General features: G+C 42.0%; 2 protein-coding genes across 2 annotated transcripts in view; both read right to left on the bottom strand.

The window, feature by feature from the left end:
• LOC127033568 (nucleolar and coiled-body phosphoprotein 1-like) overlaps window positions 1-759 on the bottom strand; it is a 2,061-nt gene extending 1,302 nt beyond the window's left edge. Inside the window, exon 1 of the mRNA XM_050921494.1 lies at window positions 1-759. This exon is cut by the window's left edge and continues 1,302 nt beyond it. Coding sequence (XP_050777451.1) covers window positions 1-759 — 759 coding nt within the window.
• Window positions 760-41,305: 40,546 nt separating this feature from the next.
• On the bottom strand, window positions 41,306-44,728 carry LOC127033569 (fibrous sheath CABYR-binding protein-like). Its single transcript, XM_050921495.1, has one exon. It carries the CDS (start codon window positions 44,726-44,728, stop codon window positions 41,306-41,308), a length of 3,423 nt encoding a protein of 1,140 aa, XP_050777452.1.
• Window positions 44,729-72,089: the final 27,361 nt, after the last annotated feature.

Here is a 72,089-nt window from a genome sequence, read left to right on the forward strand (position 1 = left end):
TTCTTGAGCAGTCTGTAGAGTAGGCTGAGTTTCACCAGTGTATTGGGGAATCTCTTTTATGTTCTCTGCAGTAGGCTGGACCTCAATGATCTCTGCTGTTATCTGTACAGTAGTCTCCATCTTACCAGCTTCTTGCCTTGCCTCAAGTGAAGGCCGATCTTCTATGTAGTCTTCTGGGATGCATGAAGCCACCTGCCAGTCCTGTTTAATAGGTTGGGCTTCAGGATCTTGCTTGATCTCTGCATCCAGCAGAGTTTTACTTGCTTCTATACCCTCTACTGGTATCTCTGCAGCATGCTGGGACTTCTCATTACCTTTTGGTGTCCGTACATCAGGTTGCCTGTTCTGTGTTACCTTTGTATTAGGCTCAGCTTCTCCAATCTCTTGCTCCATCTCTGCAGCAGGCTGGGCATCAGTGTCCTGTGAGGCCTTTCCTGTGCTCTGTGCAGTAGCCTGGGCTTCATAGCCTTGTACAGTCTGCAGAGCAGACAGGGTTTCTTCAGTGTCTTCTGGTGTCTCTTGTGAGCTGGGTGCAGCAGCAACTCCATCATACCTCATAGGCTGTGCTTCAACAGTGGCTTGCTCAATGTCTTTCCTAGTCTCTGTGAAAGGCTGGCTCTCTGTGCATTCAGAAGCCTCCTGTGAGGTATGTGCAACAGCATGTGTCTCATTAATCTTAGCAGCTCCTTCAGCCTTCTGGTCCCTACATTTCTTACAAATCCTACAGAACCCTTTCTTTGTACTGAGTTGGCACCCCATGCTGAAGGCCTACAACAGCAGCCCAGCTAGAAATATTCGGATGTGGCTTCACTCTTGTTGATGCCCTCAGTACAGTGCAGATAGCAGGGCTTTTCTTGGAATAAAGGAGGGTGTGAAAGGCTCTTGCTTTCTGTGCCAGAAGTATCCTAGTAGCCAGTTAACATCCCACCTGCAAGATATTAACAAATTCATTAACACCCATGGAGTTAGGCTTGCAAAATAAGATTAAAGTTTAGGCAAAGCAGAAATAGTCATTTAGTTCTTTTGTTTTATCCTTTTGCACCTCATGCTAGTATCTTTGGGTGATTGACTCAGCTTCAAAATAAAGCATTAACTGTCCCTTGTCATGGGACCCTGGGGCAAAAGGGCTTACAGCTGTCAGCCACTGTTGGGTTAATATGTTTAGTAGGTAAGAAGGCTGTAGCACAGAGATCTAGTCTAAGGGGGTAGGATCACCGTTTCACCCAGCCAAAGGTGTAGGTAGCAAAATCTGTCCCCCAAGGGATATACTTGAGAGGACCTAAGAGGGGTTTCAAGCACAGTGTGGCCTGCAGTTGTGATCATTACATAGAATAGTAAAGTGTTTACTGCTTCAGTCTCCCCACCCCCTACAAAAAAAACCATTAAGAGGTTTAATCTTTAAACTAGCAACTCTTCCTGAAGAGTTTTAAATCAATCTGGGGTTGTCTCATAGCAAGATGAGCAATAAAGCTTGTGTAATTAGCTCTTATGATGCACTCAGGCTACTCTCCCACAGCTGAATTGGCTCTGCAGAGCCAACCCAATAGCAGTTTTGCATTAAGAAAGTTGGGGTACTGTTTCACATGACCACTTCCCAAATGGCAGACAGACTGAGATACAGAGTTGTTCTGCCATTGCACAGGATAGGGTACTTAACCTCAAACAAGAACAAGTCTACATCATTGACATTAGGCAAAACATTTTCAGGCACAAGACATCTGTGATGGCAGCTATGGTTAGCAAAGCAAGTTTAAGGCAGGCAACTCGTTATTAAAATGTACAAAGCTATATTTATTCAGAATCTTATCTGCCTACTTTAGTGACAAGGAAGTTATTGTTTTTCACATTTCTTCTCTGCAAAGTCAGTCCAGCTGAGACACAGAGGAATTGCCTACTGCTTCAGACAAAGAGGAACTTTTTAATAACTTACACTTCTTGCAGGAATAAGTTGTGCCTCAGACAACCCCTGTACAAATCAATTTGCCATTTGGCAAGACGATAAGACACTATGAATATAACTAAGCAGGAATTAGCTTTGCAACCCCTCCCATTATAGAAAATACATGTGCCTCCCAATATTATATTTACAGAAGCATTTTTCAGATAACCAGTCACACAACCAAGATCCTTTCTCACAGTGTCTAAAATACCACATATATCCACACATTATTATTAGACTATTAGATTTCAGAAACATACAAAAGAAGAACCACATCCAAAAATAGATACCTTGCCCCTTTTTAAATCTGTAATGAAAGATCTAAAGAAGTACTTGATTAATCACATAAATAGCCACTTACCAAGCCTCTGTAAAATAATGATAGGTTTTAACACTACACTTTCAGTTAATCCCTCAATAGCTCTCTGTCTCCCAAGCTGGATTTAAATAGGGCTGTGTAGCACCAAAATCACTTTCCCCCAAGTCCCTGAACATTAGTTCCTCTGAATGACTGTTCCCACACACTATGTTCCCTATTTGTGTATAGTCTAAAAATGGAGATGAATGTCCCGTATTATAACCTTCTGTGGCTGCTTCTCTATGTTTAGGTTACAAAGATGGATCACTTGATGATTACTTGTGTTGCCTGTCTCTCTCGCGGTCAGACAACGATCTTTGCTGTCTGGGTTAGAGTCCCTAACATCTGTTCTATTCATTCCCTTTGAACACCTGGCATTGGCAATTGTAGGAAGATAGGATACTGGGCTAGATGGGCCATTTGTCTGATCCATTATGGCTGTTCGTATGTTATTAAATATTTTTGGTCACTCTGTATTTAGCTTTTAAAGGTAAAAATGAAGCAAGAACAAAATGTAACATGTACTGACATTCATACGAGGACACTGGCATGTAATATTGTCCTATGCAGGAAAAGCCAGTGACAATATCCTGCACCAAGCAGTTAGGTTTTCTGAGCTCTACAGTTGTCCTGTCTTGCAGAGTTAGGCCCTGTTCCTGCAAAGCTTTAAGCAGTTTACTTCAAGCATGTGTTGTGAGCTGTCCCGTTGGACATCAGTGAATATATGTGCTTAAAGTTAAGATGTGTGTAAGTATTTGCAGGCTGGTGGCCTTTGATGTTTTATTGAGATTGCACATGCAGCGGGTATCCCTAACCAGAACTGACCACTCACTATCAGAAATCACAGGAACCACGAGAGCAGCATCACCCTGGCTCAGTCTACCACCAGAAAGTCAAACATAAGCAGATCATATGTGTATTACACAAAGGGAAATTCCCACTAAAAATGAATAAACCCCAAAGGCAGGTCTTGATTATGCTCTGGCCCCAGTGGTGCATTTAGGCATGATCAGATGGATCGCCTGAGCTGGATCTCAACATTTTTAACTGGACTCTCAAATTTTATGATTCCAAAAAGTGTTTTAGCTTTTTTGTATTATTGCTCCCAACCTCACTCTTTTGCCCTGAAAATATAAAAGAAAATTGTGGCCCTGTATTTTTGGTATATCTAAGCCATTTTGGGGCTTTATCTCTTTTCTCTTTATATCTTTAGCAGAGATCTAGCACCTATCTACACAATAATACAAATAACAACAATAGAAGGATTTCCCATCTCTAGTAACTTTGCTGATTATGTGATAAATGCAAAGTGCATGACAGCTAACTTTTTCCAACACAACTACACTGCTAAAATTAGTATGATCATGCAGGTGGGTGTTAGATGAAGGCCAAAAATCACTTGGATTATCCAAAAATACAGGGCCAAAATCTCCATTTATATTTTCAGGACAAAGGAGTAAGGTTGGGCACTTTTACAGCAGCCTGGGTGGTAGGAGAATGGATATTGTCACCAAGGAATAAACCTTTCACTTGGACATAGTCTTAGATGAGTCTCCTATGGGACTCAACAAAAACTAGGAACAATTCCCCAGCAGGGACACATTTAGCCTCATATACCTCTAGCCCAAGACCATTTGGCCAGCAAGTTTTTTATGAGTGATAGAATATTTAACCTCTCAGGGGTCATTTTACAGGGTGGAAGTGTCTCCTGCTTCTGGAGGGTTTGAAGCAGATCATCAGCTGGTGCAAATTGTAAGAGTCCCATTGACTCCAATGGAGCAATGAAAATTTACACAAGCAGAAGCATATGCTGGTAATAATACCTTTCTGTGTACCAAAGGGCAATGTTATACATGTGGCAACTTTGTACTAACCTTTATGTTTTGTGACCCTGAAGGTTGAAGTGATGGGAGACACACACTGTCCTTTTTAAGAATCTCAACTAACTATTCTTAATTTGATATTCTAACAGATAAAGAAAGCCCTTGAGCTAGCTGAACTGGTTTATTAGTTATGAAAAAGCAGCAAGATAGGACTATTACTCTGCAGTTTCATCAAGTCTCAGGCTTCAAATACAACACATTCCTAGGGGATACTACTTAGCTTAAAACACTTTCTTTAAGGGTATGTCTACACTACCTGCTGGATCGGCGGGCAGCAGTTGATCCAGTGGGGGTCGATTTATAGCATCTAGTCTAGACACTATAAATCAACCCCCGAGTGCTTTCCCGTCGACTCCTGTACTCCACTGCTGCAAGAGGCGCAGGCAGAGTCAACAGCAGTCGACTCACTGCAGTGAAGACACCGCGGTGAGTAGGTCTAAGTATGTCAACTTCAGCGACATTATTCACATAGCTGAAGTTGCGTAACTTAGATCGATTTCCTTCCCCTACTGTAGATCATGCCTTAGTAACTCCTGTTACTCCAGCTAAGGCTGTACACTATTTCTGAAAGCAGGTGAGTCAAGACATGTGGCCAAGTAGTCAATCCATTTTTAAAGTGCTCTTGGGTATTGTTTCAGCTGCTGGGTGGTTTCTTTGGCAAGACAAGAGTTTCTTACCAGTGTTGTATTATTACCAGTGTATGCTCTATATCTGAAATTTTGTATGCCCTCTTATGTGATGTTTCTAAGCTCTCCTTCATGGTACTACTTCTGATTTTGTGAATGTAGCTTAACAGACTGTTTTAAGGGATATTTTGTAATTTTAGACTTCAATTTGGCTATATGCAGAGCAAACGCTTAGCTACAGGTTAGAATTACTATTTTGGTAGCATTATTAGAGCTCAGGAAAATGGTGCCATCTGAGATGAGACAGGTTTCTTGATATAGAATGACACCCCAGCAGCCCATAGGAATAGTTCTACTACAGCAAGGTGGTGTAAGTAGGAGACTTCAGAGAGCAAATGCTGTAGGGAGCCATTTGTCATGACGCTACTGAGTGGAGTACTGGAGGTGTCTCCTCCCCTCTTTTTAAGATCTGATTGTACACTACAGACTCTCTCATATTTATCATTTGGACACACTTTTTTTCTTGGAAATGTAAACATGCTTAGCAGTGAGACAGGGGCTTTTAAGAGCTTCCTATCTACGCTTTAATTTCATATGTCCTCAGGATTCAGAAGTGGTGACGTTCTGCTGAACTACGTGACTATTCAGCTTGTAAGGAAGGAGTTTCTGTAAGTTGGTCATTGGCTTTTTGCTGCCCGTTGACAACCAGAACCATTGAAGTTAATTTCACTCTCTTCCTTAAATCACACATTAAGTAAGAACTTACAGAGACATTATATATTGAAATGATCATAAAATAGTTATTGACAGTTTCAAACATAAAAAAGTCTTCAAGGTTTGTGACTCCACTACCCCTCATCCCAGAAATGCACAAAGTCATATGAGGCCTGGCTTATCCACTTCTAATTCCCCCAAAATACAAAATCAGGTATAGGACTCTTCATTTTTAGTCAGCTTAGCTGGTACTTGGCTTTAATCTGCACACCTTCTATGAGATCTAATGCCTGCCACAGAAAGTACTAAATCAGCTTCCCTATCTCTAGTGTCTATGATGTCTCTAAAAAGCTCACCTAAATCACATGCCCATACTAAATGGAGAGAGGTTGCTCTGTAGGGCCTTTATGTAACTCTTCTTCAAATGCTTTTATGTATTTGCTGTTGGGCTTCAATTTGAGCGTAGAATGTAAGCAGCAGATGATTGAAATTGACCACAGAATGCACTCTGCAATGAAAAGCTGAAATGGCCATTACCCTTCCCTGCACCCTGTCTCCCATTATTTCACAGAGAAGCCTTTCACTTTTTCACATATATTTCATGAAGATCCTTAACTCACTTAGACTTACTCAGGAAGAAAAGAAAATTTCACTTCCTTCCATATGATATTCTGATTTCCCCCAGGCAATGTGATAGAAGCAGTGGTGTAACAAGATCCCGGTGCAAGAATAGATTAGGAACCCCCTCCTAATTCTGAAATCTGACCCCCGCCCCCAGCTCCAGGCCAGTACCCCTCAACCTCCCAACACTTGTCTAGATCCCTGCAGTCCCAATCCAGCCCCATTCCAGTTCCCCTCCAACCCTAATTCATCCCACCCACCCCCAACCCTAGCTCCTAGAGGCCATTCAAGACAATCTGCCATGCTAGAGAACAATTCAGTGTACCGCGCCCCATGCCACTCAAATTTTGGCCTAGTCACTCTTCAGTCAGGCATTGTGACCAAGGGGTCGCAGCACCACTCACTCAAATATGGCCCAAACACCACGCTGTCATGATGGAGGGGCAGCTAGGTCAAACCTGAGCTGTGATGTAACCCTGTGTGCCAGGGCACAATGGCTGGAGCAAGGAGCTGGGCCCAGCCCCATGGGACACAAGAGCCGCTGCTATAGGATGAATGCAGGGTGGGTTTGTTGCCAACTCCTGGGCCCAGATCGTCCCTGTGGATCCCTCTGGTTGGGCACCCATAACTTCTTTTATCTAGGCATGACTACACCATTGTAGTTAAGCTATTAGTGAAATGTTGTTCACCAGGAAACGGGCATAACCCCACAGGATCATGACCAAAGTGAGTATGTGACACAAAACGTAGGTGCTAAGTTCAGCAGGTAGTGTGAATGAAGTAAGTGTAACTACACCACGGATAAAGAGATACATTCATTACTCACTTTACAGATAGTTTAGTAATCAAAGAGATTATATTGTGCATCTTTTACATTGACAGCAGCAGGGTCATTTAAGAGGGCTGGGAGTGATTATAACTTATGTGACACTGTGCGCTGCAGGGCAAGTGCAAATATGTGAGAAGAGTCATAAAATGCATTCCACTCTAGTTGGGTAAGTCATTATCAGTGAGGGAGTTCTTAATTTGGGCAAGTGGCGTTAACTCCACCACTGGCCACAACAGTACCCTGTGTCTCATTAGGTATGGGCATTCCAGCACCATCTACAAGCACAACCAATTAGAAGTTTTTGGCTAATCTCTTTGTGAGATCAATAAGCCCTATAAAGTAAAAGTCACTGGCAAACACTCTGGCAATGTGGTCTAGAAACTAGAACACTAGACTAGGACTCAGGAGACCTAGTTTCTTATCTTTGTTCTGTAACTGGCCTGCTAGGTAACTACGGGCAAGTCACTTCACTGCTCTGTGCCTCAGTTTCCCCACCTGTAAAATGGGGGTAATGCTAGTGACCTCCTTTGTAAAGTACATGGAAATTTACTGATTAAAAGTGATAGATCAGAGACAGATATTAGGAGTCTGAAGAAGGATTCTTGTATTTATTCATTGGGAACTTTGAGGTAGTTTCTCAAAAGCAGAGCATAGACCGATAACCAAATTAGTCCCTCCCCAGACATGTCTCCTCTTTAGGTACCCCTCACCCAAGCAGAGATGTCTTTGTAAATTTTGGTAGGGCAGAATCAGGCTATCAGCATGCTAAAGTGCCACTAAGAGGGCACCATTGTATAAACAAAAACTCATCTGTTGACTCAAGCTACAGTTCGAAGCTCAGCTGTAGACTATTTGGTATAAACAGCTAAATGGTTTAATCAAGCACACATTGTGATTTGCATAACAGTAATAATCAAATTTCATTATAGAAAAGCCAAAGGATCCCAAGTGGGAATGGGGATCTATCATCCTGGAAGCTATACAGGGAATCTCTCCATGAGAGAGTTCACAACCTAAAAGACCCAAAGAAAAGTTAATTGCAGAAACAATATATGAGAAAGACATACAGAATAGGTTACAGTACAGCCTCTCCACAGCTCAGGAAAAAAAAAAATCTTTAGATAGAGAGAAGGTAAGGACCTGTTTCAAACTAGCTAGGCAGCGACAGCTTGAACTAGAAGGGTCCTTGACATAGTCCTCATGCAAAATTTGAGCCAACAGTGACCCTCAGGACTGACTGGGAATGGAAAATATAGGTAGTAGGCATAAAATGACAATTATCAGAGGAAAGAATCAACTTTAACTATAAACTGAGCAGCACTTGGGTTTGTTTCTAAGGCTGATAGCTAGAGTCAAGGAACAAAGAAGTATACAGATAGAGCTTGGGGGTGTGTGTGTGTGGAAAGCAGAAGTCAAGCTTTTCATGCTACTCTAGTACTGTATTGGCAGTTCCCTTCCCTTTTACCACCACTCAAAAGACTTCCCCACTGAGGTGAGATCACAGTTTTGGTGATACAGGAAGCACACTAGTCCATCTTACTCTGCCACAGCACTGCAGAGCCAATTCAGTCAATGGCAGGGAAGAGTTGGGTTTGCACTAAATTAAGCCAGTTTGTGCACACAACAAGGCTCCCTACTTCTGAATTTAAGTACAAGGAGATGTGAAACACATGATGTTGCACCCTGGTGGCACATAGTTCTAAACATGGAATTTCCTAAAGCCAAACTCATCAAGAGTAGAATGTTTAACCTATTTCTGACCAATTGGCTTTGTGCTCCTAGACTACTTCGGGCCAGTTTTATATACGTACTCTAGTGGTGCAACATCTAACCCCTAGACACCCCATTGGCTTGTGAAATTCAGTGTCATTTAGGCTCCCAAGCATGAAAGAAGCCAGCAAGCTACCAAATAAGCTAGGCATGAGAGTCAGAGGAAAGGGTAGGGCTCAAGGCCAAGAGCAATGAGAGTTCAGCACCTAGGTGCCAGAAAGACAGGTGATAGAAGCACCTCCCTCCTCTCAGGGCTCTCAGTCATCGAGGGAGTCATGTAAAGCAGGTTGACCCTTTTCCCAGAAAAGAGCCTGGACTGTCCCATAGTCAGGGCACTTACCTGGATGAGACAAACTCACCTTTGAATTCCCACTCTGCTTGATATGGAAGAGGGATTTGAGCCCAGATTCCCACCCTCCAGGGAGTGCCCTAAATACAAGGCTATTGAGTCTTTGGGGTGGGACTTGCAATCTCTTGAAGCTGTTCTATTTTGTGGAAGTATTTAAGTATTCCTTGGGCCAGAGGGAGACTCATGTTCAATCCCTGCTGCAAATCAGTCAGAGTCTAGATTCAAAGCAGGTTTCCCACATATCAGGTGAATGCCCTAACCACTGGGATATTGGATATTCTAGTACAGAAACCTCTCGCACCCTGGCTCTTGTGGGGAATGCTGTCAGAGCACCTACAGAATTAAGCCCCAATGGCAGGACAGGCAGGGAGACACCTAGTTTGAGAATCCCACTTGGAGGCCACCAGGAATTTGGCTTGCAGTATGGCTCCTTACAGTTTGTTAACTTTGGGGTGACATCACAACTTGGGTCTTTGCAAATGCTGAGCAGTGAAAATTTTGAGTGCCTACAGGGTTAAGCAGCAACTGAGCAGTTGTTCTGAGAATGTGACTGCTGCCTAAATGTTGGCCCAAAGTATCTCTCTTTAGGCACCTAAGTACCTTACTCATGTTGCCCCTTACTATCTATGTTCAGAAACACCTAGCTCCTGCCCCTATGTCCTACACCAGGCTGTGACTATGAAATCTGTTTGAGGAAGACAAGGGTTAAGAAGATCTACAGACCTTATACATTGCAGCAATCATAAAACAGTATTTATTAGCAGTTACATTAAGACAGAATATTGTGACTTCAGGTTGTAATACATGATTCCATGCCCCATTACTCCACATACACACATGCAGGGAATACAGTGTTGTCTGGTTGCACTATCTACAGTTGCATAGCTTCAATACACCCATTGTACATTATGCTCAGTGATTGACCATTTAAATCCCATAAACTAGAGCCTAAATTGTCATGAACAGACCTGTTAACAGAATGAAAGTAGATTCTGTCAAGCACAGCTACATGCTAACTCACAGGAACACTGCCAAGAAATTTTGAATGATGTTGGTTTACAAAGGGAAGATTAGTTTATTTAATTAAGGTTCACTAAGAAACCGCCTCCCCATTCAGCCACTGGTTTACATTGGTCTTAGAATAATGCTATAATCCCCATCAGACTACTGTTAAATATTAATGGGATCATCTCAAAGGTAAATTCAAGTGCATCATTCCAATCCTCCATCATAACAGAATTACATTCTTACAGCTCAGACACCAGGGAAGCTGTAGTTTAAGATGGGACTTCATTTAAATAGTTAAAAGAATGCACTGTGCACCATCAGTTATCTTAACTCCTTTCCCCATTGCACAAGCTATTCTCCTTGGGAAGACAGTTGCTTGAGGTCAGAACTATGAATGCACAAAGTGCAGCTCAGACATATTTTAAATGTTAGAGCTCCAGCTGTGCATTCACTGTAGAAGAGCCAAAGTGAAGTTTCTCAAATGGATTGAGTTCTGCTGGATTGCAGGTCCCAAGTCTACAGGAATGAAGTCAAATACTTTGGTCACACAGTGTCTGATGAGGGGAAAAAAAAGCTGTTATTTTTAACAAATCTTGCTTGAAGCTGGAGTCTCTCCACACTTGATTCCTTGGGCTTCAGAAGTTGATCTCTTCAGCCTTGCTTTTATCTCTGCTCTCCTCTACTTTAGGAAGAGTGACTTCCTGAGGAAGGGATAGATCAGCCTCAATGCAAGCAGCAGAAGCCTCCAGTTCCTCTTCAGTGTGCTGCTGCACCTCTGGCTTTGCATTTGTACTTCCCTCGGATTCCTTGAGCTCTGCAGAGTCTCCCCTGCTTTCCTGATCTTCAATCTGGGACTCTTTGCCAAACTCTAGGTCTAGCGACTCTGCTGCAGGCTGGGCCTCACTTGTATCTTTTGGTGTCACTTCTGCAACTTCTCCCTCATCTTTACGATCTTCAGCTGTCTCCTCGGTTGACCTGATCCCCTTCTTGCAAAGTTTGCCTCCCATGGTTGGGGCACTGGAGCAGCACTATATAGTTAAGAACAAAATACACCACCTCTTCACAGCAGTACCAAGAGGTACAGAAAAGGCTGCTTGGCTTCTGTCTTTGTCAGGAATATTCTAGTGACCACCAAAAAGCATCTCAGCTGTAAAGACAGAAGGATCAACATAAGCAGCCATGCATTTTAGATACCTAGCCCATATAATTCTAAGCAAATACATTACCCAATATTATACCATGCCAGTTAATAGAAGCCCACTAGCTAATGATGATTGGACAACTACTGCAGCATTTCCTTATTTCAGCAGGACCAGCTAGAGGAAGCAGGTAATAATCTTTACAGTTAGTATTCAAATAATTAAAATGGCACACAGAACTTTACTGCCACTGACAAACAGGTGTCCACACATTAGCCCTTTAAAATTCAACTCCATGTTTGTCCTGTTATTCATAGCCACTTTATCAAATCAGAGGTAGTTTTCCCTGTTGTTATCAACAACTCAACCAACAAACTAAACTAGGTTTTATAATGTCACTAACCACAGAAGAGATAGCTCTCAAGTCAAAGACTGAATTATATTGTGACTACACATGGAGAGAATCTAGCCTTTTCTCCCATTACTCACACAGCCCCTTATCCTACACACTTGCCATACATTCTTAGAGAAACAAGCTAACCCAAAGTTCATCTTTGTAAAGTACAGCCTGCAGTAATCTAAGTTTCTTCTCCTTTTAATCTAAAAGACCATTCAGGGGAAAACAATATATTTTTTTAAAAAAACGTTGTTTCAATTACACTGATTGTTAACAAAAACAAAAACCTCTACCCAGTCCCATTGTGCATTTTGTGTGTGTATATAAAGATACCATTAAACTACACACAACACTAACTAAAGAGCCAGGAAACATTTAAAACAGATAAATAAAAAAAGGAAAAAAATCTCTTACCAACCTACAAAAACACCAACATCAGCAACCTTGCACTAGGTCCTCATGAACAATCTTCTTTATAAGAAAGGCTAACCTTATATAGAGCTAAGTGGCCACAAGGAAATACTTCCCCACGATTCCCTGAACTTTAGTTCCATCAAATCACTGTTCCATTTCTCTTATTGTTCATTGTTATATTATCTAAAGAAGAGGATGTCTGTTACACTGAATGGCTTTTTAAAACTTGTGCGGTTGTATCTTTTATGTGCAGACTTCAGACTTTTTTTGCCCATTCTTATTGTCTTTTGTTTTGAAATGATAATAATTAATAATAAAAACAAACTTAAAAAATAGATAGACCGTACATATATAGATCCTGGTGCCCTTTCTTGTACTCTTGGTTGGCTTGCTTTTTGAGTTTCCAGCACGCTGTATTGTATGGTATTATATGTGTTCATGCAAATATTTGGCCTGATTTACAGCTCCTAAAACTCCTGGTGAAATCAATGAGCTAAAAATGCTTAGGAGCTCTGAAATACTTAGCAACTAGTGTACAGGCAGATTGTTGCATAGTAAGATAGGTGAGTATATAACTTACTCATGTCCCTCTTTGTGGAATGTGATCTACAGAGGGCACGAGTCTGTTACAGCTCTCCCCTAGAGAGTTTGGGTGTTTAGTTTGAGAGGAAGAGGTAGCTATGTGTTCGCTAGTACAGTTACAATATTTTGGATACAAAGAGGCTTTCAGATTTCACCATCTTAAAAACGAACAAACAATTGAGACCAAGTTTCCATACAGTGTCCATGCTACACCTCTACCCCAATATAATGCGACCCTATATAACATGAATTCGGATATAACGCAGTAAAGCAACGCTCAGAGGGGAGCTCTGTAGCATAGTAAAGCTAGAAGCCTACTGGGAAGTGGCCAATGAGAACCCTTTGCTTTGCTTTGCTTTGTGATTCACCAATTAATGCCTCACAAGACAGGGTCTTTGTTGAGGTAAGGAATGCAGGGGGGCAAGGAGGAGGGGAGAAAAATGCCAAGCTTCTGATAAGTATTTCATCAATATCCTGGCAGCTGGCAACATCTGACCTGAAAAATAGAGAGAAAAATGTATTATCACCCACACACCTTAGCCACTTGATCAATGCAAGAAGTCACCTGGTGAATGGGGAAGGGTACATCAGATACTTACCCATGCACATCAGTTTTAAGTGCTGATGCTCAGTAGTACTTGTGCGTCTCTGCTGCTGCATTAGTCAGTATAAAATGGAATTTACTTTTATGCAAGTCACTTAACCAGTTGTTTCACAGAGTTCATTTATAGCAGATCACTCATAGATTCCATGTGGTAAATCTTTTAAGATGCTGAAATAGGAAGAAAAAGGAATTCAGAATATCACAAAGCTCCTTATTTATGCTCCCTCAGACTCAATGGGACTTTGCTAGATTTATGATTCATAAAGCTGATGGCTACTGGCAGCACTATAAAGACAGCCAGAACACCTGAAAACCAAGCTAGGATTTGTCTCTTACAGAACACTAGGTAGGGGAGATTCTGCAGCAAGAGTTTGTCAGTTTTTGTTGTCAGGCAAGAAGATAGAATCTAACTGGGTCTTCCATTAGAGAGTTGCCTCTATAGTGCAGACAAATGAAAGCGTGTTTTTGGGTCAGCAAGCTAAGCAGGTGTTTCAGTACATCCAGTTTCCTGATCACAGGATTGTTAGGCGTCCACCTTATTATAAGCCTACACCCTGAACAGCAGGGAAAACTGACAGGCACAGATCATACCTTTATAGAAAAGCACTATCTATCACTATGTCAAAAGAGAAACTAACAAAAACCCACCAATAAATCTTGCTTACTTCCCTCCCTAAGATACTGTTGGTGCAGCCTGAGAAGTGAAGCCATGGATATCTCTGCCAGGGGATGAGTGTATATCTAGACCAGTGGTTCTCAAACTATAGGGTGGGCTTCCTAAGGGAGGCATGGGCATAGGCATCAGCTCTGTACCTGGTGCAGCCATGTGGAAAAAGTGGTAGCTTATGAACACCCACCAGCAACTCCCCTATCAGTTCCCCTCTTCCACCCAGTGTTTCCTGGCCTCACCAATCAGCACTTCCCACACACCCCACCCGCCACAATCAGCTGTTTTGAGGTGTGCAGGAGGCTTAGGGGGCGAGTGGGGGAGAAGCGAGGGTGTGGCATGCTCAGGGAAGGGGCTGGAATGGGGTGTGAAGAGGTGGGACGGGGCGGGGCCTTTGGCTAAGGGGTGGAGGGGGGGCAGGGGCTGGGACAGAGCCACAGGTCGAGTACCCCCTTGCACATTGGAAAGTCGGTGCCTGTGAGTGTGGAAATGTGCAAAGGAAGATGTGAGCTGTGTGATTTTTTTAATGTTTTAAGAGCTGAGGTAGCTGAGGCTTGTTCAGAAGGGCCGTGCACACCCCGGAGGCGGGGATAACAGAAGCAGCCAGAGCCCTGTTGCCCCATAGCTGACAACCGGAGCCCTGCCACTTGGGCTTTGGCTCTCCTTCCCCCTGGCACCCCAATCCCTCAGCAGAAGCCAGACCAGGCTCGGGCTCTCCTCTTTCACCCCAAATCCCTCACCTGGAGGTGGTGGAGTTCTGTCTGTCAGCCCCCGGGTGGCAGAAGCAGCGCAGAAGTAAGGGTCGCAATGGGGCACTAACTCTGTTGTGAAAAGTGATAATGACAAATAGCACTTTTCACATTGCCTGCCTTACTTCTGTGCTGCTGCTGCTGACATGATGCTGCCTTCAGAGCTGGTGCCAGGCCAGCGGCCGCTGAGCTCCGCTCTGCCTTCAGAGCTGGATCGCAGTATATGTACTTGTGTGTGTATGTGGGGGGGTGTAAATGACTACAGACACAAAGAAGGAGGACCTGCTCAAATGCGTTTGAGAACCACTGCTTAGACACATCTGACTGCTGGAGGTTTTATATACTGAAGGGCAATTTTACATATGATGAGATTATTCCACAGCGTGTTTGCTCCTTCTAGGAAGACATTTGTGGTTGTATGAAGTTAGAAGTGGTCTTTTAATCCATTGTTGAAGTGTTAACCGCCCTGCTGACTGTAAAATAGTGCCTATATCAGTGTAACTAGTTTTATTAGCTATAAATATCAATTAGTACAGTGCTGCAGAACTGTGGGGCCTGCCTGCCAATGTGTGGTTTCAATGAGTCCTGGGAAGAGAAATGCTCACCATGGGATACCGGCTAATCAGAAAAAAGTCCTTGAGTATGATATCTCTGGACATTAATTCTTTTTAAGTAGAGAGAGGCGTTAACAAAAGTGGGGACTGTTCACAAGGTAAATGAGCATAACAGAAGGTATAAGAAGAAAAGAGCCAGTCTCCATGATTCCCCACACCATTCTAGAAGGGAGAATTCTCCATGGGGGACACCCCACACTACTGGCACTGGGAACCATCTAGTGTCCTCTCCCCAGCCATGTGGACTTGGGGAAAAAGAACTGCAGGGAGGTGCCAGCCAGAGACTGAAGCTGGCAGTTGAAGCCAAGCCCATCAGACCCCGTGAAATTTTTCTCAATATTATCTCGCTTGTTCTAAGTGGCTGTTTACTTCACTCCCCTCCGTTCCACTTAGCAAGTCATCTGTTAAACTTACATCATAGAAAGGATTAAAAAAGAGTGGAATGAAGACGACATTTGCTGCTATTGAATTGCTCACTCTGCTTGTATTTTCTGTCCCTTTCCTGTATTTATCATTTTTATTTAGACCGTAAATTGTTCAGGGCAAAAACTATTTCTTATTCGGTTTCTACAGTGCTCAGCACTATGGTTCATATTTTCCATTTGGGCCCTACTAGGTACTACTATAATTGTGAGATTACAAAGGCTGCAGAACTAACACAGCTGTCAGTAGTATCCACTGTTGTATGCAGTGTTGTTGGAACTGTGTTAGTCCCAGGCTATTAGAGACACGAGGGACAAGACCTGAAGAAGAGTGCTGTGGAGTTTGAAAGCTTGTCTCTCCCACCTGCAGAAGACGGCCCAATAAAATATTACCTCACCCACCTTGTCTTTCAATGGTACCCAATGGATTTGTGTTATACTCACCAACATAGTATCTCTGCACCAGGGATGACAGGGAAACTAGAAAGAAGAAAGTGGGTAGGAGGAAAGTATATAAGAAATTTCTAAGTTAAGCTTCTTGGTGGCAGGACGTCTATGAGGAGTCTCAGAAACAGCTGCATAAGAGAGATTGGATACTTAGAGAGCTAAAGTTGGCAATAATCACAAAGGTGGAAATTAAAAATGTGGGAACATGCAAGAACATGAACAGAAAAGAGGATAAGAGGACCCTGAGGGCTGCCATTTGAATCAGGTTTGGGATCTTGCAATTTTATCCATCCATTCTGTGTTAGACCTCATCCTCACATTAGCCCAATGTCTGTCTTCCATGCATCGCCCCACCCATTCTGCATAAGAAGAACCAGGCAGTACTCAGGCTTAATATCTGTACTGTCTCTTGCTGTCACCAGTGCCACCTCCTACAGAACCAGCTGATCCCAGACTAAATGCAAAGAAGTCAATGGTTTCAAGACTTAGAGACACCTTAATGGGCAGTATAGAATATATGATATATGCCTGTCTCATGTTCTGGTCTAAAATATTCCTTGATTTATTGAAAATAAACCTATAATATAATATCTATACAGATTTTGGTCATATGTCCTAAATAACTTTCTGCAAGGGCTATTAACCCACACTAAATATAAAGTTATCACAGATGTGTAGGTTTCTTGTGTAATTCTTCTGCAAATGTGCTTAAGTCTTTATTGCTGGGTTTCAGTTCATTTAAACAGTGTAAACAGCAGACACTTATAATTATGTCATAGATAGAACTGGCAATTAACAATTGAAACTGCGAACAAAATAGCCCAATATCATGCTTCTTCTCTGACTAAAAAGTTGACTTTTGTGACAAATATTTGAGTGAGATGATCAGTAAACCTGAAAGAAATGGTCTTGGGAATTCTAGTGGAGAAGCAATCATCTTTTATGTTATTGCTAATACACCATGGGAAAGCATGCACCAAAGGGTGGGCATTTGACACAGCATCTTAGAAGAGTCTGATGAGATTAATGTAGCCTCAAAACATAATATCTAATGCACTAAATGTTTGGAGACCCAGTAACATACAAGGAAACTGATGGTACACAGTTTAATCATTTAGAAGGGCTGAAATTTTCTCATATTTGTTGGAAAAACTGTTCTTTGGAAAACAATTGGAAATGTATGTCACAGTAGTCATAACAAAAGTGAATGCTGGTTGTAGTGACATGAACCATTACCTTACTGCTGTGTACAGAGGAACCTCTCAGTTCAGTGAAGGCCTTTTGGTAGTTTATTCCCTAGTTACAATTGCTATCAAACTACTGTAGCAAGTGGATGACAGTCCATTAAAGTTTGGTGGGTCCAGTGAGTTTTGTGAAGCAAAATAGCAAACTGGAGGATACTAGTTGCTCAATAAGTCTCTGATGTAGTATGTAGCTCAACTTGGATACCATTTAACTCACACAAAGAGCTCAGACAAGCAACTGATCTTATTGCCAGTCTTTTCACCTTATTTTGAACACTAATAATAGGTAGGGGTTTCTCTGGCGTATTTGATAGAACAAGATAAGGAGACTTGTATAATAACATACACTCAAACATCCACCAATGAATAATTGACAACTGTATTGCTTAAGATAGTCTTTCTATACTATTAGCATAGAATACCTCTTCGTATCTGGCACATGTGACTAAGTGGATGTTCTAATTTTAAGCTTGTGGAATGAAGCATGTGTGTAAAGGTATAGGACAGAACAATTAAGCTTTTAGGTAGCAATGTTAACAATTTTGTTTGTTCTCATATGGAGCTTTAAAGTTAACAGCTAAGATGAAAGTTTAAATAAGAAGGCTGAGGAAACATCTGTGTATGAAAGATACCAACATAGGAAAATATAAAGTGGTTGGAAACTACCAGCTGCTAACCATTAAGGCATGTGAAAATGCAGTTAGGCTACTGACTAGCTAGAAGTTGTGCCTAGCACTGGTCTTTGCTAAACATCCTCTTATTTTTGTTGTTGTCGTCCAGTCCTTATTCTCCCCTCTCCAGTTTTCATGCCTTGATTTTTTAACCTGTAATCTCCATAGGCCAGGGATTATCCTTCACTATATGCACATAAACACAATAGTATGCACATAACAGTCAAGCTGGCTGAAGATTACACACAGGACAGCATACTTGCTAGTATAAATTACCTTAACACAGACATTAGCCTGCCAGGAAGAGGATAGGAGGAAAAACAACCCCCCCCCCCAAAAAAAAGACTTGGTTGAAAAAGGGCTTTGTTAAAGCAAGATTTCTAGACCAAAATATCCATGTCACAAAGAATTTAATATTTTCATGGAAGCTTTGTGTGAATGCTGGAACAATTTTAAAGGAAAAAAGTCTCAACTGCCAGGAAAATTCCAAACCATTTTCCTTATAGCTCAACTGGACAAATGCAATGACAGAATCACAGTGGTGAGGGTGAGACAGTATAGGAGCTTGACTTAATGACAAGGGACAAAATCTTACCCACCTTGAAATAAATGTGGGACGTGACTTGCAGACTGATAGTTGCAGAAGGCCAAAAAATGGTTGGTCTTTCTCTTTACAAAGAGAGAGAACTTTTTAGTTAGACACTTACTGGTTAATTCTTTTCTATAGGATTAGAGTAGCACTGATCTGAGAATGAAGGTGGGATGGAATTAAGTAACACTAGTGAAAGACTGTTGATGTCAGGAAATATGCAGATAAAGGTAGCAAGTCCAAGGACAGTGCAGATATCAGCTGATAATGAGAAGAGACTTCATATAAAACTGAGTTTCTTCCTTACACCAAGACAATCTCAAGTGGCAACAGAAGAGCTAGGAGGGGCAACTGCAGAAACACTACTTAGAAGTAGTAGCTGGAATTGTTACATGTAGTAGCAGGCTTCTTGAAGATGGGTAGCCCGCATACTTTGATAAACCAGCATCAGTCGAGAGAATAGCCACTGTATTTTTGGAGCCAAACAGACCCAGTTATCTCAAGCAGAGCTGTATGGGTTTTGACTTTATAGTGAGCTTTTTTTATTAAAAAAGATTAGTAGATACAAGGTGTATAGAGAAATAGTCTGAAGGGGCTACTGCAAGCAAAGTGAGTATTCATTCTTATTTTCAGTCATGCAATTGAACTCTGTAATTATCTCCAGAACTCAGGATGCTTGTTCTGAGGGCCCATTGAAAGCTGCATCCAGTTCAAGTATCTTCCCAGTTCTAAGGTAAAGCTATTAAAAAAAGCTTACGGATTTAACTGCTTTAGTCCCTGTTTTCAAAAACCGCCATGTCATCTGGGTGTTTTACATTTTTACTCTGTACCTCTTCCTAGCTGAGGAAAATGGAATATTGATGCATGGTTCAGGTGGTTTTTTTAACCTGGTAGTCTAGCGCCAAAAAATATGGCTTGTATCTATCAAAACTGAATGAGAGACACTGGCATATTGCAATTATAAAATGAAGTTTATTACTAGCAAACATTAGAATACATCAGTCACTATATCAGGCTACTGCAATAGACTTTCACAAGCCTCCTGTGTCCTATTACTATACTTAGGAAATAGTGGTTCTGAATTTATGCTACCACTTTATAAACAACATTAAATTTTGTCTGTTACATCTTGTTCTATTGGAAAAAAGTGTCAGTTGATGCCTCAAATGGAGCTGGAACTGTAGTTAACAGACAGACACCGATTAAGCTATGTAACAACTCACAATATCATTACTGCATGCAGGACATTACCCCCTGTCAGACAACTTAGGACAATGAAAGAAATACATGGAGAACAAGTTTGGTCTTAAAGCCACTTATCCCTTGCATGTATAAATATGCACAAAGATATCACACTAAGTTAAACAGAACCTTCATTAAACAGATAAAGATGGCTATGCACTGGAAAGTGCAATATGACAGTTCAGGTATTGAGAGATGTACCGTATTTTCAGACAGTCTAGACAAAAACAGAAGACTTCAGGCAATTCATCAGAGTTGCATGCCATCTTAATTCCCCATTCCTCTCCAGAGGACGTACATTTGGCTAAGATCTGGGGATACAGCTCACCAGTGCTGATGGAATCACCCAAAAGAGGTAGTTTTTAATAGGACAGACTGAACAGTGCATTTCACTCTGGCACTTGGGATCAGATAGTTGCTGGAAAGATTGAGGTGCTCTGCCAAGTTGAGTCTCAGAGGTTGTAGAAGCAGAGAGTAGGACTAGTGTGAGGCTCATTCTACAGAAGGTGCTTCTTCAGAGTTTGGTCTTGAAATGGAAACTGGGGTGGAGTCACTTGGCATTCAGATGCTGGTGGATTCCATCTAATTAGCATCACCTTCCTGTCTGCTCTCAACACCTGTAGGCACTCTTACTTCCAGAATCTGGGAAGGGTCTGCATCTGGAGATTTAGTGGTTTCCTCACTGATAGCCACCAGCTGCTCTTCATTAGGCACCAAAGCTAGCTGCCTTGGTTCAGATTTACAGATCTCTTCCACACCCACTGCAGGGACTCTGCCTCCTTCCTCATCTTCTATCTCATCAGCAGGGACCTGGGAATCTTTACCCCTCTTCTCAGTTGTGGGTCCCATGGACTCTGCAGCAGGGTGGGTTTCCTCTGGCTTCACTATAGCAGCCTCTGTAGTTGCTTCAACCCTCTGGGCTGTTGGTTTCTCATAAAACACACTGAATCCCTTCTTGCTCAATTTGCCTCCCATCTTTGCAGCGCTACAGTAGTAGCTCAACCAAGAGTGGAAAAAGGACTTGCTTCTTGCTGCAGGAGACAAGATCTGGGCTGAAGACTGAGCAGCCAGTGAGAGATCTGGAAGAGAATGCTAAAATGAGATATAGTGTACATGAGTTACTTAATCATTACCAGATATTCAAGGAGTGATTACCCTGAACACCCAACACATGTTAGTCAGTTGACTGTTGGAGTATTGGTTTAACTTGTACAGAGCACTGCTATATGAAGCAGCACCACCAAGAGATGATAAAAAAACATTAATCATGGGATAAGATTAAGATGACCCATGCATTACAGATAACTCATTGGCTGTTTTGAGTTAATTGATCACAGCTTCATTAGTAGCTAATGCATCAAAACAGAGTCACAAGCACTACAAACTACTCCTGTAGTAGAGAAGAGGAAAAAGAATACAATACATAGCTCAGTGTGTCAATTACATATTGTTACAGTGGCATATGCTGAAGTAGTAAAGAAATATTCCAAAGCCATAAAACTTACTAAGAATTCCCTTCTACTCCAAGTACACACAATCACCATGCACAAAATCTAAGGAGAAAACTACCAACTACATCCCCCAAACTACCAGATTGGGGGCTAATAACATAACATATCTCCCTGCATTGAAAAACAAAACAAAGGACTACTTTAGCACGCAACAAACAAAAAAAGGAATAGTCTTACCAGCTCCCAGGCACTTCAGTTATTCTGCTGAGTAGGTTCTGATCAGTTTTTCTTACTCAGCAGGCTGGCCTTATAAAGCACTAGGTGGTCACACAGAACTACTTCCCCACAAGGCCCTGAACATTAGTTCCACTGAACCAATGTCCCCTGACACCATTATTCCCTGCTAAACTGTGTGAAGGAGAGAAGTGGATGATCCTTTGACATCTTTGGAATCATGTGATTGTATCTTTATAGTCACATTTTAATGGTTCAGAATATTATACTGGGCTTTAAAAATTAATAATAAAATTAAAATTAAAATCCATGGCCCACACATATATTCCCATTTCCATTTCCATGTAACTTTACTTGGATTGGGTTTTGAGTTCACCATGTTGCTATGTATGTGTCTGTTCAAACAAACTAGGGGTGGCTGGGGCACCAATCCTGCAAGGACTTATACATTGTGAATAGTCCCATGGAATTAATGAGTTACTTGTAGTGTGCAAAATGAAGCATGTATGTTGACTCATACTCTTGCACAGCCGGCCAGGTGGAAGCAGAGAGATGTGTCCTGGGGTAATGTCATTTGAACCAATTGCACTAGCTTTGTCCAATAACAAGCAGTTTGATGTGAAAACCCAACATTTATCCTTTTCTGCCATCTGAAAGTGGCTTGGATTTGCAGAGGTTTTATTGTGGCTGCAGATTGGATGGATATCCCTAGCAGGATCTGGGCACCTGCCATAGCGTATTGCAGAAGTGACTGTTGCTGCACCATTCATATTCAGATTTCTGGTGGGCAGTGTAATATAGGGAGGGCTTATCTACAAAATGGAAAGAAGAATGCTACTCTCCATTGAACCTAAAGACACTGATCTGTGCTTCAGAGCCAATTGCATATAAGAATGATACCTGTTCATATTTTGCATATATGGCTAACATACATACCAACATTGTAACCATGTAAAACATGTAAACGTAGTCAAAGTAGAATCACAAACAAAGGGACATGGGAATATACGTGTGGCTCGCTGATTTTTATTTTTACTTTATTAACTTTTAAAGCCTAATACGAAAATATAACAGGACCAGCTGAGAGTTTATTTAAAGAATATAAACAGCAAACACCTAAAATCATCCAATAGATAGAGCTGGAAATTTAAAACTGAAACTGCCAACAAAATGGCCCATTCTCTCTTTCTCCTTTGATCCTTATTTCCAATTAAAGAAGTTGATTTTTGTCACAATGTGTGAGTGAAGTTACTAGTAAACCTGGAAGGAATGGCCTTGGGAATTACGGTGCAAATGCAATTGTCTTTCATGTATGTTATTGCAAATGCATTATGGAATTGAATTTATCAAGGGGTGGGTATTTAACTTGGGGTTCTAGAAGAGTCAGATGGGGTGAATTTGGGCCAAAACATTGGATGCACGAAATGTTTGGAGACCCAGTGATGTACAAGTGAGTAGATGGTGTATAGTTTCCACTTTTAACAGGGCTCGGATAGTCACATAATTACAGAAGGATCCATCCTCTGGAGAACAGTTACACATATGTATCTAGATAGTCCTAGCATATGAAAACGCTGTTTGCAGTGATATGAACCATTATCTACTTGGGGAGTTCCTAATCTATGGCAGTATAAATCCTACTGCTGACTGTAAAGGAACTGCAATATCCATCTGAGGTGTTCTTTTATTCCTGGTTACAACTGTAACTATCTAACCACTGTAGAAAGAGGATGGCAGTAATTAAAATTTGGTGGATCCAGTGAGTTTTTTGTATGAGAATAGCAAACTGGATATACTGCTTAGTCCAAAATAGACCACTGTATAAAATGTAATTAAACTTGGATACCATTTTTCACATGCAGAGAGTACAGATAAGCAACCAACCTCATTGTCAGGTGCTTTTTTTTTTTTTACTTCCCTTTGAACTACTTTAATTTAACAAGTGGTTTCCCTGCAATGTTTGGTAGAACAAGATAAGGAGGTTTCTATATTAATGTACAGTGAAGAGCACATAGATGTATAATTGACAGCTGTGTGGGGTGAGATGATTTTTCTATGCTCTTGCCTTAGAGTATACCTGTTCATATCTTGCATATGTGGCTAAGTGAATGCTCTAATTTTAGGCTTCTAGTACAATAAGTGGGTTGGAAGTTCAAGTCAGGACGATTAAGCATTTAGATACCAGTATGAATGTACATTGGTTTATAAATACAACTTCAAACTTAACACAGCAGAAGTGAGAGTTTAAAGGAGGCTGAGGAATCATCAGTGTAGGATCAATTCCTAGGTAGGAAAATAAAGGATGCTTGGATACTACAGTCTGATAATGGCTAGGGTAAGTGACAAACTGCAATTACTGCTACTGATTGGCTAAAAGTTATAAATGGAACTGGTCTGTGCTAAGAATCTCCTCTTATTTTTGGCACACTCACCACTTTGTTCTGCTCCCTCCTTTGTTGCAGCTTGTCCTTTAGCCCATGATCTCCATGGGGCAGAGATGGTCATTTATTATGTTTGTGTACCTAATACAGCCAGATTGGTTGTAGATAAATTGGTGTACACTACACTTGGCTACTGAAGAAATAGGTGGACAAGACTATGGCTGCTTCAAGCACAAAGGTCAACATGACTGAAGACAGAAACCCAAATACAGATAGTGGAACTGATTGAAAACTTGTTAAAGTTTTGATTAAAAAGGGATTTTATGTTGTTGGTTTTTTTAAAAGGGGGCCATTGTTGCAGCAATTTTTCTTCACAAAGCATTTTGTATTTTCATCCAACACCTACATTTTTGTTATGATGAAAATCTGAAAAAAACTGAAGTAAAATTAACACCAAATCTTCACTGTTTGCCAAAAAAAAAAATCTCCAATATTTCCCTACAGCTCAACTACAGAGATAAAATTGCCAAAGCAGGTTAGAAGCGTATGATTGTTTTGTAGGACCTTGAATTTAAGGACACAATGCCAAATTTTGGCCCCATTAAAGTTAATTGGAGACTTGCTTCTAACTTAAATAGGGCCAGGATTCACCAGCAGAGCTTAACACTTCTCCAGAGAAAACAAGTAGTCAGTGATGGCTTTCAAAGGCAGTGCTGAATTGCAACAGTTGGTAACACCTTCAGAGAAACAGAGAGATTAATTTAGTAGTGCATTTTGAAGTGGGGATTTGAAAGCGATGAAAGGAAAAAAGGAGGAATGAATTTAAGAAATGCAAGACAAGCCAGGGAAAGAAGGAGAGGCACGGAGCAAAGACAATCCTGAAGTCAAGGGAGTCAGAGGACAGTGCAGAGCTCAGCTTTGATGGAAGTGAGGAAGCAGAGAGAGATTAGGAGGAAGTTCAGTTTGGGGGGGGGGACAGTTTGAAATGACAGCAGAAAAATCAAGGAGGGAAATCCAGATAACTGGAGCATTGCAGTTGAAGAGCTAGAATAATCATATGTAGTCTGAAGACAGAGAAGCCTGCATTGTACTCCAAATTACATCCATGTAACTCCAGGAAGAATCCATTAACTTTATGGGTGTATTCTTCTCTTATTCAGAGCAGTGTAATTAGTCAGAACAGGTCTCAGAACTACCAAGAGCACCAGACAGTAAGGATCCTTCTCATCTTCTCTCCCTAATAGAGACATGAAGGATGCAGTTACAGATAGAGGTGCAGGAGAAAACAGTAACAGAAGGGGGGAAATTGATCAATGGACTGAAATCCGATAAGACTAGAAGAGAAGAAGACAAGTGTTGTTTATGTTATCTAAGGGATGGTTAGTTTCAGCACAGACAGGATGAAAGCCAGGTTGGAAAAAGAGGAAGATTGACAGTGTAGTCAAGCATTTCCATGATGGAAGCAGGTTGGTAAGTGAATGAAGTTTCAGAGTAAGATAAGAGCTTGAGTCAGAAATATCCAAGATAGTTAGTGAGTGAAAAGGTCGTGTCTGAAATGTCATGTCCTGACCCCTTTTTGTGTTCTGTTTTAACTGCCATTCTCAGCTTAGAAGCCAGAAACTCACTTATAGAAGAAGGGCCCTCTTTTCATCTTATTACAAAGATCTATATAGTTATACCTTGCCCTGGCAGACTAAAGGCCTATGTACTTTGGCACAGCTGTGTGGCCCCTGTCTTTACAAATGGAGAGTATCAAATAAACTCTTACCAGAAATTTTATATGCCCAAAGAAACAGAAGGTGTGTGCACTGGGATCCTCTTGAAGAGTAAGTATACTATTAAATCCTACAGTGTTATATTGCACTTAGAAAACTTGAAATAAGGCTCTCCACCCACAGAGGACAAGAGTGTTTAGCCTGTAGCCATTTCCTGAATTGAATCTGGATGTAGCTTTCATGTATCTGCAGAATTGAGGGATAAGATTATCAATAAAGCCCAGGGCCCAGTTTTTCAGAGAGGATGTAGTCACTTAGAAAGTTTTACTGTAGACTTAATCCTTGCTGTATAGCACTGAGTGCTAAGATGCAATATTTAATACATTAATTGCTTTTACAGCTACGTCCACTAGCATCTCCTCACTCAACGTCCATGGGTGAAGTTAATTCCCGGAAAGTAGACACCAGCTATAGGTTTCAGACATTGAGAGTTATAAAATGACATTTATTGGACAGCAAACGTTAGAACAAACCAGTCATCCAGTCAGGTTAGTATACATAGACTTCTATAAGACTCCAGTGTTCTGTTACTGTACATACAGAATACTCATTGTGAAGAGCCTACTAACTCACAAACAATTATTAATTCATTACATATCCTTCAATTAGCAAAGTGGCAGTTGGTGCCTCAGATAGGACCTGGCACTAGTAAAGCTAAGGCATCAGCTCACAAGATCTTTACTGTAGGCAGGATAAATAGTTGAGGTCACCTGAGAACTCAGGATTGTAAGAGGAATAAACCAAATCTGGTCTTCAAAAAGCCACTCATTTTTACACATAAAAAGATACCAAGCCAAAGGATGTAAAAACCCATAAGAAATACATTAAACAGAGAGGAAGTGAGATTAGGTTAGTTCAAATACTGAAGTGTTATATGCATTCAGGCAGTCCAATCCTAAAGATACAGGACTTCATGCAATTGTTAGAATACATACAGATAACACTTCATGAAGTGTTATTTCCTTATTCCCCCTAGAGAGCACAGAAATTTTAAGCATCCCCTTCCTGTCTGCTCTCAACACCTTTAGGTGCTGTGACTTCCAGAAGCTGGGAAGGGTCTGCCTTTGGAGACTTAGTGGATTCCTCACTAGCAGCAGCCACCACCTGCTCTTCATTAGGCACCAAGTCTAGCTGCCTTGGTTCAGATTTACAGATCTCTTCTGCGTGCATTGCAGGGATTCCGCCTCCTTCCTTGTCTTCTGTCTCATCAGCAGTGATCTGGGAATCTTTGTCCCTCTTCCCAGTTGTGGGTCCCATGGACTCCACAGCAGGGCAGGCCTCTTCCCTCTCTGCTGGCTTCACTGTAGCTGCCTCTGTAGCTTCTTCAATCCTCTGCTCTGTTGGTTTCTCATAAGCCATGTTGAGCCCCTTCTTGCCAAGTTTGCCTCCCATCTTTGCTGTGCAGTAACTGGTTTGCTTCTCTTTCTGAGAACACTTGAATCTTGCTGAGGAGGTAGGATCTGTGATGAATGTTAGTAACCAACGAGAGATCTGTAAGAGAGCTAGAGTGAGAGCCAATGATAAAATAGCTAAGATATCATGTAAATGAATATCTACTAGCAAAGGAGAAATTCTACTGAGTAATAAGGATTGGGTGTTCAGAGGGCTGTACAACTTAGAAGAGTGCTCCAGCAGAGTATTTCTGTATTATTCTCCACCTACAAGAGCTGATTGAAACATTCATCATGGAACAAGAATAAAATGTTCCATAGATTACACATAAGACAGCCAATGAGCTGAATGCCAAGATTGCCCACAGCAGGGCAGATATTACTGGCACCTACTAAGACATGACAGCCTTTCAAGGGATAACAGACAAGGGCCAGTGGGCCTTCTACTTAACTGTTTCTTTCAATGAGTCCTTGTCAGTTTAGGTTCACCCACCCATAGGCTTAGCACATTATTGCTATTCTGATGACAAATAAGACACAGTAGTACAGGAAGGACTCTCTTGCTCTTAATATTACTGGCTGAACACCAGGTGATCTAAACATCTAGGTGTTTAGATAAAAATATTAGTAATTCCTAAAGTCCAGGCAAATCAGAACTCAATGAGAGAGAATTTCCTCACTACTAGAGTTATACCTTCAATGACACGTGGATTGTGTTTTAGTTGTCTCATAAAAGAAAAAAGTTTGAGGACAGGGGCAAATACTTCCACTTTCCAGATCACAAGTTTGTCTTCTTAGTTAAAATAATAGTAAGTGTGAGCAGTCAGGTTAATTTGTTACATTTGTAACAAGGGAGAGCATCAGACAGAGAGAAGAGCACACTGACATGTAGTTGATTAGACAGGCCCCCAATGCTACAAGCATACATATTAAATAGCATTAGAAACACATGGAACCTATTAAAGGTAACACCACCCATCCATTATGCACACCCCAAACCAACAATCACATACAAATACATAATATTATTGCACCACACAGCCTACAAATTCAAAACCAGGAAAAGCATTTTTAACAGAACATGAGTTCAATAAACAATTCTTACCAAACCAGAAGAAAAAAACTGCTCACTAGAAAACACTAATGGTTCATCCTGTGCTGACTCTTAAACAGCTACCTTTTCCCCTGCTAGGCTGGTCTTATATAGTAGTAGGTGGTCACACAGAAGTACTTCCCCATGAGAACCTGAACATTAGTTCCACTGAATCACTTTCCCCTGACACCATTATTTTTTGCTAGATTGTGTGAAGGATGAACATCCTTTAACTTCTTCAGAACCACGTAGCTATATCTTTTATATTCACATAGTAATGGTTTCACTTTATTCACTTTGCTTTAAAAGTGAAAAAATAAATTAAAAATAAAAACCAATGGCCCACACTTATATATCCCCATGTTCCTTAATTTATAATTCTACTTGGATCATGCTTTGAGTTTACAATGCTAGTATGAATGTGCCTGTTTATGCAGGGTGCTGGTCGTTACAGGCTCTGATCCTGCAAAGGCTTACTCTCATGTTTAACTTTACTGTGAATAGTCCCCTTGCCAGCTTTCCTTTAATGAGGTTACTCAGAGGGTGTAAAATTAACTACCTGTGTATGTCTGTACATGATTATGATCTACACTTGTGTTGTGGAGTCAAACTCTTGCAAAGCTGACAGAGTGGAAAGAGAGATATGTTTTAGGGGTGATGTTATTTAACAAGTTGCCCCTGCTTTGTCCAGTAATAAGCAGTGTGTTGTGAAAACCCACCACCATTTCTCCTTCTATGCTATCTGAAAGTGTCTTGTCTTTGTAGAGATTTTGTTGCGGCTGCTGATTGGATGGCTGTCCCTAGCAGGATCTGGTCACTTAGCATAGATTATTGCAGAAGATACTGTCCCTGCACCACTCATATTTCTGCTGCACAGTGTAATGTAAAAAGGATGCATCTGCAAAATGGAAAGAGGAATGCTAACCCCCCTTAAATGATCAATTCTCACAAGCCAATTGCACATCAAGACAGGATCAGATGGAATGACTCAAGCTATCATGTAAAGAATGTAAACAGCAGACACATAACATCAATAAATAGAGCTGGCAATTAAAAACTGAAATCACTAACAAAATGACCCATGCCTTCTTTCTCCTTTGCCCATTAGCTCCAGTGAAGGAAGCTGATTTTTAATGACAAATATTTACATCAAATGATGAGTAAACCTGGAAGGAATAACCTTGGGAATTCTGGTGGAAAAGTGATGATGTGTTATTGATAATTCACCATGGAAAAGCATGCACAGAGAGATGTGCATTTAACTTAAGGTCCTAGGAGAGTCTGACTAGCTAAATATTAGCAACATTCGGAGATACAGTAATATACAAGAGAACTGATTGTACATAAGTAATACATTTTACAGTGCTGGGATAGTCACATAATTGATGGAAAAATGTTATTTTAGGAGTAATTACAAATGTCGGTCTAGATAGTCCAAATGGATGAAACTGATCTTTGAAGGGATATGAAATATTACCTACTTGAGCAATTCTTAATGTGGTATAGGAGTATAAATCCTGCTGCTGACTGTACACAAGCTGCTTCATACATCTAAGGTGTTCTTTTTCCCTGGCCACAATTATAGTCATACAATTATAGAAAGCAGCTGTCAGTTCATCAAAGTTTGGCAGATATAGTGAGTTGTGTGAAGAAAAATAACTTAGGGGATAGTCTAAATAATTAAAGTCTCCTACATATAATATAGCTCAGCTTGGATGCTTTTTCTTTATATTCAAAGATTATAGTCACCCAACCAACCTCACTGCCAGCCTTTTCACTTCCCTTTGGACCACTTTTAGCTGGCAGGTGGTTTCTCTCAGCTATTTGGTAGAACAAGATAAGGAGGCTTCTGTATTAACGTGCAGTGTATGTATAACTGAGAACTGCTGAGAGAGATGTTTTTCTCTGCTCTTGCCTTTAGTATACAATACCTGTTAATACTTTGCATAACTAAGTGTACATGCTAATTTTAGGCTTGCGGTCCAAAGAGTGGGTTTGAAACTACAGGTCAGGACTATTAAGCATTTAAATAACAATGCATGTACATGGTGGTTTACAACTAGAGCTTCAGACTTAACACAATAAGGCTAAGAGCTTAAAGGAGGCTGAGAAAGCCTCCCTGCAGGAAGGATTCTGAAGTAGGAAAACAAAGCGTGGTTGGAAACTTATCTGCTAGCAGCTTAGGATAGGTAACCAACTATGAATACAGCTATTGCTTACTCAGTGTGCAGAACATGGCCTCTAGTTTAAAAAAAAATTTTTGGACCCATCTTTCTACTTCCCTGTCTTTATTTTAGACCATGATCTCTCTTCTGGCAGAGATTAATTTTTCATATGCTTGTATACCTACCTCACCTCTGTTAGTTGAGTATTAGTCAGTCTACAACTTTAATTTGTTAGATAGAAGCAGGTGGCCATTCCAAGCACCGTGCATGACAGAAGACCAACAATTGAGCTGGTTGAATTTTTAACAAAACCGGGAAGAAAATGAGTGAGGTGTTGTTCAAATGGAAACTTTTGCAGCTCGGGTCCTTTTCACAAAGCATTGTGTTATCTCCTCTAAGCACCAGCATTTAAAAAAAAAAAAAAAAAAAAAAAAAAAAGGAAAAAAAACTGAAGAGTTAAAGGAAGTGTTCAGCTTTCTTTCCTGAAAGTATTTCCCTACCAGCTCAGCTACAGCTTAATAGCAGAATCCAAATGAGACATTTTAGAGTGGAGGGATGGCAAAATAAGTTTAGTATGAGCATATATTTAAACAGTGATGGTTAGAGAATAAGTAGAGATATACTTAAGAAATGAAAGAAGCAAGAGATAAGGAAGAATACGTTAAGACCATACTAAAGTCAAGGGAATCCGAGAATGGAGATGTCAGTGTTGGTGGAAACAAGAAAGCAGAGCTATCAAGAAGGACTTTGAACTGAACAAGAAAAAAAGAAGTTCAGACAGGTATGGAATAAAAATGGAAGAGAGGAAGTAGCCAGAATAGTAGATCATTTAAGGTCAACTGAAGACAAGGATACCACTACTATATTGTCAGTTACTTCAACTTACAAACAGGGGATACTTGCTGGAGTTAAGAGTTTCAGAGTTGGAGTAGTGGAGCTACACTGAATGTCTCCAAAAGCAGAGAGCCTATGACTGAACCCTAAAAAAAGGGAATCCTTCTGATACTCTTCCTAGAGACTGAAGATGCAATTATAGGTTGAAGCCCAGGAGAAAAATCTTAAGGGAAGTTATCATGCAGTCAGATAGGACTAAGAACGAGTTACTTACTGAGGTAGGAGGTGGTCAAATTTATCACATAGCCAGAATTGGAGCCAGGTTAAGGGGAAGAACAGGTAGCGTGATCAAGAATTCCACAGGGGGAACTGAGATGGGGAGAAGACAAGAAAGGGTGTGTGTAAGTAGATGAAGTTTTGGAGTAAGGGAAGGGATGAGAAAGCTTGTGAACAAAAATAAAACACTTCTTGGAAACAGCTAGTAAGTAAGAAGTTGTGCAGTCCTATGACCCCATTTTCCATTCTAGCTCCCATTCTCAGAGCTGTCAAGAGACAGAGGTTCACTTTTGGAGAAGGGACTCTTTACTAAAACCCATCATTAACAGCAGTGCTGTTTACATCCTGCAGAGTAGGGGCCTTGTTATTTCAACAGAGCTGCTCAAGATCAGTGTTTCCACAAGGAAAAGTTACTATGGCAGAGATTTATCTAGATAGAAAGGTTACAAAAAGCTTGTGTGCACTGGGTTCTCACCCAGCATAGGCCTACTATTAACTAGTGCAACATCACAGCTGTATGACTCATGTGGGCTCAAAGCTTAAGATACGACTCTGAAGCTGTTGAGCCCAGGAAGCCTCTGTCAAGTTCATGTCCTGAACTTAACCCTAATGGAGCTCTTGTATCTTAGTATTCAGGGGTAAGACTCAGCAGGGCCCAGGATCCACTCTCAAAAGCACTTAATCACTGGGGTTAGAGGGAAGAGAGACTCCTTCAAAAAACTGTCACTGCTGTAGAGTATGGAGGAAGTCAAGATGCATTGTCTTAATTACAAGAGTTGTTCATACCCATATCCAGTAGCAACTCCCTGCTCCCCACACAGCCTGTTATTAGAGTTTATTCAGTGAAAGTAGACACCAACTATAAAAGTTTCAGATGTTTGTTGCAAGTATAACACATTTATTGACAGCCAACATTTGAAATACATAAAAGGACTTCTATAAACCACTGGTGTCCTGTTACTGCGTATACAGAACAGATTTCAGAGGAGAATAATTACTAACTTATAAAATATAAGCAATTACATTAGTTTCTTCTGGTTTTGAAGTGCCAGCTGAGCCCTCAAAATGCATCTAGAATTGTAATTAACATGTGCCAGAAAAGCTAGTCACCACCTCACATCTTTACTGCATTCAGGACTGCTAGCCACATCATCATGCAATGTAACATAACAGGGAATCAAGTTTGTTCCTCAGAGCCTCTGCTTCATTGCATAAGGGATCTCACACCAAGGCCTTAAAACCCTTAGATACTGTTTTAATTACATTCAGTCATCTACATTAACAGAGAAAGATGTCTATGCACGCTAGTTAATGATAGTTCAGGTACTGAGAGGTGCTGTACTTTCAGTCTAGCCTTAGAGATACAGGACTTGTTTAACTGGTAGAACATATTTCCTGTGCCAGATGCATGCCAGCTTACTTGCCCTTTTCCCTGCAGAGAAAGGAAGTTTGGCTAAGAGCTGAAGATACAGCTCACCAGTGCTGAGGGAACCACCCAAAAAGAGGTAGTTTTACTAGCATTACTCAGTCTGTCCATGTCATTCTGGCACTAAGGATCAGAGCTTGTTGTTGGAAAGATGGAAGTCTTCTGTCACAGATACAGTCTCAAGTTGTAGAAGCAGAAAGTAGTACTAGTGTTGCCAGGCTCACTCTGCAGAAAGTGCTTCTTCATGGAGTTTGGTCTTGAAATAGAAACTGGGGTGGAGTCACCTAGCATTCAGATGCTGGGGGATCCCATCTATTTAGCATGTCCTTCTGGTCTGCTCTCAACACCTGTAGGTGCTTCCAGAAGCCGGGAAGGGTCTGCCTCTGGAGATTTAGTGGTTTCCTCACTGATAGCCACTAGCTGCTCTTCATTAGGCACCAAAGCTAGCTGCTTGGGTTCAGATTCACAGATTTCTTCCACACCCACTGCAGGGACTCCACCTCCTTCCTTATCTTTTCTCTCATCAGCAGAGACCTGGGAATCTTTATGCCTCTTCTCAGTTGTGGGTCCCATGGACTCTGCAGCAGGGCAGGCATCCTCCCTCTCTTCTGGCCTCCCTGTAGCAGCCTCTGTAGCTTCTTCTACCACATGGGCTATTGGTTTCTCATAAGCCACGTTGAGCCCCTTCTTGCTCAGTTTGCCTCCCATGTTTGCAAGGCTACAGCAGCAGCCTTGAGAAAGATCTGCAAGAAAAAAAAAGATGTGATGAGATGCAGGATGTGTTAAATACTTGGTCATTGCAACTGACTACTTGGCAATGAAGAAACATCCAACCTACATAGTCCACCGGGGAATGTTAAGCAAGACTAGTGCTACAGCCCCACATTACTACGTTGAGGTCCACCACCAGGAAATAATGGAAACATGAATAGGTATTCCATGGATTACACCTAAGACAGCCAAAGAGCTGAATGCTCAGAAGGAATATAGCAAGGCTGTTGTTGGCATCCAGTATGACATTACAGCATTTCAGAGGACAATAGAGGAAGAAGAAATGTGCACTTCCAGTTTGTTTTTTCCTCCCAGAACTCCTTGTCAATTTACAGTTTCACTATCTTAGCATATGGCCACTTAAATAGCACCCAGAGACAAAGAACAGAGAGGAGACTCCCTTGCCAGTAATATTACTGGAACACAGCATCTGAACAGCTTTTAGCAGACTAGTTCCTAAAGGTCAGGCAATCAGAAATTAGAGAGTATTTCTGTCCTAACCATATATTGGCCACACAGTAGCAACAGGAAAGTGAGTGCCGGTTGCCTCATTAAACTAAGTTTGTTTTTTAGCAACATAGCTGTGATTAGAAGACTGGCAAGGTTAGTATTTTGGCTGAAAAAAAGTTATGAGCAATTCAAGTCAGTTTATAGTAAGTGAGTGCCAGACATACAGCAGAGCACTGTGCCATTGGTTTGAATTAACAGGCTTACAGTGGTATAAGCCTACATATTAATAAGAAATATATAGAGAGTTTAAGAACACCACTCATCAATGATGTATAATCCACATACACACCATTCACCTCCCAGGAATTATAGTATCATCTAGTTTACATCAAAACCATGTCCTACTTCAGTAGCAACCAAGATAATGACAAGACAGACACAATCTTATTGATCTAGATAGTCCCATAACAAAATATCAGAGAAGCATTTTAACAAAGCAAGAAAACAGAAAATGCATGCTTGCTTGCTTGCTTGCTTGCTTACCTACCAACCTCAACCAATTCAGCAGCTGGCACTACAGCCACACCCTCTGATAGTTTCTGAGCAGACAGATAGGTCTTATATAGGGCTAGGTGGTCACACAGAACTACTTCCCCACAGATCCCTGAACACTAGTTCCACTGAATTAATTCCTCCCTCAGACTACTATTGCCTATTTAAGTCCCTGAAGAACTGAGCTCTGTGTAGCCCATACGGCTATTTAAACATTTGGTGGCTGAATCTTTTATACTCAGATTCTCTTTGTTTTGATTTTCTGTATTTTGCTTTGCAGAGTTAAATAATAAAGTAAAAATAAGAAGAGGCCATATATATATTTCCATGCCCCTTTCAACCTAATTTTATGTCTCAGTATCTGAGTTTACAGTATTGATTCGGGTGTACTTAATAAGGCCCCAGACTTGCTAAGACTGAAGCATATGGATGACTTAGTGCACATGAGTAGTTCTATTTTGCTCAGTGGGATTACTGTGTATGTGTTTAAGACTTTGCAGGATTGGAGTCTAAAATTGTACTGTGCAGTCAAACTCTTGTACAGGAGGCTAGGAACATGCAGATGCATGCCTTAAAGGTGATGTTTGTTATTGGATAATACCATAGACTATTGTTTAAAAAGAAGTTTGGGGTGAGAACCCATTCTCACTTCTCCTCACTACCATCTGCAAACGTCTCACCCTTGCAGAGCTTTTATTGTAGATGCAAGTCGAATTGATGTCCCTGTTACTAGCAGATCATCCACCACCGGGCATGTCAAGATGCCACGGAACAATGAACACTGAATACAAGAAACTTGGCATTTACTTAAAGTTCTCAAATAACTGTTTCCTGTGCTGAATATGGGCCACAACAAACATACACATTAGAACTAAATATTTGAACACCCAGTAAAGTACAGTATGAGTGATTTGATTACATACATTTAACCACACATATGGTCATCTAGCAGGACTAAGACTGTTCTTAATTACTTGGGAAACTATGCACTGGAGGGCAGTTGCAAATATGTATCAAGATTGCCCTGACATATGTTTGTAGAGACAGGAACCAGTGGCATGGAGGTAGATCAAACATGGTGTAAGCCCAATTGCTAAGAATACAGAAATCTTAGATTCAGTTATTTTATTTGGTAGCTGCATTTATGAATATTGTATCACAGTGGGAGTTGGAGGTCAGTCCCTCAACATCTGGTGATTTCAATAAGCTCTAGGAGATAAATACAAGCTGATGAATACTGGCTAGACTGAGAAAAGACTCCTATGTACAGTCTAGCTCTATTTAGATACAATTTATCACCTGCAGAGAGAAAGTACAGACAAGCACCAAACCCCATTGCCAGTCTTTTCTCCTCCCTTTGGACCACATTCAGGTACAAAGTGATTTCTCTGGGACTTTTGGTAGCACAAGATAAGGATGCCCCCTGTGTTAATGCACTGTTAACAATGGACAGTAACATAATTGGCAGTTCCTCAGATTTTTATATGCTTTGGCTTTAGACTACCTCTTTATCTTCTGCATGTGGTGCTAAAAGCATTTAGGTGGCCTATACAGACTGTGGTGGGGATCATCTCATTTTAGGTCCCAGTTTCATAGTACATAAACTAAGCATGACTATACAGCCTAGAATTATAAGGACTTTTGATAGCACTATGTATTACTCTTGATGGCATTCTGTGCCAAAAAATTAAAAATTCTGCACCAAAAATTTAAAAATTCTGCAAGTTTTATTTGTCAATAAATAAATGTAGAGTCTCCATCATGGCAGTGGGGAGCACAGGCCACTGGCTGCATGAAGGTGGGAGATCACCCTGCAGCCCCTCCACCCCCCACCCCCAGGACAGGGACTCAGCAGTGAGGCTGCATGCTGATCCTCATACAACACAAGGCCTGGGCCTGCCCCAGAAACCCCTTGGGGCTCTGCCCCTCTGCACCAGGTATGGGGCAGGCAGGCTCATTCAGGCAGAATCCAAGTGTGGAAGGGCTCAGTGTGGGGGGATGCAGTGCAGGGTGAGAGGATTCTGTGTGGGACAATCTGTGTATAGGCAGTTTGGGGGGAGCAATTTGGATGCACAGAGGATCTGGGTGGGGGGCATTTCCACATGCAGAGGCAATAGGACTCTGCAGGGGCTTCCAGGTGAAGGTGGTTGGGGTTCAGTGGAGGGGTCTGGGTGGAGGGGCCTGAGCGGGGGGCTCTGGGTGCTTAGGGAGTGGGGTTTGGTGGAGTTCAGGTCTGGGTACAGCTAATTGTGGGTCAGTGATGTGGATATCTGGATGTGAGGGCTCAGGGTGGCACAGAGGGGTGGGGCTTGTCAGAGTGGGGCTTTAAGTGCTGTCAGCTCAATGGGGGTGGTCTGGGGTGCAGGAGTGGGGGTCCAGAGACAGATCATCTGGGTGCAGGGGGGATCCAGATGCATGAATTGAGGTTCAGTGGGGGTAGGGTTTACTTATGAAGTGCTAGGGGCGTTCTGAGTGTACAGGGTGAGTCTTTGCTGGTGTGTCTGGATATGGGAGGTCCAGATGCATGGGGGTTGGGTGGATGGGAGAGCAGCTCCCCCTACAGTGACCCTTCCCCCAACATCTGAGGAGCAATGGGGACAGGAAGCAGGGGAGGATGCTAAGCTTCCTAAAGTTGTGGGAGGTTTCTGGGGGCAGATCTGACACAGCCCCAGAAACTACTTTCAGGAGAAGAGGAAGTCCATGATCTCCTGCCTCCAGCCCAGATGGGATGAGCAGGTAATCATGCTCAGGGTAGGAGTCACTGGCTGGGGTGTCCTCAGCCCCATGGTTATTTATCTCTCCCTAGCTGCACCAGGTATCTGAAAGAATGTATCTGCACTGCTAGGGAGTGGTGTGTGACTGCTCTTGCAGCTTCCCTTTGCATCCCTGTCAGAAAGTCATTTTTTCTGCAGGGAAGTAAAGAAATGTGCAGGGGACATGAATTATGCACCCATGCAGTGGTGCAGAATTCCCCCAGGAGTATATGTATATATACACACACTGATTGTTAACTGAGCAATGGCCATTCCCTAAAGACATAGATGCAGCTTTTCAAAAGTTATTTAGGAATATAAAGTTGCAGGTAGGTGCTTTTGAAAGTCTCACTATGTGCCCTTCAACATCGTCAGACACCTAAATACCTCTGAAAATTCAGCCATTAGAGTCTGATATCAATAGGGCAATGCAAGTCTAGGAGGTTGAGAAAGGCACTGTAGGTGAGATCTCTAGAATTCCAGCATAGGATAAGTGACAACAGATGAGTATTCCACGCATTAATGTCAACATGATAGAAAGTACAAAACCCAAACTTAGCACAGATTGGAAAAAAGGAGTGAGACTGTTTAAAGCCTTGATGTTAATTCAAGAAGCTTGATTTATTTTAGTAATAGACAGGAAGCCATCACTATTAGGTAAAGACTAGAAAAGAAAGATATTTCAAGGGTACCATCTGAAGTTGGATGTTAGGAAGAAAAGATTGCAATAATCACATCCCAAGGCCAACAGCATGGAGAGTGTTTCCACACTGAAGGATGGATAGAGGACAACTTACCGTTTAAAAATCAGAGGGGTAGCCGTCCTAGTCTGTATCCACAAAAACAACGAGGAGTCCAGTGGCACCTTAAAGACTAACAGATTTATTTGGGCATAAGCATCTGAAGAAGTGGTTTTTTACCCATGAAAAATTATGCCCAAATAAATCTGTTAGTCTTTAACATGCCACCAGACTGCTTGGTTTTTTGTTTTTTTTCACAGTTAAAAAATATTCATAAGTGTTTGCAGGATCAGGAGCCATTATGTTGTACATATTTAACCCTTTATATGGTTATTTCTCAAGGCTAGAAGTGCCTACTCCCTGTTGCAGACTCCATGCATTAAGAGCAATCGTAAATATATAGAGTTGTCCTAATCTTTTCTCATAGGCTATAGTCACACTATGAGCTAGAGGTGTGACTCCCCTGCTGATGTACACATACTCATGCTAGCTCAATGACAGCTATGGTGAGTACAAATAGTACATAGCTGCAGCAGCAAAGGTAGCTGCATCCAGTATAATTCCACTTGGTGTGTACTCGGCCCACGTGAGTGTCATGAGCTGTGTATCTGCAACTACGCTACTATTTATACTCCTATTAGCTTCATGAGAGCTACTCTCGCTGGAGAATCACACACCTAGCTCAGAGTGGAGATTTAGCCTTAATGTGAAGTTTACAGTAATAGGAGTGAGCTATTACCATTAAAATGCTTCTTAGCCTAGTAATAGCCCCTGGAACCAGTTACAGCAAGTTTCTCTTTGAGTAGCTATGAGTATAGCTGCCAGCAAAAAGAAAGCTAAAACCTATTCCTCAAAGCTTTCAGTGGTTCATAAATCCTAGGAAGCGAGTTATCCTCCAGGCAGATTTTGTATAATTTGAAGGGGAAGAGACTGCAGTATTCAGCCTAGTTCAACATGGATGTCATTTCTCAAATGCAGACAGAGAAGGATAAGCAACTTATACCGTCCCCAACTTCTCTTCACATTTCTCCCAGATGGTTCCTTGAGATTTTTAGCAGGCCCGATAATCATGCCTATAAGTTGTTAGTTGCAATAGCTGTAGAGTGGAGAACTTGAACGTTGCCTCAGGTTATTTTCCCCATGCTCTGCTTTATGCTATTTGCTCAGGTTTTTGCAGAAAGGCAGGCAGCCAAAAAAGAGATTAAAAGTTGTATACAATAGGAGAACAGGAAAACAACCTCAGCACAGCAATTTAGAGAGTAACATCACCTCACAGGGTTGACTACCAAGATGCAAAGAAGGGCCTGGTAGCAGAGCTGGTCAGGGATATTTTGACAAAAACGTATTAGTTGAAAAAGGCCATTTCACTGATGCTTTATTTGGAAGAGGACCAGTTTCCACAGAAGTTTTTAGGAAAGAAAAGTTTCTCAAGTCTGAGATAAAATTTCTGGTAAGAACCAGAGACATTTCTATCCCAGAATAGCCAATAGCCCAATGGTTAGGGCACTTAGCTAGGATGAGAGACCCACATTTAAATACTCGCTCTCTCTGTTTTAGGACTTAGCAGGGATGTAGGACCTCCACGTTTGAGGGCCCCACTCATCAGGCTATTGGCTGTGCCAGAGTAGGCCTCTTCTTCCCCTTGCAGGGAATGGAGTAGAGAAGGAGAGAAGAGAAACAGTTTCCTGCCCACTTCTACTTGTCAGAGGAATGAGGAGGCAGAAGTTCACTAGTGTCCAAGAAACTAGACCTAGGTCAGACAGCCATAGCTGGATTGGAGCTGCCATCCTATGGACAGAAAGGCTGTTTAGTATGTTGAGTAGTTGATGGGTGCGGGGCAGGAAAAATCACTCCCTAACCTCTTACTAATTTAAGTAGCTAGGTGGGCTACTTCAGTTACAGCAGCAAACAATATTATTGCTGCTGTAGGCTCAGACTAGTCATGGAAATCTGACACTACTGATTAGATTTGTTTTTACTGAGTGCCTTATAAATATGAAGCTGGCTCATTGTCCTTCCCAGGGATGTGTAAGCTATGCTAGGATAACCACAGCCACACTGGAGAGGCGGGCCATTACACGGTTTTAATATTACACAGGTATAATTAGTCAGTACAACTTTTGTTTTTAAGATAAGCCCTGAAGCATTTGGCAAAACTCTAGTCTTGATTGAGGCAGGAATTTTCAGAATAGCCTAAGGGCATTTGTTAACTGAAGCTGGCTTGTCCAACTCCCTTAAGCTGCTTTGAAAGTCCCAACCTTTGCTACCAGGGAGCACCCAGGCCCCTTTCTAGTTTGGATTCTGTAATAGTACAAGTTGCACTCTCAATAGGCTGGTTAACATGCAGCAAAGCCTCCCTGTTCATGCAAAGGGCAATAGTTATGTAGAAAACAGAAGGGCAGACAAGATGAGCAGTGTGCAGAGACACTGAGTGAGGAGCATAAAATACTGTTTATTGACATAAACATTAAAACAAGTCTAGCATTTGGCAGTACAATACACAGGCTCATGTCTCCTCTTCTCATCTCTGAACTCAAGTGTATCCTCTTCCCAACTGTGTGTAGTATGGATGCGTGTTAACTTGCAATGGTTAGACAGTTACATAATTTCAGTAGTTTATTCTACAATACTAAGTGGCCTTTAGGTATCAGTCAGAAAGTGAATCTCAAATTCTAATGAGAAGTGAAGGTATGTGCATTAGCTTGACAGCTCTCTGTAGGCTAATTCAGGTGAGAATATTCATTACCCAAAAGATAGTGAGGGATTAAAACTTAAGTGTTCAGTGTTGTGGAGGGTGTAGGCAGTAGGAAGAAGGGGAATTAAGGTGTTAAAATATAGACTTTGGAGGTCCAGCTGGTATTACATTACTTAATAAGGGAAGACACGCTCCTACAGACAGCACGTTTACAGAAGTTTAGACACAGATGAGCTGTACTTTCAGTTGTTACCATCTATAAAAAGGTGAGACCAATATTGGCAGAATGCCCATTATACTATATCTGAATTCTACACAACTGCAGCTTCATGGGATGTTTTGGGCAAGGCATATAGCACAGCTACAGGAACTCTGTTCATTTGTTTTGGGCTGCCACTGTTGCTGGGATCCAGTTTCTCTTCTGCTGGGGATAGAGGCTCTCAGGCCATATGAATAAGGTCAGATGCTTCTCTTGCAGACATCTCCTTTGAAGGCACAGCTTCACTGCCAGTAGGTCCACAGTCTGAATGTATGGCCATTTCCCCCTTTCTGCCTTGAGTTTCAAAAGCTGAAAAAGCCTGTTTAGGCTCCCCTTGGACTCCTCTCTCATCTACTGCAGTCACTATGGATTCCAGAGGCTGGAAAGCTTGTGTCTCACTACTGGGCTCCAGTGTCTGAGGGAGCTCACAGCTGGCACCAAGAGAAGCAGATGGATCTTCTGGCTCAGTGTACTGTTGTAGCTCTGACTCAGCATCTACAGAGAACTCTGTCTCAGAAGCTTTCAGAATTTCTTCCTTGCTTATTGCTGCATGTTCCCCTCCTTCCTGGCCTGTTCTATTAGCTGGGATTTGAGGCTCTTGACCCCTCTTAATCTTTAATTCTGTGGTCTCCATCAATGATTGTAGAGACTCAGCCTCTTCTGGCGTCTCCAGCACAGTCCCTGAAGTAGGACAGGCTTCATTTTCTTCTGTGGTCTTAGCAGCAGCCTCAGTGGTCTCTTTAATAAACTTTAGAATGGTTAGTGCTGTTGTGTACGCTTCAGCTGTCTGTGCAGCAGACTGGACCTCAGTCTCTTGCACATGCAGTCCAATAGGCTGCCTCTCACTAGAGTCTTGAGCTAACTCTTGTGTGGCTGGGACAGCAATGTGTATCTCAGTCTCTGCAACAGGAGGAACTGCCACCTCTTCTGTGGCCTGCACAATAGAACAGGACTCACTATTACCTGCTGTAGTTTCTGTAGCAGGCTCAGACTTTTGTGCAATAGGTGCAGCAGTTTGCACCCTAGCTGCTTCTGCAGTAGGCTGAGCCCCACCACTCTCTGGCATGCTCCATTCAGTAGATTGGGTCACAGTTTCCTTCATGGTCTCAGCCCCTTGGTGACTGTCCTGTGCATCTGTGCCAGCAGCCTGTACCTCCATTGCTTCTCTGACCTTGGTGTTGGGATGGGCCTTGTTTTCCCCAGCAGGTGGAGCCTCATTTACTTTTGCAGTGTCTAGCACCATGTCTTCAGTAGATTTCCCCTCAGCTGCTTTTGCAGTCTCTCCAGTTGGCCATGCACTAAGCTCCTGAGGAGTTTGTGTGTTTGGGACAGACGCTGCCTCAGTCTCCGGAATAGGATGGGCCTCGTTGTTCTCTGTGGTATTCTGGGACTTCGTCTCTGCAAGAAGTTGGGTCCCACCAGTCACATGCAGGCTCTTTTCTATGATCTCTACAGCTTGCTGGGCTTCACTAGCAGGCAGCAGCTCTTGCAGGATGCCTTGCACAGCTGGCAGAGCAGTTGGTCCCTCACCAATTTCTTCTGTGCTCTGTACAGTCTTGCGGGCCTCAGTATCTGGCTCGCCTAGCATAGTAGGCTGGGGGTCAGCCATTACCTCTGAGGTCTCAATGGCAGGCTGGCCCTCACCAGCCACTGCTTTGGTCTTTTGTACATGTAGTGCGATAGGTGGTGTTCTAGTCACCTCTGTGGTCTCTGATGAAGGTTGGTCCTCACTGTTCTTGGCAGCGTTCCGCACCTCAGCCACTTCTGCGATGCTAGGAGCCTCAATGGGTTGAGCCTCACCAGACTCTCCTGTGGTCACTATAGCAGATTGTGACCCAATCATTATTTCTGTAGTCTTCTGAGAAGTCTGTTCAATAGAGCAGACTTTAGCCTTTATGGCCTGTGCAATTTGCTGGCCCTCATTAGTCTCCTCTATGGCTCGTGCAATACTTTGCACCTCACTCACTTCTGTGATCTCTAGAGACTTCTCTGCAATATGCTGAGACTCCTCAGTGTCTTGGAGGCTCTGGTACATGCTTGGGGAAGCAGGGTGTGCCTCAGTCACCTCCATGGGCTCTGCAGTAGAACAGGCTTTAGCATGATCAGTTACATTCTGGGACTCATCCATTTCAGCAAGTTGCAGCTCATCTAGCTGTATGTCCTGCACAGCAAGATGAGCCACTATCGCATCTTTGGAGGCTAGTGCAGGCTCTACAATGGACTCTGCATCACTCGTCATTTGTGGGGTTTGTGCAGCAGGCTCGGCCTCTCTGAGAGCCTCTTGCATGGTTGGCATTGCAACCGGCACCTCAGTTTCTTCTCTGTTCTGTGCAGGAGGCTGGTCCTCAATCTTCAATACACTAATTTCAATGGGATGAATCTCACCAGCAAACTGGGTCTCAGTCCCTTGGTCGTGCAATGCATTAAGTTGGGTTTCAGTCATCTCTGTGGTCTCTCCTGTAGGAGAAGACTCATCGTGCTCCGTGGCAGCTTCAGTCTCATCTGTGGGATCTAATGAACTCTTCTCAACAGGCTGTGCCTCACTAGTGTGTTCTGAAGTCTCTGTGTCAAGCTGGGTCTTAGTGATTTGGGGGACTGCCAGTGGCATCTGTACCTCTGGCTGTGACTCATTCCCTTTGGTGGTTTCTGCACTAGGCACCACACTCACTTCTGTGGGTTCTAGAGACTTCTCTGCAGGAGGCTGGGACCCCTCTGTGTCTTGGAGGCTCTTGTATGTGCTTGGGGAAACAGGTTGTGCCTCAGTCACCTCCACAAGCTCTGCAGTAGAACAGGCCTCAGCATGATCAGTTACTTTCTGGGACTCACCTATTTCAGCAAGTTGCATCTTACCTAGCTGTGTGTCCTCCACAGCAGGATGAGCTGCTATCACGTCTGTGGAGGCTACTGCAGTCTCTACAATGGACTCTGCCTCACCCATCATTTGTGGGGTCTGCACCGCAGGCTCGGCCTCTCTGAGAGCCTCTTGCATGATTGGCATTGCAACCGGCACCTCAGTTTCTTCTCCGTTCTGTGCAGGAGGCTGGTCCTCAATCTTCAATATGCTAATTTCAATGGGATGAATCTCACCAGCAAACTGGACCTCAGTCCCTTGGTCGTGCAATGCATTAAATTGGGTTTCAGTCATCTCTGTGGTCTCTCCTGTAGGAGAAGACTCATCGTGCTCCGTGGCAGCTTCAGTCTCATCTATGGGATCTAATGAACTCTCCTCAACAAGCTGTGCCTCACTAGTGTGTTCTGAAGTCTCTGTGTCAAGGTGGATCTCGGTGATTTGGGGAACTGCCAGTGGCATCTGTGCTTCTGGCTGTGACTCATTCCCTTCAGTAGTCTCTGCACTGGGCTGGGCCTCACCATGCTGTATGGCAGTCTGGATCTCAGTCTCTTCTGTGGTCCCTGGTACAGGATCTTCAGTGCAGTGGGCCTTGCCCATGACTTGGGTGGCATCTAGTGCTGTCTCTGCAGCAAGATAGGTCTCAGGTGACTCTTGTGGGGTCCCTTCCATCTCCATGGCTGCCTTCTCAGCCTTCTGGTCTGCAGATTTGTCAGGCACACCAAGATGCTTCCTTTTGCTAAGTCTACTCCCCATGGTGGGAGCTCTGATGTAGCAACACAAAAACCAACTGCAGTGTGATAGAGAGGACTAACCCACCCTTTTGTAGGCACCAGCACTGGAGGCAAAGGGTCTTTACTGCTATGAAGGAGACAAAGTATCAAGCTTCTGTCGTGTGTCTGAAGTGTCCTAGAAACCAGTGACAAGCATCTCACCTACAAGATAAGAAAAACTTCCATTAACACCCACACATGCTAGCCAATTAGTACAATAAGCTTCTCTCTCCAGGGACAGCTGGCCTAAGCAGAACTCTAGGGTCAGTCCCTCCACTGAGAGATTCTGTTCCTGTCCCTCTTATCTAGCCCCTTTGTCCTACTAAGTCATCCCCCTTTGCCTCTCTCTCCTTTTTATTTTAAGAATCTAAGCTCTGAACAGTCTCTTCCAGTTTTAGTGCCTATTGCATTATGTTTAAAGGACAGGTTCATCAACCAAGTTCTCAGGTGACTAGTGATTTTGGATCACTTCTATAGGCTTGTACCTAATAGCAAAGTCTTAGATCTTTCTCAAGTGCTTCAGTTCTAGCAGATATGGGATATATGTCTACATTTAAGTAGTTATTCAGCTCTTTTCCAGCTTACTACACTGAGCTAAACCCATTCAGGTGTGTCTGCATATAATTAAATCAATTTTAGTTACACTGATACATATTTAATCTAGACAAGACTTGAGAACATTGTTCTCGTCTGCCCTTCACCTTGTGTATTCATTTACACTGCAAGTGGAACAGGCCAAACAGGTATGCTCTACTCACATTGTAGCAACATACACTCCTTCACACAGGTGATCATGGTCAAAAGACAAGGCTACAGAGAATCAAGCTTTAGGGATAGTCTCCATTTACTGCAACACAGGGGAAGTGTCATGAGTTACAGCCTTTGAAAGTGCTAATAGAGTAAGAAAATGTATTTAAGATACAGTATTAGTGGACAGGCTCCAGGATTAAGAACTGACTTAAGGAGACTAATCCAAGAGATAGTACTAGAAACAAAACAAAACTATGGATGTCTGCCACCCTAACTTAAGTTCTCTTTTATAGAAAGGCTGGCAAAAAAGCCCATATTCTCTGCCAGTGTAAGAGGGATTTAACCTTGAAGAATAATACCATTTCTCATTCATTTATACTAGCAGAAAGTTTGTCCCAAAGCATCTATAAAACAGTGCTTATTGACAACACAGGAGGCAGAATAGAATTCAATCCATACTCCCATAGTAGTATTAGCTTTATAGTATGAACAGAAGAAAGTATACTGTCAAATCAAAGTGACACAGCTGTTATTTTATCCAAACACACTTACAGCCCACCTCCAGATGGAAGTTGGTTGCTTAGTTGCTATCATGGCTAAGCCTACTTTCCCCTAATCTAAGAGGGTGTTCTGGACAATCCCTCCACCCCAAAAGAAAAATCAAGAAGAATAGGTATAAGTTAACTTGACTAAACCCCAAAACAATCAACAGACTTACTAAGAGTAAGCTAACAAAAATACTTCCCTTTATTTCAAAGCACTTTCATGCTTTGTCCCTACTGAAGAGAGTAGCTGAAAATTAAAATACCAATTGATCCTATTTTAATCTACACCTGTACAATCGTAGACCTGGACAACCATCAAGTCTAACACATTAGGGAAAAAAAAAGACATACCTACATAATATATAGTACAAACTCCTTCTGCTGGCACCTCAATAATGCTACCTACCTAGGTTGCCCTTACATAAGTTTGGTGACCACACCAAATTCGTTCCCCACAATTTCCCTAATCTTTAGTTCTACCTAATCACTGTTTTCACAGCCCCATTGTTCCATTTACCATAAGCAGGGATTTATCCTTTCCTGCCCTGCACCTTTTGTTGTCATTCCCTGTTCTAGAAGGTAAGTATAAAAATCCAGCCAATCTGATATGGTAGCATTTTACATTCACCTTGCACAGGTGTGAATGATGGCCGAAGATGGCAAGGGAAAATCATTCTCATGATGGCTTATGGTTGAAATCCCAAGGAACCCAGGTTATTAGAACAGACCAGCATTGAGCAAGCCCCACACTAATATAGATATTTACTGGGTAAATTCTGGAGGCTGTTGAGATCGTTGGAGTTGGATGGATTAAACCTGCTAGTCAGATGGTAAGAGGTCAGTGTCCTCATTTAGACACCTGAAGAAATGGCCTGATTTTAGAAACTGCTCAGCACCCAGCCATCCCCCCCTGAGAACAGGTGCTCTTGGGAGCTGAACACTTGAAAATGAAGGTACATATTTAGGTGCTTAGATGTTGGGCATTGAAATCTTTTGGAAATCTATCCGTATGAGTCTTTCAGCTCCAATGCACTCCTATTCCACATACACGCAGACAGATTTATTTCTTTAAATATTTACAAGGCCCCTCTCCAGAGGCATCTATGCATTGTACAGCCAATCAAGATGAAACAGTAAACTCAGATTGAAGGAACAGTCAGCCAAGTATATAGCTGACTGTAACCAAAAGATCCAACACAAAGGCTAACCCCATTGCTCCTCAGGCAGGACATCCTGTCCATTCAAAGGGAGCAGTTTAAGTTGTTCGGGCAATCATAAATGCAAAGGTCATGGGTATTGTGATACTATCAGACAACTGTGATGCATCTACAGCCTTATTTAGCTTTCCTGTGTTTTTAAGTATGTGCATCACTCAAAATGTGACAAGGAAAAAGATGTTTTTATTAAAACCCTTATGCCTTCTGGCATGTTTATTTTATTTGTTAAGATACTGTTTTGTTTGAAGTCTGCCACCACAACTTTTTAAAATTCTGCTTTTTCTTTCTACTCTGAGCAGCTTGGATTTCAAGGCAGATATTAGTGGGAAGTAGGAATCTTTAGCAATCTAGGAAATCCCTGGGAAGAAATGTGGTATAGCTGTTAGAGTAAAGAATGGAGAATCAAGTCACCTGAGTTTGTTTCCCAATATTGCCTATTCCTTTCTGTATGAACCTGGGGAAGTCACTTAACCACTCTCTGCCTCAGTTCCCCATCTGTCAATTGAGGATAATAATAACGTTTAGCTATTTTTAGCGACATTGCAAGACTTAGGTAATTAGTGCCTGATTTCCAGAATGCTAAGAACTCCATTGCAAGCTCAGAGTGCAGAGCATATTTGAAAATCTGGTCCCTAATATTTGTAAAGCACCCTGAAATTGTTGGTTGAAAGTGCTGCTTGAGGGTAAGGTATTATTATAGTCATCATAAGTTGGCATTAGTTAATTTGTATGTCTACTGGGATATACCATATGAAAATTAAGTAATTTGAGAGTTTTCTCACATTTTAAAAATACTTTCTTTTATGACTGTATTATCATAGTTGTAAAATATGTCACTCTGACTACATCACAACCTTGAGATATGACTTCCTTCTTTCACTAGCTGGCAATCAGAAGTTGCTATATCAGTCCAATAAATTAGCATAAATACAGACAAAGGAATTGCCATCTGGCCCTTTGCAAACAGTTGGTTGTAAGGTTTACAATGGCATGTGTCAGTATGACAACTGCATGTGAGTTTTAATTAGGATCACTACCCACTCTGAATTCAAATGATATTTTATATATGTACAGCATGTTTCTCCTGGAATAAACCCCAAATGCTTTATTACAAGATATAGACCTACATCACCAATGAAATGCAGCCAGTTCTGGGGTGGATGGTGGCAGCTAACTGGCATATTATACAGAGTGGAGAACAATTAAAGGAGAAGGGGGATTAAGTTTCCAAGGTACTTTGGAAAATCCCACTGGGTGCTTGTCTGGGTGCATCATTTAAGTCTCTGTTATTTCTCCTGTGAACCATCAGTTTATTTACCAGGAGTTGGATAAGCTCAAGCCCAGCTGATTGATTAACCCACAATACCCAGGGCAGTGTCCCAAGCTGCAGATGGAATGGCTGGCATGGCCTGGCCTGGCCTGTTCTTATAAGGGAGCCTGGGCCAGTCATGCTGGAGGCTCATGGTTAGTGAGAGATGGATTGCTGAAGGCCTCTGTACTTGGCTTCTTTTCAGCCAGGATTAGAGCCATGACATTGATTTGTAGTTCACATTCCTGTGACCAAATGCTCAGAATAAGCAGTTACTTTTTAATGCCTTCCATCACAAAGCCATGTCACACAGTTGCTCTCTGTGTGATAGGCAAGACAGAAGAAGCAGCTTTGGTCTCACTCCTTGGCATGTTGGCAAGGAGTGAGACCAAAGCTGCTTCCTCTGTTTTGCCTGTCACACAGAGAGCAACTGTGTGACATGGCTTTGCCTCTCATGAGGCTGGAATTCATTGGGGAAGCAGTGGGGACCGGGGGAGGGGAGACAAATAACACACCCAGTAATAATTCTTAAACGATTTATCAGAAATTAATTCCCCTTCACAGCCCTGCTGCCCCCAAGAGGGAAATCATTGTCATGGTCTCCATTATACAGGTAGGGAAATTGAGTCACAGGGGCCCAGATCTGCAGTGGGAACCAGCAGCATATTTCAGATTAGAATGCAGGAAGTCCTGACTTCCAGGCCCCAACTATCAGTTCCTTTGTTCCTGGACTTGGGGCAGGAATAGGGAGAGGGAAAGGGAAATGGTAGCTTTAAGTCACCTTTGCCCTTTCTATAGTCTGTCTAGCTCCTGCTGTATGTTATAGTAGCACCAAGGCTGTTCTGACTTAGATACTTCTTCCCAAGGTCTCTGATGGGATGCAGAGAATAGCTGTAGTGCAGTGTGCTTTGACCACACCTCTGCTCCCGCCAACTGAACTCTGTCAGGTCCCTCTGCTAGGAGCTGGGCACAGGGGCAGCATACATGCCTTACACAAGTTCTACACTGGCTGAGAAGGACCCTACTGCTTCCATCCACCCCTGCCCCAGCCACTTGAGGCTGCTTCCATCCACTTTAAGGGTGCCAGAATGGCATAAAGAGACCTTAGTGTAACTGAGAACCAAGCTCCTAGTCTTCTACCAAAGTCAACTAGACCACGCTGCTGCACAGGGCAGAAGTACTTCCAGATCATATTAGTGTCTCTGTCTCCGAAAGGTGCAGGGGGTCTGTGTAATTTGATGTAACCACGCTGTGGAAATCAATGCCGAGGCCAAAGCTAACAGGATTATGGAGTGTAATTCTGCAGTTTGTGCTCTGCTAGAATAATATTAATGGCTGGAGGCCAGCTCTGACACCCAGCCAGGCCACTAATTGTGTTACCAATCCCTGTACATCCTACAACATTCCTTAATGCCTCTCTCATCATCCTCAAAGGCCAGCGAACAGTGTCTTCTAGGGAGGGCTGTGGGAGAAAAGGGCAGAGTGCAATATTGCTGAACTCCCTGTCAAGGAATGGATAACATCACTGTCAATGCAACACTGTAACTATACTTCATGGAGCTCCATTCAGGCTGCCTGTCACCTGGTGGTATCATTTATACCTGGACTCAATGGGTGTAAAATGCTGCCACGCTTATTTGAAGCACTTTAAACCCACTCTGTGCTTGTCTAAATGACGACACAAGAGGTAGGGCAGTGGAGTGTCAGGCCCAACAGATCTGAGTCTCGAGATGGAGGAAGTGGTTAGTTCTCCTAGTCACACACTCCATTTAACTGTCCCTCTTGATCCAACAAACTTTGGGAATGTTCAGTTTTGGCTTGGAGTTTGTGGGGCCCATGTCTAGTGAGAAGCTTTAGGGATCCACTTCATGGAAGAGAGGAGTGGAAGCATTTTGTTTATTCATCTGCATTGTTGTATCTGCTGAAATAGAAGAAAAACAACAACAAAACCCCACATTTTCCAGTGATGCTTGGTAGCAGTATTCTAGAAACCCCATCACTTTGCCATAGGAGTCCAGCAAAAGAGGTGCTCAGGTCTTGAACCTCCTCAGGTACACCAGAGTCAGAAAGTGTGACCTCATTGCAGTCAAGAGAATTGCATTAGTATAAAATCAGGGTAAGTGAAAGGAGAAAAAGGCATCCTGACCTGGATAACTTCAATAGAAAGTCCAGCCCACTGGGGCATGTAATCCTACCTATACCCTGATACTGTTACTTTATGCAACAGAGCTCAGAATGGGCCATGACTGGGTCTGTGTAGGCCTAATATAATATCAAGATGGGGTTCTGTCCCCTTACTGACTGCTGGCTTTTACCAGAAGGTCTGAACATAGAGGAAACTCCCTCTCCTGAGACAACAAGAGTCATGCAGGAAGTTGTAAATGGGACTGCATCTCTTCCATGGGGTGTTCCTTCTCTAGCAGTAAAGTTTACTGAGGCTACTGGGACATTTGAATAATTTACTTTTCTGAGTTTCTACACCAGGAAGGGTTTTTTTTTTTAGCCTTATATGATTCAAATTCTATTTTAAATAAATACATATATTTTAACAGTAGATTTTTCCTTCACTGTATTTGTGGGGGTGGGGTGCTGGTGGATTGCTTTTAAGTGTTACTGGGAATGGAAGTGTCAGGAATATAAGTCACACTGTACAATGGAGTTAATGCAGTGGCTGCTCAATGAAGTCTGATAAAGTGTGACACGGTAAAGCACCTCCGGGGCTTTTAACCTCCATGAAACTCATTTTGCATCCCATCCATTCTCTGAATTAGATCAGAAAGTAGTTCTCTCTCTCAATGCTTCCCCCACCCCCTCCATCTTTCCAAGTTTAGGGTGTTCACCCTGAAGTCCTCTAGCATATGAGCTAAACTCAAAGCAAATCCATCGCCCACGATCCAATGGTGTATGCCCTAGGAGAGACAATCAGCATGCCCATAAGGATACGTGTGAGGTGAGAAGTGGAACAGCAGTTGCTCTAAGGGGACAAGGTAACTTGTTTGTATGTCATAGGAAGTCACATCCTTGGCCTAGAAACCTGATAGAATTGTCGGGGACTCTGCTCCTCCTTGCCCCCAAACAATGCTGCTCATGTGTTTTGGTTGAGATTTCTAGTAGCAGATTTCACAGCCAGCTGTGTTGTTTCTGCTCTCATCCTGCAGGCGCTGTGATACAAAATTCTGTGACACCTAGACGGTTGTACTACTGGAGGTTAGTGGTCAAGGCAAGCAGTGTGCATTGGCAAATCTCTGATCTGAGTTGTCATGGTCACCGTGGGCTCACAGCCAGGGGAAGTGATGGAATGAGGTCACAATCACTCAATCCAAGGAGGGATCTGCATGGTCCACCTTTCAGCTATGCATTCCCAACAGTAAATTGTGTTGATAGGGTTCTGGCTCGCAATTGCTGAGACACTGGGATTCAGGGCTTTAGCAGGTGCTAAGCTAACTGGATCCCAGAGAAAGAGCATTTTAATATGGATTAAGCTAAAAAACACACAGAGGGCCCATCAGTGATGCACTTACTAGATTCATGCCAAACACTCCAGTAGAATTGACGATACAGTCCTGATGCTTCTAGTCACACTGTATGTCTCCACAAGGTGCAAAACAGTGAGGAATCAGGTCTGTTCATTTTTATTATTAATAACATCACAATAGTGCTAGGGGACCCACTCGTGAATCCAGGTCCCATTTTACTAGGCACTGTACACGCACATAACAAAGAGATGATCCCTGCCATGGAGAGTGCCTTCTTCCCAAAACAATCTCATGGAAAATGATGAAAGGACAGGGTTACTATGGCTGGACCATTCAGGGTTGGTTCTCTGAGTCCTGTGCGTGTTGTGCTGCAAAGGAGGTAGGAGTGGGCAGTGTGGGCTAATTGCTCTGTGTTGGGCCTTTGATACTGATGGGACTGGACAAATTAGGAACATTCTCATCTGATGAAATGGGTGGTGCGTCCAGCCCCCACTGGTATCTCCCGGAAACCTGGAAAATGCAAGGGGAGAATCTATCACACGAGCTCTTCTTTGTCCCACACATATACAGATATATCATGTCCCCACATGTGTATTGGACATACCCAGAGATTTGCAGCAATCTGCCCCACATGTCTACCATTTGCCACATAGACATGCCCCTGGATAGACTATATGAATACCTGGGGAGCTGGTGCAGACATTGCTATTCTGAATTGTTTGACTCTCACCCCAGATGAGCAATGAGAATTTCTTTTAGATATTGCACTCTTTTTATCCTCTAGAGATGATGCTCAACTCCCCTACGCTCTCAAACCCCTTTTCCTGCTGCATGCACAAGGAAGTGTTAGATTGCAGCTTGCATTGGAGCCATTATTGACTTTTACCATGCTTCCTGTATCCTCTGGAAGCAGCCTCTGTTTGTCTGTGCCCTTTCCTTAGCCTGGGAGGGGCACATAGTCCTCAATAAACTGCCATTGCCATATCTAGTAGGGCAAAAATATAGTTATAGATACCTAGGGAGAAAAACCAAACCATACCAAGAACATCCCAGATGATTTCAGGTTCATATTTGAAAGTCCCAAGAGGTGATTTTGTTTACAAATAAATAAGCCAAGCTACCACACCTTACACCACTCCATCAGAATGGCTGCCTCCCAGCCTCTGAATTTATGCCCTGCTTTACAATTGGCTGCAAGATCTATTGCTGCCAGAGCAGCCAATACCTGAGTTGGGTTTCTGGCATCAGGCTGGCACAATGCTGTTGCCTGAAATGGGCTAGGGGCGAGGGTGAAATATTTCCTCCAGCTGCCAGATTCCTAAACAAGCCAATCATTTCCCCAGCCAACAGCAGTGTCATCAAATTGCCTTCCTACTGTTCTTCATAAATTAGATTGTGCAAACATTCCATCTGCAATTTGTGAGATCAATTTTACTGTTCACCTTCTCTCTCTTTCCATGGGTTTCTTTCACCATAATCCCCTTTTCTATTTCTTTCTTTTCTTCAAGCCCCAAATAATTCAATTTGATAATGTAGGTCCCAGTTCCGCCCTAGACCCATGTAATTTAATTTACTTGTAATGAGTTGCATGGCGTGAAACCAGAGCAGAATTATGACCTTATTATTTAGAGGGCCAAAGAAGAGAGAGACAGTTGCTCTCAGTGATACTAACTTCCATATTCCGTAAGTGATATGTGGGGCTTTAGCCACATGACTCCCATTCATTAGTAAGAATTGGATGGATAAAACTCCTCTCAGTGCTAGGAAAATCAATGATGCCCTTGCTGTTTAACTTATAAAAGTTCATGGCCCTATCCAGATGCTACCTCTGTACGAATCCTGGTTTTGATGGCAGATTTAGGGCACCCATTTTGAAGGCTGGGTTAATTTTTCTGTAATTCCAAGGGCTCAGGCTGCAGCACAATTCAGAGTTCATAATTATAGATGGGCCAAACAGACTCTTTGCCAGGGTGGATAGTAGGTTTTTTAATTAACTTGAAACATGACCAACCATAATGAAAGCAAAAACAAAGCACCCTGGTTGTGCCCATTGCTATAGAAAATTAGCCCTTTCCTTACTTTTGTAACTGTCAGTGAATATAAAAATAAACAAACAACTCTGTACAGTTTCCCTTGCTCACTTGTGGCTTTGAAGCTGAAATGAGAATCATTTTCCCCTTTAAATGCTCTTTCATTCAGTACTTCAATAGGTTGAAAATACAAATAACAACAAAGAAGCAAAAGCTCAACCAACTCATTTCTCTTATTTTCCTTTTTTCATTTCTCATTTCATCCACCACACATTGGTGTCTGTTGGGAGTCTTTCCATTGCCTTTATGGGGTGCTGCATCAGATTCTAAATTACTTTAGAGCTGGTGAAAGGTGGCCAGCTGGAGCTCCCTGGAGAATTAAAGGCCTGATTTTTATATACTGTAAGGGTCCTTTACACTGCCAGGATGATGTAAAGGGGCTTTAGCATACCTGACAATCAGGTACCTAGGCTGAGGCCACCAAACTCCCATAAGCCACTGCATGCTGTATTCCTCCTCCATGTTCCAAGAAGAGCCTTCCGTATGTCATTGTGCCTGCACACACGTACCCCGCCCCCGCAGATATTTTCTTTATGTACAAATTCCGGCTTATTAAAAACTAAGAGTGTTCCTTGCAGCCATTGCTCCGTCAACCACATCACACCCATGTGCGAAAATATGCCTTCAAATCAGGCAATAGAAGCTGCTGCCACATACAAGAGATGTTCACATGAGGGTTTTGTTAATGAATTTCTGCTTAAGGCTACAAGTGAGTAAACAGTCCCTAAACATAACAACATTAAGAAGTAAGCAGCAGCCAGCAGTGTGGAAGTGTATCCTTAAAAATGCACCTAAGAATGCATTGAAGAAAGGCTGCATAGAACTACAATGGGTTTAGGCATCAAGATTTAATTCTGTGGTTTGTAATTTCAAAACAATTGCCACCACAATGCAACTTGGGTAATGATTGAAGCCTGGGCAAAAGAGGCCTGTTTTTTCCCACTGACGCTGGTGTCAATCAGGAGTAAGATCATTGAAGTCAATGGGGACACACTGATATAAGATGTGACCAAAGTGAACAATGACTGAGTAGGTAATAAATGTGTTGAACGCAGCTGGTGAGCAGCTCACCGGCTGGCATTGGAACATATGGAATATTCATTGAATCAATCAGAATAGTGGACAAATTCATAAAACCACAGTAGCAATGGAACAAAAGGTGTTAGATTATTTGTTCTCTGTGAATCATTTACCCAGTTCTAAGCACTGGCTGTGTGACAGTGGAACTGCCAGTGAAAGCAATGACAAGACTTATCCAGGATCTAAGCCATCCATGTCCAAAGAGGCCAGCTGTTGCCAGCTTTCCCTGGCTTGCTAATGCCTCAAAAGATACTTCATGGGGCATTATAGGTAAGCTCCTACACTTAGAAGACCCCACATGCCTCATCTTCCTTGTTTGCTACTGGTCAAATCCATTTCTAATGTAATTCCTCCAAAGCCAAAAGGTCTGCACCAGGGATTAATCTGGTCCAATATCTTTATCTCTGCAGAGTTACACACGTCACAGCCTCATTTTCTCTGCTGAGGAATTGTCTAGCCCACAGCACACTCCAGAGCCACTGTTTGATTATCCTTGATTTTCAGGTTCAAGCCCTCTGAAGTACATTGCTAGGGAGATAACACATTCTGTAGCACTTTACTGTGAGCAATGCAGGAGCTTTAGATTTGTGCACTAATCTCCATGCTGCATCTGACAGGAGAAGGTCAACAAAAGAAAAAAATTAGGACTTTTCTGTTTGAAAAGAAAAAAAGTTTTTTGTTACTTTAACTCTCCTGAGCCAGGCTCACCCGAGCGTGGTAGAAAAGATTCTCTGGTTAGCAAGGCTAGATCCTATTAGCATTTGTGGGTATGAGTGCAATTAGGGGCCTGGCTAAAGTGGCCCCCACCTCCTGAGAGTTTCTTTATCTGCAGGTTGTACAGAAGATGCTTGCTGTGTGTATGCTCATTGTGAGACCATTTGATGTGGAGCTTATCTAAAGATGGGGAAACTGGGCCAGAGAAAATAAGCACTCCAATCCTTCAATCATAGCTGGAAATTGAAACTTTGCAAGGATTCAGAAATGTGTGGATAACTTTTCATCAACATTACTTTATTCTTGTGTCATACCTTTGAGCCAATGGCCTGATTCACATTCCCACTGAGGCATCTCTACACCACTGTAGCAGAGTAAAGGAGGCTTAAAGTGGGAATTAAATATATTTGCATCCACTTTAAGACCTCTTTGCACTGTCAGAGTGGGGTAAAAAGGCTTTAAAATAAATGAGAAGCAGACCTTTATATTCTACTTCAGCAAGCTAGTTATATAGGTGCATAACTTTAAGCACACACATTAGCCTTTGCAGGATCAGGGCATCACTGGATGATGATGATGATGATGATGATTTTGCACTGAGGTAGTTACCAGAGGCACCAATTATTATGCAGGGTCCTGTTGTACTAAAGCACAGGAAGCCACCATCCCAAGGTCTTGGTCCTTGCCTGACTGGAAGCAGAAATCTTAATTAGCCATTTAATGTTTGTTGCAATTAACAATAATGACAAATAATATACTTAGCAGTTCACAAAGTGGTACGTACAAGTGCTAAATATTTATTATTAGTATAAATGATAATCATAAATCTAATAAGAAAATCTGTTCTCATGAGTTTTCCAGTCCGACAGTCTGAAATCAAATGCTTAAGATCATTTGTATAAAGCAGCCAAATGCCTATATAGTTATTGTCTGATCTGAACAACTGGACCATTTGAGGTTCAATATGATGTGCTAGTTAATGAGGTCCAATGGTCAGTTCAGGAGACAGAAAGTCAAGGGATCAAAAATCCAGTTCTGCCACAGACATCCTGTGTGTCAAGTCACTTTACTTCTCCATGCCTCAGCATATCTGTCTGCAAAAGGTGGACAATCATATTTATTTCACAAGGCTGTCATGAGGCTTAATCTGCTGGGGCAAATTCTGCTCTCAGTTATACTGGTGTAAATGTGGAGCAACTCTGTTGAAGTAAAAACAGTGTAGACACAAAGAGGTCTGGAACTGAACCTCTTCTGAGTTCAAGGGGCTGGGAAGAGGGTCAGAGCTGGAGTTCTGGCTCAAGCCCACCTCTAGTTCTAAGGCTTCTTAACCATACTAATACCTAGTAAAGCCCTTCTTTACAGTGGGGTACAGCTGGTGATAAAACATTCACTGTGGCAGGCCCATGACTCAGGTCCAACAGAGTCCGGATTTGTTGGCTGTGATGGCAAAAGGCAAGGCTTATCTGCTTTCCCAGGCTTTCCCTAGAGTGGTGGATTGAGGGTGGCATAAGTAGGTTGAGGAGGAAGAATTTTTCTTTCCAGTAAATTGGCTGATGGTAGGGGGTAGATGGTGGATTTTATGAAAGGCAGTTGGCTGGGTGGAGGCGATTTTGGGGAGATCCAACAGAATTTGTATACTGTATAAGCACCTAGAGCCTTGGATAGGTACTTCCTAAGCAAAATGAATGAATAAATTTGTTAAATAATAACTGTTTGTTAGACACCGTGAAAGCAAAAATTATCGTCATCAAGGGCCTCATGAAACATGCCCTGTCCCAATGTTACAAGAACGAAAATGCTGATCTTCTTTTTAGATAGGTCAAGTGACCTCAAGTAGTTCTAGACCTAAATGAAAATCTGCAGATGCTGCACCTTCATTAATATTCACACAAATCTGTCCCTCCTTCTGCTCAGCATTTAATGGTCCAGTGAGCAGGACAGCGACTTCGTAGAAGAAAGGTGCACTCATCCCAAGCCTCCATTCTTTACATTCTGTTGAAGTATTGCTAATAATAGACAGGACAAAGTCCCCTGTCCCAGTTTCTCTCACTCTCTCATTAGCACACCTTTAGTTTTCAGTGGAGCTGGCTGACGTACTCATAGGACCTTGAAGGGCTTAGTCAGTTTACTTTACCTTTAGGTGCCTAAATACCTTTAAAATCTGGCCTCTTGGGACTCATTTTAACAGATGCTGAGCCCCTGCAGCTCCAGGGGACTTTAATAGAAATCCAAGGTACTCATTACCTGTGATATTCAGACCCATACTAATTGCCTCAAGTTGGGGGATACCCAGAATCACTGGAAATTTTGAAAAAAAATTGGTTTAAGTGATAGGCTCAGTGCTGTGCAGAATTAGGCCTTAAAACCCCAATCCAGCAAGAGGCACTTAAGCATGTGTTTAACTTAAACATATGTTTAAGTGCTTTGCTAAACTGGGGCCTAAATGAGCATTTCACACAACTTGTTTCTTTCCTTAAGAATTTGCTCTCCAAGAACCATTGGACTATTGAAATTTCAGATCCTCTCTCACTCAGCCCCGAATCCTCCACCTCCCATCCTGAATGTTTGAATCTGTTTGAATTATCAAATTGCACAGACTGACTGCGCCCTGTGGGTGCCTGAGATAAACCCAGTAACCCCAGGATTGTCTGGAATAGAAATGCTTTCCAGGCAAAGAAGTCAGTTGCAGCTCCAGACAAGCCTGTGAGATTTGCTATTACTAGAGTAGTGTGGTCATGCTGATATAAATATAAATAGAGCACAGGATTAACAGGTTTTGACCAGGCTGTATTTTCAGAGAGAGTTACGCTCATCAGCTTCCTCCCCACACCCCATTTCCTTTCACACCAAATCAATATGCAGAATCAGCAATCTTGGCAGCAGCTCCTGATGGATGAAATCAATTTGGGGAATATGAATGAGTAATGCTGTGAAATATGGCTGGGATGAGGGCACCAGGGAGGAGGGAAAAGCTGGAAGCTTTCTCCAAGTCAGTGAGGGCGGGCTGAGTTAGTGATGTTGGGGAAGGATGGTATTGTGAACAAAGCAATGGAGTTGCAGTCAGGAGACCAGACTCACTATAGGCAACTAACTTTCTAAGTCTCATTTCCCAAGCTTCTCTTACTATATTTTATATTTCCCACAGACTTTATCTTTATTGTTTATGTTGATTGCAGCAAGAACTCTCTCTTACTATGTGTTTGTACAGCACCTAGCACAGTGATTACCTGATCTCAGCTGAGCCTGCTGATTTCTGCTGTAATAGCAACTGCAATATAAACGAATTTCAATATAAATAACTGATGGCAATAATAATGAGTATGTCTCCTCAGCAAAATGGTAATAATAAAGATCAAAGAAGTGAATTTGAAATGGAATGTGGTGGGGATTGTGATGTTTCCTAGTTCCTGTGAGAGTTCATTCCACAGTCTTGGACCAGCCCCAGAGAAAGCTCTGACTCTTGCACAGACAAGCTTGACCTTGAGAAGGACAGTTCCATTATGCAAGATAAGTGTAGTTGGGTGCACCTTAAGTCTTAGGATGATCATTTACTAGTGATGGGCAAAGTTAAAATGTTTGAGGAGAGCTGTGTGAAACTGAGCATGGTTGGTTCACAAGGTTTCATGCAAACATTGTTGCTGGGTTTGATCTGTGAGGCATTTGCTCCCTTGAGTTTTGTTTTAGATTCTGAGTATGAAGGAACCCAAAATCTCAAAGCAAAATGCTGTGAAAAACCCTGAGTTTCATCTGGCTTCACATCAAAGCTACGGGAAGCCATTGACTCTTGTGGTTTTCACCTTGAACGAGGGTTTAGCTCAAAAACAGGTCCATGGGTTCACTTCAAAACTTTTGATAAACACAATCTGAGTTTCAAGTGTGTAACAAAACCAGGTGAGGTTTGTGCAGTGTCAGATTTTGTTCCTAAATATTTTGCATGTGTTCTCATTCAGATGTTTAGTTTGGTTCAGATAGGCAGCATCTCCTGTGCTTGAGGTAGTGGGTACCTGGCTTAAGTGGAGCCTACTTAAACTGGCAAGGCTAAGTTTAGGTAAGACAATATGCATTTAAATTTTTGTTATATTTAACCCTTTCTTTCTGCTTGCCAAGTTCTTATGGATAAATAAATTGTATTGTTTTGAACAAGCAGTTTTCTGTAACTCCTTTTACCAGCCAATCATGGCTCTGAGAGAAGATAAATTCAAACCCATTTGGCACTGCTGGATGTAATACAGCTGGTAAATAGGGTTGTTGTGGCCTGAGTTCTAGTCCAAGAGTGGGGTAAGCCAAGGGGTTCCACTCTGAGAGAAGTGCAGATATAGGTGTGTCAGCTGAAAGAAGTGCCCATGGAGAGACTGAAAGAAAGATCATAAGTGCAGCTCGCCCTTGAACTGTAACAACCAGCTACACCAAGCACTCGCAGCTCATAATATATACCTTTCTGCTGCTGATAATAATAATGCTGATTTACAGTTTGTAATGACAGTGGTGGGGCATGACATTTTTAGCAACGCCTGCAATTCTACACTTGTAAGCAAAATGGCTGTGCAGAGGACACCATTTTGAAGAACAAAATAACATTCTCCATGCATGTTCGGGGCTGGACCGAATTGTCCCATGGCCACACCCAGTTAGAAAGTCATATTCAGGGGCCAGAACTTTCATGGGCATGCAATACATGCCTTCCCTATATAGATGACATGCCTCTGGTGTTATATAGCATCCAGATACCCTAACTGATATCAGGTCCCCATTCTGCTAGGCGCTTTACAACACATCGTAAGTGACAGTCCCTGACCCAAAGAGTTTATAGTAAATAGACATTAGAGTCATAGGAGAAAGGAAATATCCCAATTTCACAGATGGGGAAGAGAGGCACAGGGAGATGTGGGGACTGATGCTCAAGCAGGAGGAAAGATTTTTGAAAGGCAATTAAATAAGTGCCCAGAGACTTTCAAAAATTGTTCAACACCTCTCAGCTCCTATTGTGACACCTATATCCAAGTATTCACAGGAGCTCAGTCGCATCCAGCATGCTGGGTACACATGCCAGTACTGGATTTTGAGCTCTTTTGAAAATCTGCCATTCCTATGGTGGGGACTGAGTAAACTTGAAAATCTGGACGTAAGTGACTTGCCAAGTGACAGGGTTACACAGACAAATAGCAGTAAAGCCAGGAATTGAACCAGATCTAAACCCTAGTCCAGGACCCTTAACCACAAGATCTTTGTTCCACTCATTGCAAATCCAGTACAAAAATGTGAAGATAGCATCACTTCCCAACCTCCACTCTGGGCTGTTTTGAAGGAATTTTGACCTAACTTTTCCTTTTTTCCCCAAAATGTACAGCAAAAAAAATCATATTCTCCCACATTGCTGTCAGCTCTCTTCCTCCTATCACATTCTTAGAAACAATCAATCTGTTCCTCTCGATGCATTTTCCTGCTCAGTGTTTATCTTCAGTTACTGTGTAAATATGTAAAATACACATACACCATCCACAGCAAAAAGGCATTAGGTGAAGCAGCAATGCCAGCGTCAAATGAATGTACTCCTAAAATTACTGTCTCAAGCTGGATGAGAAACAATATGACATAAATTACTTTAAGGAATGCCACTGCTCTCAGCTGCCATAACTATTAACTGGTTTATGTTTTATAGGAAATAATTGTAACAAGGTTTGATGGAAGCGGAGCATGCTTTTTAGTTTCGGTATAGTGTTGGTTATTTTTTGAAGTGTTTAAAAGGTGCAAAAGGTTGTTTAAATTAGATTTTTGGATGTGGCAGATACTAAATGACTCTCTATCAGCCACAAATCATTGTAATTTTGTGCAAACATTTCTTTCCAATTGACACCTCTGATGAGAAGCAAGACATGCTTTTCCCTCTGCATTTGGAATAATTTATCAGGAAAAGTTCCCAGGGCCATAAAGAAAAGACGAGTTTTGTTCTCTTTATTGCCCACATCCATGCTTCATGGCACAGAATACAGAATGAGCGAAAAGGGTATCATCAACTGTGTGCCCATCTGCCTTGAAGTGATTTAATATCAGTGACCATGTGTCCATCTGCGCTGAGATGCTTTGCCAAAGGTAACTGTGTATCTAATTTCCATCTGTCTTCAGCAGAGATGGGCCAGAATCAAATCTATAGGAATGAATTTCCCTGAGTTTGGAAAAGTTCTGATCCAGACCAAGATCCACATTCCCAGACAGTGCACCCAATGATAATCCTGTTCCAAGCAACCTGGAAGGATTCAAATATCAGCTTAGCTTTTGTCCTTTGTTTCTATAATTGGGCTAGTTCTGAACATCCTTGAGCTTTGTGGTGGGGATGGGCTCTCTGCTGGATTTGGATTAGAGCTAGTTGAAATTTTTTTGCACTAAATATTTTATTAATTGAAAAATGGTCTTTCTCCAAAAAAATGAAACTTTTTGCAAAAACTTGTCAACATTATCAAAATTGTTGTGAAATTGTCCATGATGTTTTAATTGAAATATTTGCCATAATTGCTATTTAAGATTTTTTGTTTTGTTTACCAAAAATCATGTTCTCAGTGAAAACTGAGTTGTCAGTAAATGAGGGAAAAAATCAAAAACAATTCTGAAAATGATAGCAAGAAAAATTCAGAGAAAAAAATCTGAAAAAAAAATCACCTTTCAGCATAATAGAATAATTGTAATTGGAAAGGGAAAAGTCCTGTTATGTCCCATCCAGTCACTCCCTCATCAGTACAGGAGGCTTCCTGCAGTATTTACATTCTAGGGCTAAGCAAGAATATTTTAGAGCCAGATTCTGCCCTCACTCCCACCCATCCCAACCCCTGTGCTCGTGGAAAGTAGTACCTGACTCTGTGAGCTGCCCATTCATTTCCATGGGTTAGGTTGCATTTTTAGAACCTACCCTGCATATGGGATGGTACATGACTGTGTCACCCCAGGAGCATCCAGGAAAGGCATGTCTCAAAGAAGAATAATTCCTTCCCTGCTTCCTGCTTGTTCCCAGGGAATACAAATCTGCTACTTACCCTTACCAGTAGTGGTGGTTGGAGGCTAGTACGTTGGAGGGCTGGAGATTAGGCTCTATCTATTCCCCCCTCCATCTCTACCTATTCCTTCTCCCCATTCATGGGGGACAAAGAGTGCCAGGTATCTGTTTATCATCCCCTCTATGGTCTGCAGTGGAGAAGTGGGGAGATAGTGCAGGACTGTCAGATGGGATCTTACTTTCCCTTAATATCTTTCATGGCTGCACAGGTTGAACCATTATCTCACCTAATAGGGCTGCTTGCAAAGTAAGGTTCACATCAGCTCACTTTGCTAGTGCATTATCTCTCTTCCCCCTACCCTGTGTCTGTCTTGTCTTTAGATTAAAAGATCTTCTGGCCTGGGACTGTCTACTACTCTTTGTTTGTACAGCACAATGGGCTCCATTCTTGGTTGGTTCCTAGCACTACCGTGGGGGGAATTGATCCTTTAGATATCACATCTATTTGGATGCCCATGAGGAACTGAGAAATATTTTAAATTATTTACATAAGAAGGAAAGTTACTGTCAAACATTTAACTTTACACTGCTTCCACTTATTTTTTGTATCCTGTCTGAGAAGCTGGATGAAGTGAACTGGGACTGATGTTTTCTGGTCTCCTAGTCATAGAGGTGTTTCCTGTCTATTGAGTCCTTGTCAGAATGTTTTATCTGGAACACCACTCTACTAAAATACATAACATAGTAGTTTAGTGCTTTTGAAAGCTCTTTTCTTCCCCTGATTCTGCTTTTGAGCCTTGCAACAGAGGAGTAAAAGGCAGAGGAACAGCCAGCGTATGAAAGAGAAGAATCTCTTCTTTAATTCTGCAGTTTCGTTCTGAAAATTTGCTAGTATGTAGTCTCTTTCTCTCCCTTTATTAGAAATATTGTACATTCAGGACAAGCGATAAAGAATTATGCAGCTAAAAGGATTTTAATTGGACATTTCAGATAAAATAAAAAGCAGAGAATTAAGATTTTTGTGCAGAAAAGGTAACAATAAAAGCTAATGGAGTGTCTTCTCCAGAAAAATATTCAAGGAGAATTAAAAAAGGGTATAGGATTCATACATATCACAAAAAAATTACATTTTATATGTCTTCCTATTTTTGCATCTTTGCATTCTAGCTTAACCCAAATGTTGCATTTTTCACAAGCTCTGAAATACCCATGGCTGGGTATGAATGAGCTATTGAATCTTTAGCCTGAGGTTTTCAATTCACCTAGGGGATTTAGATGCTCAATTCCATGGACATTTGTGGATAACTTGACTTGATCATTTTACTTTCAATGGTGTAATTCTTCCTATTACCCTCTGAATAGGAGACAAAGATGTGTAGCTCATTTAGCATCCTAAGAACAAACAGGAAGGAGTATAATGTGTATGATAATCAACAGCATCTTGCCATGGCCAGGACTGAACTCCTGATCTTTTCTCCAAGCTCTCTTTACCTCCTTTTCTCTATCACTCTTGACAAAACCAGCATCCTTCCTGTTGATCAGCTCCATAACCTGGGAATCATCTTTGCCTCAGATCCTGTCCCTTGTGTCACATATCAGGGATGTCATCCCTCCATTCCACTCCTTCCTCCATAAATACTTCCAACATCTTTTCTCTCTGTCTGCACAACCAAAACCTTCACTTACACCTCCATCAACTCCCATCTTGATTACTGCAAACTATTCTCCTCCAGCTTCCTGACACCCGGAGTGACCCCGCCCAACACATGCATAACACAGCTGCTGAGATGCTCTTTCTTGATCATCACTCTGAGCACATCACTCCCATCTTCCAGTCCCCATCTCCCACTTTATCAGTTACAAGCTTCTTGACCTAACCTCCAAAGCCATTTACAGTTCTACTGTCCCTTACCTATCTGCTCTACTCTGTTATCACATTGCCCCTCATCCCACCTGCTTCACCGATTATGCCAGCATCATCTGTTTGCCTGTCTTCTTCTCTCACAGACATCGTCAGGCTTCCTTCTATGCCACTACTTGTACACTAAGCATCCTTGAGCTCATTTGCAAGGCTACTCCCCTCTTTTACTTCACATCCTTCAAGACCCCTTTCTGCAGTGATATGTATTAGAAATCAGCTGACATTTACGCAGCTATGCTGAGGGGCAGTTGTGAAAAGTCAATATCTATCTATCTATCTATCTATCTATCTAACCTAAAAAAAAGTATATATCTGATTTTCTCCCTAACTTCATAAGTTCCTTTCCTGCCTAGACTCTGATCCAGCAATGACCTCCCCACAGAGATTTGCCCACATGCAGTTCATGAGGGTCTTAGATTGTAAGCTCTTCTGGGCAGGGACTTTGTCTACTTCTTGTTTGTACAGTGCTTAGCAGAATGAGGTCCCAATCCGGACTGGAGCCTGTGGGTACTACACCAAAATAAAGAAAAAAATAGTTATCAAATAATAGATAATAAGATACATCAAATCATTGAATATACAATAATTATAGATCCTGTTAGAGGCTTCTTTTCTTTTATTCACACAGATCAGTAAAATGCTCCAGTAGACCCAGAGACAGATTCTGCTGTCACCTATGTCTGTTGAAACTCTGGAATATCTCCACTGATGTCAGTTACTCCAGATTTACACAGATGTAAAGGAGTTCAGAGTTAGACTGCCAGTGAGCAGTTCCTCAGATTCACAAATAAATTATGTTTTATTCTCTTTCAGTTTCTGTGTGATTGCTCTGCATTCCTGTGGCTTGAATTTCTATTCACATTTCTACTCCATGTTACTGAATTGTGAAATCTCCTCAGCGATGTGCTGATTACAGAATTGAGTCTTCGCGCTCAGGCATTTAGAAATGATTTCAGACATATTTGCTGGGTCTGAACTCTAAATTCAAGGTGTATCATATGTGCATATTCTTTGGCATTGAGATGCAAAATGCTTGTATGCAGAGGCAATTATAATGAATACACAGTAAGATACCAACTCAGATACCAACTCAGAGAGGTGTGTGTGCTACTTTATTCACAGTTATGCTGTGATATGTTTCATACAGTATAGAACATTGGAGGCATAGCTTGTGGTTTAAATAAGACATCAGTATCTTGTAAAGGTTGGTAAGTATATATGTATATAAAGAGAAAGAGACTATTGAGTGTATAAAGTCATCATCCCCTTTCCCCCAGCCCCATGTGTGTGTGTTCTTGTATTGCACTGGCAAAATGATGGAGTAGATGGCTAATTTCCCCTCTAATATATGTGTGTATACATATAGATAGAAATTAAAGAGCAAACAAATATTAAGCCATCTATTCATTCTTTTGGTCAGTGAAAAATTGTTCTATATTGTACATTGGCTACTATTAAATGCTCCTACAACCGCCATGCTGTCATGGGAACCAAGGCCAGAAATGCATCATGGAGGGATGAACCTGCCATAGAGGGGATCAGTGGATTGTGAGTGAAGTAGGATGAAGACAGGAGAGTGAGATCTTACTGAACCAAAGAAGGAGGATGAGGATTGAGGGTAGGAGGGCACTGCTTATCCAAACCAGGTGGAGGATGAAGACCTCCTCTTCTGCTTTTAGATTCCTGGCTCAGAGTCTCCACAGCCCCCTGACCCTCCTTTCGTCAGAAGATTGGATAGATCCTGTTTCTCATTGTATGTTTGGAAGGTGTATGGCTTCCTGAAATCTAATGTCCGTTGTCTTGATGCATTCTGTAAATTGCAAAGTGTGGGGGTGTTTGTATCCAGGATTAGTCCCAAGAGTTTTCATTAAATGTGGGGCTGCTAAAAATTTTGTTGTGGAAACATTTTTCTGATTTTAAAAATGGCTTTTTGACCAAAGCAGTAGTTTGCATACAAGTTTTTTGTTTTGGCTGAGTTATACTAGTTTTTCAATGATAAAAATAAAATTGAAAAAAAAATTGGTTTTAGAAAGATAAATGTTTTTCAGTTTTCAGTAAATTTTTGGTTTTTGCTTTTCAAAAACAGATTTTTTTCAGGGGACAGGGGTTGGATTTTCAATAAAAAATAGCAGAAAACTTTGAGAAGGAAAAATATTTTTTCCCCAAAGTTTCCCATGAAAAATCATTGGCATTTGTTAACCCTATTTTAGGACCTATTTAGGGAACAAGAGATGGAGAAAGGGGTGGGGAACGGTAGCTAGGAAGAAAGAGTGATAGAAGGGAAAAAAGTTTATCCAATGACAGGCATAATAGAGAAGGGATACGTTTAGCTTATCAATAAAAAAAAGATGCTTTATTATTGCTACCTAGACATTTCTGGTAGAAAAGTTTCATTTAATACCCCTGTTCAGAGAGGAACAGTTCAATAGGGACAGATATTAGGCACTATGAAAAGCTTATCAGTAACTTGTTAACTAACTGAGGAAGTTGAAACCAGCTGAATCATCTTAAGGGATAATCAGATCACTAGAGGTGGGTCTGAGTCAAACTGTTTCTCAAGTCTGAGGACGGCCAAGGGGAGGAGGTCAGAGGATGAAGGATGTGTTTTAGAAAGGGTTAATGTGATCTTGGCACATTAATTAGAGTACAGCCTTGTAGAGCTTGAAACAATCTGATACTCTTGTTTTCTAAAAATACATATATATATAATTACTGTTCCCATATGCAAACATGGATAATAGTTGGGTAAATCTGAGAGGGTTGGGAGACTGGACTCCTAGGTCTAGGACCTTCAATCTTAATAGATGTCCTGGAGGGTGCAGACCTAAAAGATGTTCACAGTGACTTTAAACCGTCTTTGTGCTTCCTTGATCCTGGTCCAGCTTTGAACTGTGTTAGCCTCAGCATAATTTAGAACAGCCTTATGGCTGAAGCTGAAGACTGGGGTTGTTTGTATTTGGCTGATTTCTATTACTGAACAACAGCAGGAAATCAAACCATGGGATTCCTTGGCCTTAGCCTGCTGGTCTGTTTTCCATAGCTGGAATGCAGCAGCATGCATCTGACAAGTAAAAAACAGACCCTGTGTTAGTGAGAAGTAATGACAGCTGCCTGACAGAGCAACTCTTAAAAGAGAAGGTTCAGGAGAATCTTTCTCCTCTCCCTCTTCTTGAGCATTTCTTCATGTTGTCAACTGTGAACAAAAATAAAGTGTCCTGTGTATAGTTGGTGCCACTGATAGCCTGGCCAGCGGGTGGCTGAAGGACTGGTTAGAACAACATGACTGACATGTTGTGATCAGCGCTTTCTGTGTGAGGACTGACAGATCAATCGATCAAGGTGTATAGTCAGGAAAATACTGCACTCCACAGGAGCTGTCAAGCCAAAGGATGTGTCTGGGATGTCTGAAGGATGCCTTGGTCACCATGGACAAGGAATGTCCCAGGTTTCATTCCTGGGGATTGGAGAAGTGATACTTCCTCTCTTAATACAACAGCAGAATCCCTGGAAGCAAAGACGTTCATGGGCCTGATTCATAATTACAGGTCCAGAGCTCTGCAGAGTGGCCTCAGTGTAACTGAGAATTGGGTCCCTTGCATTTGAGACGTGCGATTGGGATTCGGGGGCTGTAACCAAAGCCCACTGGCTTTGGATCAGAGTACCCAGAAAGTATGGGTACTGTGCCCAGTTCTGTTACAGATCAGTCTCTCTGTGCTTCATTACCCTTTTGTAAAGTGCATGGGCTAATAGTACTTACCTCCCTCTCAGTCCCAGGATTTAAACTTAGCTGCAGAGACACAGATAGATCCTTTATGCACAAGTTGGGGCACAATGGTTTTGTTAGGAGTTTTCTGGACCTGAATGTAGTTTTTGAGTGAGATTTTCAAAAGGGGCCAGAGTTGGTTGAACTCCACTAAAGGTAAAAGGTAAAACTCCTACTGACTTTGATAGAAGAAGTTTGATCAGAGCTGAGTGCTTTTGAAAGTCACAGTCATAGTGTAAGTGGGACTTATCCATAATGTTTCTGAGAGTATAGCTCTTTCCTTTCGGACAAATTCTCCTTCCATTTACAATGGTGCAACCTCAGTAATGTCAATGGGGTTGCACCAGGGTAAAGGAAAGAAGAACGTTTCCAGTTGTTGTTTTCTTAGGTACTTGTAATCCTGCCTTAGGAGAAGCAATAGCAGTACAAAGAATGAGCATTAATTTATCAGGAGCTATTTGTGGATGCATCTTGTAACCTAGAAGGAGAGATTCTGCAGCTTTGGCTTGTGTAACGTTGTCAATCCATTAAAACAAATAAAATCTCTCAACCACCAAGCGAAGAACCTTGCAAAAGAGCACAAGAAGGCGCCAAGAACCCGGAGGGACCAGTTTAATTATTTTGGCATCGACAAGATGGGAAGGGTGTTAGTGTCTCTTCTGCCCCTTGGCTCTCTGTCTACAGAGATTAGTGCAGGTTAATGATAAAGGATAACAAAATGTGATACAGGAAATGCTAAGCAGGTTTGCCCCAGGCCTCTGTAACAAAGTGTAGAGAAGTTTTGTTTTCTCATTTGTTCAGGGGATCTAATATAACTTGGTTAAAAGAGGAGGGAGGAGCAAGGGGGGAAAGAAGGAGAAGGTGAAATTAGCAAAGAGAAAACACTGCAAGCCATTCACTTGGAAACTGACACATTTGTTATATACTGCAATTCTACCACACAAGAGCTGTTACAAGAGCACTTCAATATAATTATAAAAGTATGCTGGTGGGCAGAAAGTGGGGAAAATACTATCTAGACATTCACCTGGCCAGGAATTCATTCTCTTTCATCCAGTGAATGAGCTCCCAACGCCTTCCATGCTCCAGCGGATAAAACCATGTATAAGAATGTATAAAGCCATCCTGAGAGCTCTTGCACTTAAATAATGTCATATGTTTGTAGCAATGAGATACTGTAAAACCTCTTAGGTCCATCCATATTGTCCTTGAGCACTCACAATGCTCTTCCCACCGTACATTCTCCACTTCTTTTCCCAACTTAGTTTTCAACACTGGAGCAATGCTGCTTCCACTACTTCTCTTGACAGACTTGTGCAGTCTAACAGAGCTCCTCCAAACTACTCCAAGCTGAGGCCCCAATTCTACAGTCCTTACTCAGACAATGGGAGATCTGCTTGAGAAAGGACAGCAGGATCTTACCCTTCATGATTAGGCCACTAATCTGTCTTGTCCAGCTACTACACCTAAAAGATCATGTTTTGAAGAGGCCAGTGGGAAGACAATAATAGTGATCTTCTCCACAGAGGTCATCTGAGGCTCAGAATAATTCCTTAGTCTTTGGAAAGCATCTTGAGACCCTCAGAAGCAAGGCATTATAGAAGTTCAAAGTATTCTTGTAACCTATGGTAGTCCTTTAGAAGTTCTTTATTCTGTGGCTCCATCATTTATCTCTATCTCTGTGTCTCTGAAACATCCATTTCATAGTCTTCCATTCTTTCTTTTTCTCCCTTTTGGACACTTCCAGTACATGGAATAGGCCAGATCCTCAACTGGTATAAATCAGTGTAGTTCCAATTAACTTCAGTTTATGCCAGCTGAGGATCTACCCCATTTATGTCAATGGGACTTTTGATCTTGGCTTTCTGTGACAGATTTTAGACTTTTGGCCGTTAATTAGTGAGGCAAATGGGCAAAAAATACCTTGGATGTCTATTTTCAGAGATCCAGCGTACGTTTGTGTGTAACAGGACTCTGAATGATCACATCTGGGGTATCTCTTTCTATCCAAGTCTGATTCAGTACATGCTTCTCATGATTGCTCATGGGGGATGGAGAAAAGGCATCCTAACCTGAGGTACCTAATTAAACAAGCACGTAAATGCCTTCTGCAAATTCCAGTCTCACTGCTATTAACTTCAGTTCCCATTATTATCTTAATACATTATGAATTAGAAAGTGATTTAATTGGGTTCCACATTCCAGGAAAAGAAAGGGGAGAGGAGAGTCGAGAATGTCATGCAGATAAGTGAAATGGAAGTATGCAAGGCACTTGTAACAAAAATGTTCACAGCCTTTTAATAGTAATAATGAAAGCAACATATTCTGTCAACACTTATGACTGATTCCTTTAATCCCAGCTGTTCTGTAGCTGTTCCCAAGCATCTGACTGTGAACATTGTTTGGTTCCTTGTTAGTAATAGGACTTGAGCCATTTATTTATGGCTCAGCATCTGAAAGCTAAGTCAAAGGCATCGAGCAATTATCGTCCCGTTGGTTCCAATACAATTTATGACTTCAAGAGGGTGTTGAGAATTTGTGATTCCCTCCAGCCAGACAGGTTTCAAGGCATCTAACAGAACGCTGGGTACATCACTGTGCAGCTGGCTTGGCAGGCAGCATGGCTAAAGCTCTAGAGTAAGAACTAGGAAACCTGATGATGCTGCTCTACCATTGACCAGCTGTGTGGCCTCAAGCAAGTTGCTGCTTCTCTTGTGCCTCATTCCTCTTTCCTTTGTCTTGTCTACTTAGATGGTAAGATCTTTTTAGCAGGGGGGCATCTCTTACTGTACAGAGAGTGCCTACCATGTTGGGATGTGGTGGTGCCCCTATAATATCACTACTAAAAATAAATCAATAGAAGTTTGGTAAACTGAATGGGCAATGGCAGTTCCAAAGGAAACAATAGTAAAAATCAATTTGCAAATTATGGCAATTAACTATGTTTCATTTAATCTCTACAGATATTGTGAGATGTTGAACTTTGGTCTCTCTGAAGCAGGAAATGATTAGAGGGTAAAATAAAGGGGAAGGCAGAGGATGGAAGTTCAACTTTTCTTCCCCTGCTGAAATCAGAGGGAGAGGTCCCCCTCCTTTCCTGGGGCAAGGAAGTATAAATAATACATTGTTTACACTAACACGGGGCCTGGAGTTCTCAGGGAATTGGTTTTGAGCTACAGAGACTGTCACCTCTAGAGGCTAGATTTCCCAATTTCTCAGGGCCAGATTTTCCAGGGCTCAGCACCCAAAATAAAATCAGGTTTTCAGAAGAGCTCAGCTCCCATGTAGGCACCTAAATAAGGGCCAGATTTTAACAAGTGCTCAGGACTCAGCATCTCCCATTGTGCGCCCCTCCCACAGTACTGAGGTGTACAAATCCAACTTAACATGTCAATGGCTGAAAGCTGTCTGGATTTGCTGATTGTTTGGTGTTCCACATGAAATGTGACCAGATCATGTCACAAGTCACCACTGCAAGGCACAACGATCAACCC

The sequence above is a fragment of the Gopherus flavomarginatus genome, chromosome 13 (assembly GCF_025201925.1).
Source record: "Gopherus flavomarginatus isolate rGopFla2 chromosome 13, rGopFla2.mat.asm, whole genome shotgun sequence".
In the NCBI taxonomy this organism is placed as follows: domain Eukaryota; kingdom Metazoa; phylum Chordata; order Testudines; family Testudinidae; genus Gopherus; species Gopherus flavomarginatus.

What these genes read in the sequence shown, in the direction of transcription:
- LOC127033569 (XM_050921495.1), bottom strand. Translation starts at nt 44,728, where the DNA reads ATGGGGAGTAGACTTAGCAAAAGGAAGCATCTTGGTGTGCCTGACAAA.